Raw genomic sequence first — 72,089 nt, 5'->3', positions numbered from 1 at the left:
AAAACCATTTCTCTAAAAAACACATCAGTTGCAGAAATGTGAATTCTTTTATCTTGCCAGCTGTGGCAATGATATTCTTCCAGCTTGTCTCATTATACAGAGGACGACTTATCCAAGAGATTCAGAACTCCAAGCCATCCCTGTACTGCAGCCCAGATGCAAATGGCAAGAGTGTAGTTTGCATTAAATCTTGATATTCAAGCATAAATATGTAAACATTTGAGGAGATTATCAGATCAGATGTTGGAAATCAAGGTGATGGGGGATATTTGCAATAGAAAATGTATGACTGCTGTATCAATATCAATAAGAAAATAAAACATTTTTTTATACATTGCTACAGCACTAAGCAAAAATCTCAATTGCAATAGTCATAAATAAATAATTAATAACAATAAAACGTGAATACATATATATAAATAGTGAATAAATAATTCATATAAAAATGAAAGCTGACTTTCCAGCAGTCCCATAAGAGGGCAATGCAGAACGTTCAGTCCTGCTCCAGGCACACATCCCTTTCACTCCTCCCAGCGATCGCTGGCTGCTCTATAAATTCCCCTTTCAGACATAAAGGAAAAAATAGGAAGCAGTTCTCAATTAGAAACATTGGGGCAGATCCACAGAAATCTGCACCCGCGCAGCGTATCAGAGATACGCTACGTTGCCGTCACTTACTTGTCCTCGGTTCGAATCCTGAAAGAATTTGCTCCGTAAGTTACGGCGGCGTAGTCTATCTCTGGTGGCGTAACGGCGCATAATTCAAATCGGCGATTAGGGGGCGAGTTTCATTTAAATGAAGCGCCGTCCCTAAATTTCACGCCGTGCATTGTGCTAAATGACGTCGCAAGGACGTCATTTTTTTTAACATAGACGTAAATTACGTCCATCCCGATTCACGGACGACTTGCGCAAAAAAATAAAAATTCTAAATAAACGCGGGAACGACGGCCATACTTAACATGGCAGGTCTAACTATACGCAACGAAATACCAGCTTTAACTATACGCCGGAAAAAGCGGACTAGAGACACGGAAAAAAAATGCGCCGGACGCTCATACGTTCGTGGATCGTCGGAAATAGCTAATTTGCATACCCGACGTGGAAAACGACGTGAACGCCACCCAGCGTATGCCGAAGAATTGCATCTTAGATCCGAAGGCGTACGAAGCCATACGCCTGTCTGATCTAACCCAGATGCCGTCGTATCTTGTTTTGAGGATTCAAAACAACGATACGACGCGGGTAATTTGAAAGTACGTCGGCGTATCAGTAGATACGCCGGCGTACTCTCTTTGTGGATCTGCCCCATTGTGCATATTTATTCAAATATTAAATGCACAAAATGTTGCATTTGTCCTACAAGCTCTAACGTGTGTAGCACCCTGCTCCCAATGAGTGGACGCTATGTGTTAAAATTGTAGTAATCTAAGCAGTAGTTGGCTTAGAAGGATTGTGTCTAAATTATGGCTCGACATAAGGTGACCCTAGACATAAGAGTTATTAATGACGCTGGCACAGGAGTACCCCTCATCCTTCCAAAGTCTCTGTTTGTCCCGGGTCATTCCGTTACAAGCTGGTTGCATGATTTTCCTCCTGACGATGGGTGTCGCTGTCACCGCTGGACGGGGTTGGAAAGGCAACAGGCTGGATGCATTGAGTGAGTTAACATGTGATTGCGTGCTATGGATATTTTAAATTGGCAGGTATTCCTAGGAAGTTGAAAAAATAAAGAACTGCAGCCTCTACGTGTTACTGTCACCTAAATTAAGTAAAAGTGTATGTAGAAAAATAGTAGTAGACGTGGCACTGTTCTATAATTCAATTAATGAATAAATTTGGCATTATAAAATGTTGATACCATTAAAGTGCATGCGTGCCTGTGTGCAATGTTGAAAAGTGCCCAATGTTGCAATAAATAATTTGTGCAAATAAACAAAGTGCAATCAAATATAGACCACTGTTGTGATCATATACAAGTCCATATGGCAAATAATCACAGAAAATATCCCCACTCCTGCTGAGTCATATGATACATGCTAGGTGCCTTGTGAAAGATTACACTCTTCCTTCAGTAGGTGAACACTGCAATCTGTGTCCCTGCAAAGCCCGCACTCACCGGAATTTTCACCCCCCTATGGGGTATGTAAGCCTTCACAGTGTGTGCCACTGTGTAGCACTGTGGCGATCAAATAACGTCCCTTGTTCCGCTGGTTAGTCCAGTATGGCTCATGTACAGGAAAAATAAGCCCTAAATAGTGTCTTATCGTTTACAAACACATTTATTGTTAAAACTTAAAATGGGTACTCACAATTTTCGAGTTAAAAAAGGCATGAAATGCTAGCAGTTAGAAGTCTGGCTTTCTGCTATCTGTGCCATTTTAAGTTTTAACAATAAATGTGTCTGGTGGTTGCTGAGTCCAGCCTGGAGACAGTTGTTCCTCTGGACCTAGGAGATTGTTTGTGATCTGCAAGTAAGATACCTGAGTCCTTCCCATCCCTCTATTGGAAAGTTTGTTCAATAAAACCCTTTAAATAAACTTTGTTTTGGTGCAGACATTTCTTCCGGATCACTCTTCAAGGAGAACCCCTAGACGAACGCAAGGAACAGTAAGGTAACGGCAGGCCCAAATCTAATCCAGCAGCTCCTTCGGGGGTAGTGCTACACATGTTTCCATCCATCCGGAGCTTATTCGTAGACCGAGAATCAGGGTGAGAAGGCCCTTAAAGGGTAACTCCACTTTCATTGAGAATTTTTTTTTAGCAAATAAAATAAATAAATAATATAACTTAAAAAAATAATAATAATATAACATACAATATAATATATATATATATATATATATATATATATATATATATATATAAAACATTCAATTGCAACACAAGTCATTTTGTAATTGAATGTTATTAAGAATTACCTTTCCAATCTGCAGCGCTGTCATTTTTCCGTAAAATGCAATACAATATGGCTACCTGGAGGTGTTCTGTACACATAATAAGTACAGGACGCCACCCAGAAACATAATTTCCTGCTTGTCTGATTGGATCACTGATTTTCCAAGAAAAACAAAAAACACTAAGATATAAGTCTGATTTTTGGCATCCCCTGCAACAAAAATGTCATTTTTGGTGAGATACTCCCAATAGGAAATCACATCTAAAGGGATGCAGACCCTGCAATTTTCCTCATTAGAGGCCTGCTAGTGCAGCAGCTGATTGATAATTATGAAACCCCCTCCCATAAAGATTCACTTCGCCCATGGACATAGTCAAACACACAGTGATTTCTTCAGAATGACATTAGGTCAATGCAATGCACATAGATCACCCAGAGGGGAATATTTTTTATTAACACAAGTAGAGTTACTCTTTAAATCATGACTAAGGCCCCTTTCACACTGGGACGGTGGGGGAGTCGGCGGTAAAGCGCCGCTATTTTTAGCAGCGATTTACCATCAATTTTGCGTTACTATTTGGCAGCTAGCGGGGCGCTTTTAACCCCCGCTAGCGTGCGAAAAAATGTTAAAACCACCCGCAAAACGGCGCTTTGCCGGTGGTATAGCCGCAGTGCCCATTCATTTCAATGGGCAGGAGCGGTGGAGGAGCGGTATACACACCGCTCCTTCACCGCTCCAAATATGCTGCTAGCAGGACTTTTTTTTACAGTCCTGCCAGCGCACCGGTAGGCCCGGTAAGGAAGTGGTTAAAATGGTTGTGAAGACTGAAGTTTTTTTTTTACCTTTCTGCATTCTGTGCATGAAGGTAAAACAACATCAGTATACAGCTCCCCCCTCAGCCCCCTCTAATACTTACCTATGCCCGATCCCGAACCAGCATGGTTTCTCCCTCCTCATTGGCTGAGATGCAAGAGCCATTGTCAACTACATGCAGTGAGGCAGGAGCGGGGGGGGGGGGGGGGGACTGAGCCTCGCTCTCTGTGTTTAATGTTCACAGAGAGCACGCTATGGAGCAAGCATGCATGAGTGCCCCCACAGCAGGCAGCTTGCTATGGGGGCACTCAGCAAGGGGGGAGGGGCCCAGAGCAAAGCAGGGGAGCATACTTACCTGCTCTGTGCAGTGGTTTTGCACAGAGCAGGTAAGTATAACATGTTTGTTATTTTTTATTAATATAAAAAAGTTTCCCTTACAATCACTTTAATCCGGGGTGTTGCTACAATGTATGAACATGGCTTGCCAGATATATTTATGCCTGTTGATGTTCTGTTTGCTCTAACTAATGATTAGATGGTCAGGGCTTGTTTATTTCCACAGTTACAGAAATGTCAAATATCTCACTTTCTGCATGGGCGTGGAAACGTTTTTCCTTCCCTTGATGAAGCGCACAAGCAGAACTTGTCTGGCGGCAGAATCATGCGGTAACATTTTAGCGATCTGACTTAAGAAAAAGTTATGTTTTAACTTTCTTATCTTTAGCGAGCCTGGTACACGTATTGTACAATAGAGTTTCCAAGGGAAATTATCCTGAATAACAAGTCTTGCATTTAAGAACTTTTCCCTACATAATTATGAATGCTATTAGTAACTGTGTCATTTGTAATGCCGCGTACACACGATCGGTTCGTCTGATGAAAACGGTCCGATGGACCATTTTCATCGGACGAACCGATCGTGTGTGGGCCCCATCGTTTTTTTTTCCCATCTGTGAAAAAACACCCACTTCCTCAATTCTCTCCTAGACAGAATGATTTGCACTTAGGCATGCCGATAAGGATGTGGAATTCTCTTCCACAATTGGTGGTGTAAGTGGGGAGCATTGATATTTTTAAAAGACTCTTGGACGTGCATCTTAAAGAACACAACATACAGGGATATGGGAAATAATTATTGGCACTGACACACGTACACCCACACAGGTTGAACTGGACAGACTGTTGTCTTTATTCAATCTTACCTACTATATATGTAACTGTATTAAAGCTTTTAAAGCATTCAGAAGAATATCTGCATTGAGCTAATCACATTCATATATTTAAATTAAGTAAATATGACATGATGGGAGTGTCATACCCTAAGAGTCTAGCTGCAATTATTTTAACACGCCACTAAGCCATTAATCCTTACGGATGTGCTCATACACAGCGTCCACTTAACACACAAAAGACAGGAGACTGCTCACACTATAGCCATGACAAATAGCATAACACATTTCTGGCTTAGCCAGTCACTCAGAATAGCGTTTCCTATTTCAAATATTGACATATTTATTGCCACTCCACTTGTACATATGGCTGAGGAGTGGTGCCGTACGGTGAGACAGCAATGCACACGTTTCAGGTTATATTATGCTAAAGGGTAACTGCACTTTTGTGGGGGAAAAAATAGAAAATAATAAAAAATATATATAGCGTATACAATTGCAACCCAAGTCATATTGTAGTTGAATGTTATTAAAATTACCTTTCCTTTTCAATCTGCAGTGCTGTAATTCTCTGTAAAGTGTGATGCAATATAGCTACCTGGAGGTGTTTTGTACACAAATGGTGTTCAGAACTCCCCCTGAAAATGCTTGTGTGATTGGCTCATTGATTTTCCCAGAAGTCTGCATACAAATCAGATTTTTGGCATCCCCATGCAGCAAAAAAATCATTGTTGGTGCGATGTTTACAAAGGGAAATCACATCTAAAGGGATGCAGGCCTTGCCAATTTCCTCATTATAGCCCTGCAGGTGCAGCAGCAGATTGATAATTATAAAACCACTCCCATACAGATTCATTGTGCACAAGGACACAGACAAACAAACTCTGCAGAATAACAAAATATAGTAATCTGCAACAAAGTTTGTAAAAATCCTTTTATATTTTTTTCTCAACAAAAGTGGAGCTACTCTTTTAGGTGGGAAAACTTTTCAGTTGTTTCCACCAAGGATCTGATTATCTGTGATAACCTAGGGACAAAATTGGGTCCCAGGAATTTCCAAGTATGCTGGGAAATGTTGGTATGATGCTTAGGATAGCACACTAAATGATGTTTGCCTTGCATTCTTTTGAGCTTCTGAGCTGTGCTGTCCCAAATGTCCATGTCCATGGTCTAGAAAAGCATGAGCTGGATATTATGACTTGAGTGATCGATGTGTGACAGCCCTTAATATGTCCGAAATGCTCAAGACAAAGGTAGCTCCAAAGCCATGGCAATCTCACTCAAGTGTTTTTTAAAACTTTGCAAGGACTTGCAGAATTCAAGGGTTTGTCAGGTGAAACTGTCACTCTAAATAAGGCACACAAAAAAGAAAAAAACACATGGAGGCCAAAAGATCCAACTATATAGAATAAACATACATCCTTGTATCAGTGGACGGGCACACAATTATGTACTAGGCAGACAAAACCTGGAACTATTATTATTTTAAAAGAAATAGCAGCAATGATAAGGGAAGATCTAACATAGAACCCTTGATTCTTTTTGTCGGCATTGATTGGCAAGTAGTGGCTGCAGAGACCCCATAGTCATGCAACCCCAAGCCAGCCATAATTAGGCAATGATCATCTCATGTCAATGGGTAATTTTAATGTAACCATACCATTAACAAATGATTGGTTGGTCTCACAATCTTACATTCAAAAGGAAGGCAGTACGCCCTTGGCCTTCCAGCCCTTCCCCCTATCTCCCCCCTTTTTGGTCTTTGTCCCTTTCCTCTCCTTAACTCCTCTTCCCCAGCTCCCATGGTTTCCCACTAGCCCACTCTGGCTAGCCTTGTGTTGCCGATTCTCTGCGAGCTCAGGGGCACCTACATGCTGTCCTATGGCCAAATGCTGGCCATACAGTTTGTGTCTTTCAAAGTCAAGGTAATGAATATCCCAGAAGAACGGTCTAAACTGCTCTGTGAACTCCAACTCCTAAAGTCCCATATGATCTTCCTGCAGGAGACAAATTTTGATTCTCTGCAGCTTTGTACGTACCTCCAAGTCTAAATGGGTCTCCATTCTTATATTGAATTGACTCCCATAAAAAAGTAACCTTCCAACCTTTTCATGAAATGGATGGGGGGGGTGACCATTTGTATTTGGTGCAGATATTTTGTTGTAGGTTTTTTACCTCTGAGTTCTGTTTATTGCCACAAAATGTTTGTAGGTGATATATTTTGGCTTTATTTTTTTTAGCCAAAGATATTGTTAGGCACGGGAGTAATATTGGCTTTAGGATTATGACTATTGCAAGATTATGTTTAGGGATTAGGTTTAGCAGTTAGACTGATGGTTAATGATTACAGGCAGGGTTAGGGTTCCTGTCAACAGGGGTGAGGTTAGGTTGAGCATTAGATTTGTTAATTAGTTATAGGCTTTTGGGTATGATTTTTGACACTTCTTTCACAAAAGCTTTACTGGGTTTTGAAGTAGAACAAATAATAGTACACGCAAATACAAGCAACACGTGATGGATTGCGAAGGACATGAGATTTAGGTGGACAGAATTATTAACTTTGATTCTGTATAACTGACTTATAGGTTTGCATGACTAACACATTGATTTGATTTGTGTAAGGTCATACTGCCCAAAGAGGTTAGAAGAGCACATGGATGGCGCAGCATTTGCAACCAAGAATCAAGGTGTTTAGAGACAAGTGTAGGAATTGTTAGAGAAAGAGGACAAAGAGGAAGGTGGTTGGGGGGTGGATAAAGGGAATATAAGGTGAACTGTGGAGACGCGGGGTGGAGGGTTGCAGCATATTAGAACAAAATGAAAGATAAGACAGCGGTGGCAGAGGGTGAGAAGGTCTATTCAGAGTGCTGTGGTACTTTATGATTCACTACAGGAGTTCAAGTGTAATGCCCCTTTCACACTGGGGTGCCGTAGGTGTCGTCAGTAAAGCGCCGCTAATTTTAGCAGCGCTTTACTATCATGTTTGCGGAGCTATTCGGCCGCTAGTGGGGCACTTTTAACCCCCGCTAGCGACTGAAAAAGGGTTAAAACCAGAAAAGAATGGGCACCGCGGTATGTAGAGGTGGAGGAGCAGTAGAGGTGGAGGAGCAGTATACACATCGCTCCTTTACTGTTCCAAAGATGCTGCTTGCAGGACAATGGGCAGTAGAGGTGGAGGAGCAGTATACACATCGCTCCTTTACTGTTCCAAAGATGCTGCTTGCAGGACATTTTTTAACGTCCTGCCAGCGCACCGCAAGGGTTTTCACACTGGAGTGAAGGGAGCCGCTCTTTCAGGGCGCTTTGCAGCCGCTATTTGTAGCGTTATAGCACCTGCAAAGCGTCTCAGTGTGAAAGGGGTCTTAGGCCCCATGTACACTGCAGCTGGTAAACTGATGTTTAGGAGCATTTGGGTGTTTTTTTCAGCAGCCCCCCTGAGCATTTCCTCAATGTTATCTTATGGGTACACGTACACTCAGGCATTTATAATGGTTTAGAAGCAGTTGAGGTTAGAAGCATTTTTGTGAAAGCAGAGAATCGCATTCAGGATGGTAGTTTAGAGGCATTTGAAACACACAATGCTTGTAATAGCGTGGAAAAGAGGTAACTCACGTTCATAAGTGTTCTCGTTTATAGGCGTATTCAATAGGGGTGAACATTTCTTGTTGGGGGAGGGGGGGGGGGGAGATTTCTCCCTGCATTGTGGGCATTTGGGAGGGTCTACTGAGGTTATCTATAAAAAACTATTCTAGTCGCAAACATTCATAAATACGCATAAACGCAGTATGTAAATGTGACAAAACTGACGTTTTTAAATGTTGGTTACCAGCTGTCAAGTTCCAACGTTCAGAAGAGGTTTTCAAATGTCCTGTTTACATGAAGCCGAATGCCCCTTTCACACTGGGGCGGGGGTGGCAGTAAAGTATCGCTATTCGGCCACTAGCAGGGTGGTTTCACCCCCCACTAGCATCCGAGAAAGGGTTAAAGGGTTCAAAACTACCGCAAAGCGCCTCTGCAGAGGCACTTTGCCGGTGGTATAGCTGTGTTGCTATACTTCACCACTCCAAAAATGCTTTTTTTACCATCCTGCTTAGCGCGCCGCTCCACTGGAGAGACAGCAGTGGCTGTTGCAGGTCGGTTTGCAGGCGCTATTTTTAGCGTTATAGCGCCTGCAAACCGACCCAGTGTGAAAGGGGTCTAAGTGTTGCGTGTCAATGTAAGCAGGCCATATGTCGGTGATCCAAGGTGATCAGGCTTTCAGAAAGTGTGGCTTTGTTTTGTTGAAAATGGCAGTTAGTTAAATTCTAGTAGGTAGATTCACAAAGAGTTAGGCCGGCTTATCAGTAGATAAGCCGACCTAACTCTGAATCTACGCCGGCGTTTGTTTAAGTGTATTCTCTAACAGAGATACACTTAAACAAAGCTAAGATAGGCCGGCTTGCGCCATTCTATCTTAGCTTGCAATGTTTCTGTTGGCCGCTAGATGGCGCTTCCATTCCGGCCGGCGTAGATTATGTAAATGAGGGAATACGCCGATTCACGAACGTACGCCAGGCCTACGCCGTCGATTAACGTCGTTTCCGTAAGCCCTTAGGCGGCCTAAAGTTATTCCACCTATGAGGTGGAATAACAATGTTAAAGTATGGCCGCCGTTCCCGCCGCGAGGTTCGAATTTTTTTACGTCGTTTGCGTAAGTCGTCCGCGAATCGGGAGTTACATCGTTTACGTCCGCGTCGAAATCAATAGGCCCGTACGGACAACCTAGCCGCAATGCGCACTGGGAAATGTAGTCGCCCGGCGCATGCGCAGTGTCAAAAAACGTCAAAAAACGTGAGGTCAAGCCTCATTTCCATACAACACGCCCCCCTCCAAGTCATTTGAATTAGGCGCCCTTACGCCCGCTCGTTTTAGGCTACACCGCCGTAGATTAGCAGGTAAGTAGTTTGTGAATCACTACTAGCCTAACTAATTTACGGCGGTGTAGCCTAAAAAAGCTAGGCTAGGCCGCCCTAAAGTTATGCCAATCTACGTGATTCTACCTATAGCTGTCTACTATCTTCTTGTCAATTTAAAAAAGTTCTCGTATACCATGTTTTGTACCTTCCATTTTTTTTATAAAAATCTATTGAAATTGTAAATGCCAGTTCGTTTTTTTTATTGATCATTGTGTCTGAATTTATTTTACTTCTACCAACGAGAATAGTGGCTGCTTCCAAGTCTTAGCAATGGTCTGCCCAGTGGCAAGAAAGACAGTTTATTGCGCCCAGTCTGCATGACTCTCATGTTTTTGCACCAATTTTGGATAGAAAGAAATCTGCATAATTTTCAGGATTTTGTAGACTACACACCAACCTCATCCCGGCTTCATTACTTAGTGAGTCTGTAACTGCAAAATACAAGTAGTATTAATAAAATCTAAGCTCACATCCTGCATGACTGTCCTGAACCTGTAGTCATAACAGTAGCCTAAGAGCCTGCAGCTTTAAAAAAAAAGTCAGGGATGGCAGTTCCCAGATTTGTGTCCTCACCGGTTTACTTAAATTAGGCAAGGACTGTTTACTACCGTGGACCTGTATTTAACCTCTGTGGATTGACAGGGTTAAGTACTCTCCTCCAGTTCACCTGGTGACCTCCCCCTTTACCTGACAGCTAAAGTGTAAAGTTCACTCCTCTGCAAACACTGAGCTCAGAGCTAGCAAACTGAGAAATATCAGCTAATACAAGCACAGCAGCCCTTTCATGTCCTCATCAATAAAGGGTACAGAGACTCCGCCCACTGTACTGCAGACCGTCTTCCCAGACCAAAGGCATCACGTAATTCCAAGACAAGCAATTTTCTTGTGGAGCAGAAATAAAAAAGCTGACGCATTGGCTTTAAAATGTAAAAATCGCTAGGGGAGGTGACCTTTGAGCAGCCACAATGGAACAGCTCATAAAAAACAGCTGTATAAGAACTGTGGAGATAGGGCGCGCAGCACACAGTAGCACAAACAAGGAATGGAGCTGTAGTGGTAGCTGGCTGTAAGTTATGCAGGGATCCTAACTGCAAGAACCTTGAATATAAAACTTATCTGTGGCTGATAAAATCCTAATCTCTCTCCCTCCCCCTGTCATGGTTCCATTTGAAGAAATATATATGGACTGAAGTTGCATTCAGGTGGTGAAGCCATGCATGCACGATCTGGCTGCTGAGCAGTCTTTCCTATGAAAAATCATTCTACAATCATGCAAATTTGTCAGCAGCCTCCTTGATCAGGCTATAGATATTATAGGAAGTCCAATGTGAAGGAACGATCTGACCACCCTCAGGACCACAACATCTTCTGAACCCTTCAGTGCACACCATAATTTTGGCCATGATGGCATTTTTTCCCAATCCAGAGAGAGGAGTGCGATGTTCCTCTGAGAAAATCTGCCTGGCACCATACAATGCACTTGCCCTACCCCTTATTTGACCAAGAAGTCTAGGGCAACAGGTCACATGACATCATCTTCAAAAACCAGTATATATGTCACCAGCACTCAACATTAAATGGGTTTTATATAGATGGGTCTTGCTATAAAAAATGCATAAAGCACAGGGCAACTAACGCTGTGAATGCCGATGTAACAGTGTGCCAACGTCCCGATAATATGTAACTAGGAATTAAGCTGGGCTAATGAAATGGACTTTAGGCGGTACAAGTAAATATAGTAAAAATACTATGGGTAGATTTATTCATCGAAGTATAACATTTTTACAAAACAAGAAATGGTATACAGAACTTCGTGAACATGATAATATAATATCGGCATATTTAACACAGTACATACATAGGGAACATTTCATAAAAGTTGATACTAATGCATGTATGCTAATTAAACACAAATCATACAGCACCAGAAATTATACAAAAAACTTTTAGATCCTTAGGACTGGATTGAATATGCAGAATAATGGAGGTTGCTTTTACTCGCTTTTACTCAACATGTTTCGCGTTGAAAAACTTTTCATCAGGAGCATAACGGTAAGTACGGTAAATCTCCGCAGGGATGTATGAAACAAACTATCGAAGATAGTCATATAGCATATACAATGATGTTACCTGGCCAGCCTGGTAGGCTAGTAACAGGTAATTTACAACATCAGAGTATATGCAAGTGAAAAACTTTGGGCTAGTACACAAAAATTATATGGGTAGAAAAAAGTTTGTGTCAGGCGACCAAGTATACTCCAAATTAGGTCCCAATAACAAGTCCCAGAAGTGGTAGCCAGCAGATCTGGAAAGCTTGTAGGCTAAATATCCAGCGGGGCATAAAGAGCCAGTCCAAGCAGGAGCCAAGAGGAGTGTGCTGTATCAAGATCACACAAGACATTTTTCACTTGCATATACTCTGATGTTGTAAATTACCTGTTACTAGCCTACCAGGCTGGCCAGGTAACATCATTGCATATGCTATATCAAGGCTCAAAATTTCAAGTCCTGAACTAGTCCAGGCCTTAAAAGTTACTTGCCACCAGTTGCCCCACCCAAACCCTACCCTTCCCCGCCCCCAATTCCGCCCCTAAACACGCCCACGTCTCCTCCAGTACATCCCTACCTCCAACGCCTCCCCCAGTACATCCCTACCTCCAACGGCTCACCCCGTATATCCCTAATTCCAATGCCTCACCCAGTACATCCCTACCTCCAATGCCTCCCCCAGTACATCCCTACCTCCAACGCCTCTCCCAGTACACCCCTACCTCCAATGCCTCACCCAGTACATCCCTATCTCCAACGCCTCCCCTGGTACATCCCTACCTCCAACGCCTCCCCCAGTACATCCCTACCTCCAACGCCTCACCCCGTACATCCCTACCTCCAACGCCACCCCCAGTACATCCCTACCTCCAACGCCTCACCCAGTACATCCCTACCTCCAACGCCTCACCCAGTACATCCCTACCTCCAAAGCCTCACCCAGTACATCCCTACCTCCACTGCCTCACCCCGTACATCCCTACCTCCAACGCCTCACCCCGTACATCCCTACCTCCAATGCCTCACCCAGTACATCCCTACCTCCAACGTCTCACCCAGTACATCCCTACATCCAACGCCTCACCCCGTACATCCCTACCTCCAATGCCTGTGAACCTGGGCGGGTATGTGCAGAACGGAGGCGGAGGGGAGCGGTCCCAGGCAGCTCTTACATGTATAGTGCAGTGCATGGTGGGGGTGTGCAGGAGAATGGAGGTGGAGGGGGCGGTCCCAGCGGCTCTTTCATGCACACTCTGCGAGCCTGGGTGGGGATGTGTGGAAGGAGGTGGAGAGGGGAGGTCCTAGACGGCTGACTATATGAATTGAAATATCTGCGCTGCGAGGCTGTGCGCGGCGGAAGGGACACTTGGTATACATTACTGTGATATCACAGCCCTGTCATTACTCGCCCTCTGCATTTGTTTACTCGCCAAATGCGAGTATGCGAGTGCAAATGTTAAGGGCTGTGCTATATGACTATCTTCGATGGTTTGTTTCATACATCCCTGCAAAGATTTACCGTACTTACCTTTATGCTCCTGAAGCGTTTTTCAACGTGAAACATGTTAAAGTATGAGTTATGAGTAAAAGCGAGTAAAAGCAACCTCCATTATTCCGCATATTCAATCCAGTCCTAAGGATCTAAACGTTTTTTGTATAATTTCTGGTGCTGTTTAATTAGCATACATGCTAATGTCTTAAACGAAATACCCTAGTTTTTGGATATTGAATATTTTTTTCCCAATAGTACCTTCTTTTTAAGTACAAGTGCACTTCTGATTCAGCCGGGCTGCGACCCAGGACGTCACATCTTCCTCTTCGGTGAGCTCCCCTGTTGTCTTCTGGGACATGTGTCCCAAAAGACAAGCTGGCCATTCACAAAGAGCCGCGGAACTCACGAATGCGCATTCGGAAACCGTCAGTGAAGCTGCAAGGCGTCACTGCCATTTTCCCAGTTTCCCTTAGTTGGAATGGTGGTGCCTGCACCCGAGCCGATGGACAGATCGGCCTCGGGGGGGCCAACATTGCGGGCTCCCTGGACAGGTAAGTGTCCTTATTAAAAGTCAGCGGCTCCAGTGCTCCAGACAAGGCTCTTCTAAACACGAAGACAGTGCTGGATTTATCAAGAACCTGAGTAAACTTTGGCAACTGAATGCCATGGATTTGTCCTGTATCAGTAAAATAAATTTTTTTGGGGAAAAAATGTACAGTTTATAAACCTGTACATTTTCAAGAAATAATTAAATAAATTGTACAAAAATGTATGATTTAAGTAAAAACCATATAACACTCAAAACATTGGAGCAGTGTGGTCACTGGTGTAAATGCTGTCTGCAGTTTATTCAGAAAACCAAGACCAGACTCCCAGCTAAAAATGGGGATCTCTGCAGACAAGGAGCTTAATATGGAAATCTGTCAGAGATAGGAGAAAAAGGCAGAGCCATATGGGAAACAGTTATTCGATGAAAGTTGCAGTGTAATTATGCAGCATCTATCACTGAACATTTAAAAATGGATTTACACTATAACCCCTAACACAAGCCACAAACATACAAGAAGAAACCCTGTCATTGTAAAAATATGGTGACACTATATTTCATAGCAACCTTCAAGAAAAAAAATTCAGAGCAAGGCTGCTATCTGAGCCAAAAGGAGGGAAGAAAAACGCCATTAATTTCTTGTGACTAGTAACCTTAATTCAGTTTGATTTATCCTGTGGAGTGAAAGCAGGCATATAAATTTTAAGTGAAATCCACCTTTCCATGTGCATTACATCCTCAGTCCTGAAAACAGCACCAGCTATTTCACCGGTGCAGAGGTCAGACAAAGGCTGAGATTGGAAGGGCCTTGCTTTCTTCCTTCCACAGTTAATAAAATGGATAAGAAGCTGTAGTCGCCCTTTTGAAGGTCTCTTTTAGTGAGTCGTTTAGTGAAAGTGTGGAGGCGACTTTTATCTGCAGGAGAAATCGTGGGGGGATGACAGGTAATGATACAAATGTGCAAACGGTAAAGAGACACATTCACAGCACACGGCTGTCAAACAACAAAAGAAAATATGATGCTTTATGTCACTTCAAATTAGATCATGCTTAGATGTTGTTTGTAAAAAAAAAATTGTGAATCAGAAGTCTGTTTGGACGAAAAAAAAAAAAAAATGCATGCTCCTGGGGATTCGGGAAGGAGAAGCTTTTCTCAGGCAACATCCTATTCCCAAGGGCTCCAAAACACAAACTAACTATACAATATAAATCAGTCTGAGGTCCTGCAGTGACCCCTCTCTACAGCCTTGGAGCCCTAAAACGTAATGAAGGGCCTAAATGCAATCTTCAAAGAGGACTACTTTAGGGATAATCCTCATTCCACTAAGGAACGCTGAAGATTTCAGATGACGTTGGCAGTGTTGTACTTCACTTTGGCACTGACGTCTGAGCTAGTCACCACTAGTCATCAAGCAGAAACAACAACACAAATTCGTTTGGTGGTGTCTAATGAGGAAAGCCTCAAATCTTTGGCTTCCCTAGATCTCTTTTTTATTCACAGATAGCCAAGAGAAAAAATAAGAAATCAGAGAAAAAAAAAGCCAAAAATAAATAGCACCAAAAAGATTTTTTAATAAAAGAAAGGACTTGTATTTCATCCAGTAATGACCTTACCTTGAAATATACAGTACTGTGCAGTCTTAGTTGAGTTGCTTAGCCGTGTTTCCATGTCCTATGCCAGGGGTGTCAAACTGAATTTCATCGTGGGCCGCATCAGCATAATGATTGCCCTCAAAAGGGCCGGTTGTATCTGTAAGATTAGATGTCCAGCGCATCCCCTCCCCTTACATTAATTGTCAAGAGCCACCCCACCATCAGAAGTTGAGTCCCCCACTCTCCCTTACATCACAGTGCACCCCCTTTCCTTATGCTGCTGCTGGGAAGAAGCTGGATGCATTGGTTGAAAGCAGAAAGTAAGGGTCTAGAGTAGGACCAGAGGAGGGATGGAGCTCTGCTGCAGCTGCAGGAGAGGTGCAAGGGCCACATGAAATGGCCTGGAGGGCCGGATTCGGCCTGCGGGCCTTGTGTTTGCCACCTATGTCCTATGCACTTAAACACAACAACTGGGATGCCTAAAAATGGCATCAGGTACTCTGGACTGATAAGTCAAAATGTTAACATTTTTGGCTGTAGCAAAAGGCAGTTTGTTGGCCAAGGGCTGGCGAGTGAAACAATAATGAGTGTCTGCAGGCAAGAGTGAAGCATGTTTGGGGTTTCTTGCAAGTTTGGGTCTGCATTTCTACACATGGAGTGGGAGATTTGGTTAGGATCAATGGTGTCCTCAATGCTGAGAAATACAGGCAAATACTTATATATCATGCCATACCATCCCATCAGGGAGGCGTGTGATTGGTCCTAAATGTATTTTGCAGCAGGATAATGACCCCAAACATACAACCAATGTCATTAAGAACTATCTTTAGTGTGAAGAAGAACAAGGAGTCCTGGAAGTGATGGTTTGGCCTCCACAAAGCCCTAATCTCAACATCATGGAGTCTCTCTGGGATTACACGAAGAGACAGTAGGATTTGAGGCAGCTTACATCCACAGAAGATCTGTGGTTAGTTCTCTAAGATGTTTGGAACAAGCTACCTGCTGATTTCCTTTAAAAACTATGTACAAGTGTACCTAAAAGAACTGATGCTGTTTTGAAGACAAAGGAGGGTCACACCAAATATTGATTTGATTTGGATTTCTCTTCTGTTCATTTACGTTCCATTTCGTGAACTGATAAAATGTATTATTATTAACACATTTCTGAAAGCATTTTTAATTTACTGCATTATTTCACAACTGCCTAAGACTTTTGCACAGTACTGTAAGTGGGAGAAATTGTTTCTTCAGTTCACATCAAATCACACATTCCAATTCACACTAAACACATTTCCTAGATGAAGGTTTGCACCTCGCACGACACTCTCCTTTCCACCTGTCCTGCATATATCTTCAGCCATTATAATGCCAGGAATTTATTTTATTTTATGGAAGGCGCACTTATACAACTGAAAAGGCGAATGTTGTTAGAATTTCTCCATTCTTGAACATCCTTTTAGGCAGAATTTCTTTTGAAAGATCAACCATTTTCAACGGTTTCAATACAGCAAGGCTTCAACCAGGCTTCACGGTTTCAACCAGCAGCACACTTGGCCCAGGGCACATGCCACATGATGAAAGACTCTGTTCAGGCCTTCGAAATAGCAAACCCAAAGAAAAAAAATCAATGGTTTATGCTTTAGATAGCATTCTCCTTCAAATATCAACCAGAAATTTCACACAAGAAAACTATTACACATTCTGAGTTTTGCCTTAAACTGGCAATTTATAAATCAACAATTATTACAATAAACCTGAACTGAAGAAAAAACATGTAATTTACAGGTAAAAAGTGCACACAACTTTGTGCCAATAGTTAGATAAAATAATTTTATCTCTGCGCCACATTTTCACTTTTTTGGAAAGTGAAACCAATTGCACTTAAGGTATGAAGAGGGAAGTAATCAGAAAAATATCTTTTTAAAAGACGCTAGGAATGCTTGTCCTTTTATTTTGTCCCAAGGGTTGAAGTAGTGTTTCTGTCATTTGATAATCTCCAGTTCCAATATTCTTTTCTTTTTTTGATTGTCGAAGACATCAAGGATTTTGGGTAAGAAGATTCCCCTGCCGCCGTGACAATTTAAGGCTTCCAAAAAAAAGCAAATTGTAAATCATTTTTGGTTTTCTGTGATTGTCCTGACCCCGTCCCATCACCTTCTGGATCTCATACAAGACGCTACATCGTCCTCGGGGAAAGTGGTCTTTTCCTCCTGAGGCGCAGGATGCTGGGAACACCAGACATCATACCCACAACATATCTTCTTCCTGAGGTTTCCAGACTTGCAACCATTGATTGTAACCCCTAAGTTCCCATCTTGTGTTGCTTTAAAGTATTGTGCTGAGAAGAGCCCCTTTGGCACATGTCTAGTTCACACACAACTGTCTTTCTGCCCCAGAGCAGTTTTAATTTAAGCAAGTGCTAGTGCACACCACGAGTCCTGACGAAGAGGAACGTTAAGTCCTGACTGCTGGCTCAAACCAGTTTGACTGAAGGGGTATTCATCTGAAATAAATTTTAGCTCATGGGACCCAGGTACAAGATCATCCGTTTGGCTTTGACCCTATAAACAAAACAAAATAATACATGAGACCATTGGGGCTATTATGCTAGCTGAGCAGATTAACAACCAGAGGTTTATAGTTGACCATATTTCATGTGTAATTCCATAACAAAAAAATCAATATTTGGGTACAGCTATGGGTGCGTACCACCATGCTGTGTTCTTTTTTTAATACAGATTTTAATACATTTTTTATTTTATTTTTATTTTTACACCCGCAGCCCTCAATTTATTATAGAAAACTATTTTACAAGTAAAAAGGAAAAAATATATATTCTTTCTTACAAATTTTCTTATTATTTAAGCACATTTATTATTACTTACAGTACACTTTTCTGCTATCTCTTGCATACAACAGCTATGATTTTAAAATAATGTATCCCCAAAGTTTCTGTTCTCATGTAACTAATTATTAAAATAATAATAATAATAACTGTACACATTTGATCTATAGAAAAACTGAAGGAAGGGGAAGTTTTTTTTATTGTTCATTGCAATCATATTCCAGGTGTAATTCGATGTGCAATCTAAACTTTATTATTGAGAATAAAGAAAGCCATTATCTGTGAATTTGGGTGTCTTACCTGAGAAGCAGCTCCCATCCCCTGCCCAGAGTAATGTACAGAGAGAGCAGGTTCTGTTTTTAATACCGGTGTGGTGTCTGTTGTAACTGAGGATGGTGAGGTATTAGCCGAAGCTGATGACCCTGGAAGAGCATAACAGATTGGAATTAGAGATGGAAGGTCAAAAGGAAGGAAAAAACAACTGCATCAGGGGAACAATTTGGAGAGTGAAATGAGAGGAGTGGACAAAAACACAATCAACTTTTTATTATGAGTTGAAGAATGAATTCCATGGTCTGAATGTCTTTGATTACCTATGGAGGACTTTCCCTTCACGCTTTTGGGCTTTCTTTTTCGTGTCTGTATGATTTCTTTCTTCATAGCTAGAGGTCGAGCAACCTAAAAGAAAATTAAAAAAAAATTAAAAAAATGTGTGCAGGGAGTGGGGTACACTGCATTTAGTGACTAACTTTTTCTCTTATTCTCTGCTCTGCTTTCAAATGTACCTGGCTCTCCCTAAAGATATCACATTTTCTCTAAACCTGTCCTAAAGTTCTGCAAACAGGATAAATCTGTGCAAATACTGAAGTTAGCAAAATTAGTTCCTGAAGCCCTACCTACTCCTTAATCATTCTGTCCTTGGACAGAGATCTCAGTTTTTAAGATCAAGAGGATATATTCAGCACTAATAAGGTAAGTTTTTTTTGCAATGTTTGGGGTTAGATAGTGATACATGGCTAAAATGTCATCCACTTTCTATGGAATTGGATGAAATTTAAGCCATGGGTGGTCCTGCTAGCACCATCCAGCTTGACAAACTGTGATCTGAAAATCGTAGGAACCAGGCAGAAAATGCTCAACAGAACAGTGATTGTCACCAACCAGATGTAGTCACTGTTTGGGTATCCTGACAGCCATGGAAGTAGCGCTTGTCTGATTACAATAGCAAGCAGGGTAGATACCCCCATTCCTGTTTTGTATAGCATGCATGGGGAATTCTATTGAAATAACCTTTAAGGTGTATGGCTAGCCTATATTTAATAGTTAAGATTTAAGGGGTATTCTGGTTAAGGATAGGTTAAGAAGATATTACCTGTTATGTTTTAAGGGGTTAACTTAGTGTTAGTGTTAAGCGCTACAGTTAGAGGGAGGATTGGGTTAAGTGTTAGGATCAGGTTAAGATACAAATTTCAGGGGATGGTTGTGTTACATTTATGTGTTAAGAGCAAGCTTACACATTAAAGGTTTATTTTATGGATTCTGTTAAGATTAAACATTTGCATGGGCAATAGATTAGGTCAGTGTTTCCCAACTCCTGTCCTCAAGGCACCCCAACAAGGCATGTTTTCAGGATTTCCCACCGATTAAACTGCTGTGGTAATTACTAAAGCAGTGAAACTGATCAAAACACCTGTGCAAAATAATGGAGAGCCTGAAAACATGACCTGTTGGGGCGCCTTGATGACTGGAGTTGAGAAACACTGGATTAGGTAGTACGATCAACCCTATCATTGGACTTAGGCCCCGTACACACGAGGAGACATGTCCGATGAAAACGGTCCGCAGACCGTTTTCATCGGACATGTCTGCTGTGAGCTTTTGGTCTGATGTGTGTACACACCATCAGACCAAAATCCCCGCGGACAGAGAACGCGGTGACGTAGAAGACAACGACGTTCTCTAACACGGAAGTGCAATGCTTCCACGCATGCGTCGAATCAATTCGACGCATGCGCGGGATTTCGGGCCGCTAATTATACGTCATAATCAGCGGACATGTCCGATGAGTCGTACTAACCATCGGACATGTCCGACGGACATCTTTCCAGCAGACAAGTTTCTTTGCTTGCTAAGAAACTTTTTTCCGCTGGAAACCTGTCCGCTAGGCCGTACACACGGACGGACATGTCCGCGGAAACTGCTCCGCGGACCAGTTTCAGCGGACATGTTCGGTCGTGTGTACGGGGCCTTAGAGGTTAGGGCTGTGGAGGAAACTTTTTTTTTTTAATTTGTTCTTGTTGTCAAAGTCATGTGCTGAAATTGGTTGCACTGGACTACCAGGGCCAATAAATCTAAATACTGAACTACTTATCTTCTGTGTATGTGAGGTTACCTTCAAAACATGGACATTTGGTGGGATATAGGACAGGTTTGGAAAATGCGGGGTTGTCACAGTAGCCTGACTACACTTTAAAACACTTCCTGAAAGAAGCGTGTAAGAATTGGCAACGCCCCCTCTTGCAGTGTCTAAACTATCAACAGAAGTTTTGGAAAAATATGGTAGATGGCTAAACAAGAACATACTGCTCTTTCCATATCCATAGAGAACGTATCCCTGTGGCTTCTATAGTACACTGAATGGGAAAGCACAGGTGACTAGAGTTAGGTTGCATTTTTTCTGCATTCTTTTGCAAAGTACCTGGCCATTACCAAGGTGCTTTATATATTCCAGCCATCCTTACAAACCAATGGCAGTAAAATGATTTTAGAAGCCCTCCTGTCACACAGATTCTTACCCCGTGTAGTTTCATGTAAAGGCCACAGGCGTTGCATACTGGTTCTCCATCGGAGTTTCGCCTCCACAAGGTGGTGGTAGTCGTGTGGCAATTTGTACAGCACAGTCCAGCACGTCGAGAAGAAGACTGTAGGAAGAGAGAAAGTAATAACCCACTGAGATTTCTCTGATATTTTCTTTGTAGTTTGGGGGTTTGCATGCTTTGGAAACAACATGTTTTAAATTAGTATTACACTTTATAACAATTGGCCTAACGGTGCTCAATGTCACTAAACCCACATCCTAAAAAACGATCAATACAGGGATATTCCCTTTCTATATTATGCAAAAAACCTGCTTGATCCTGCTGCTCTCTATTTCCCCCTTCTGTTCATGTCCCTAGTTCAGCTATGGATTTTGCAGCTGTGGTGGCAACTCTGCACATGCTCAGAGTTCTTCAGTGAGTTTCTATGCTGAGCATTTCCTCCCTATCACATCTGAGCAGCCCATGTGATTATAGAGTCACACATGTGGGCGTATACACAGTGGTAAATGACAGCCCACTCCTTCCCTTCTCCTCCATGCTCAACCACCAACTAAACACAATGGGGGCAGGATACTACATGTAGATTAACGGAAGCTTCACCTCCCTATTATTCTAAGACACAGGCTGAAGAGGGTGTGGCACAGCCTGTGACTGCAGAGAATTGGCCCACACCATGTTATTTCCACAAAATTATAATTTAATTTCAAATATATATATATATATATATATATATATATATATATATTTGTATGACAATTTAAAATAGTGTATTATTTATTTGTACTCTGTATTCCACATCTGAGCAGCTTGTTGACAATAATTTTTTTATTTTTTTGAACATGTGACCAGCAGCGGAGGACTAAAATCTCCTCCTGCTTAGGTTTCCCCGCAGACAAGCTGGGAAAAGTTCTGGGTCATGTGACAGCTGTATATCAATTAGGAAAACGGTACTTAGATTATTTTTTTTATTAAAATAATTACAGTACCATCACCCATATACATAAATAGAAAGGACAATGTAAATTCAACAGCGTGTGTTTAGTATCACTTTAACTACTAGCCGACCAGCCGCCATCATTAAACAGCAGCAGGTTGGCTCTCTTCCGACTGTACGTCGATCCTCTAAACAGCTATAGCAGGCATGTGCCTGCTGCACTGCGGGGGTCCCGATGCGCATGGACGGCGGTTGCGATGACCGCCTGCCACGTGCGATCGCAGGCACGAGAGCCAGAACAGGGATTTGTGTGTGTAAACACACAAATCCCTGTTATGTCAGGAGAGGAGAGACAGATTGTCTGCTCCTACTAAGTAGGAACAGCGATATGTCTCCTCCCCCAGTCAGTCACATCCCCAAACAGTTAGTGACACACACAAGATAACACATTTAACCCCTTGATTGCCCCCTAGTGTTAACCCCTTCCCTGCCTGTGACATTTACACAGTAATCATGATCGATGTATAAATGTCAATGGTCCCAAAATTGTGTCAAAAGTGTCCGATCTGTCCGCCGGAATGTCGCATTACTAGTAAAAAAAATATATATATATATATACATAAAAATTCCATAAATCTTTCACATAGTTTGTAGACTCTATAACTTTTGCTCAAACCAATTAATATACGCTTATTGCGATTTTTTTTTTTAAAAAATATGTAGAAGAATACTGATGAAAAAATGTGTTTTTTAAAAACATTTTTGAGGATATTTATTATAGAAAATAGTAAAAAATATTATTTATTTTTTTCAAAATTGTCGCTCTTTTTTGGTTTATAGCGCAAAAAATAAAAACCACAGAGGCGCTCGCATACCACCCAAGATACGACGGCGTAGGAGACTTACGCCGCTCGTATCTAGGCAACAGTGAGGCGTATCTGATTCTATGAATCAGGCGCAGAGATGCGACGCCTCACACTCAGAGTTACGATGGCGTCTCTGGAGATACGCTGTCGTAACTCCTTTCTGAATCCGGGCCAGTGTTTTTTTTTCTGTTTTAATTTGCAGTTTTGAGTAGAAATATACCTGGTGCCCCCACCCTGAAGGTCAGTGTTCATGTACTTCCTGTTATGTGGGAATAGCTAGTGCCTAACATGCTCCTGCATTATAATCCTGACACATTGCCCAGGCACGGCCCACTATTGTCATCATCAGGAGAAAAGCCCAGAGCATTAATGTGCAAGCAATGGTGGAGCAAGTACATGTAGACATGAAGGGCCAGATCCACGTAGGGCAGCGTATTCTTAGGCAGGCGTAGCGTATCGTAGTTACGCTACGCCGCCGCTACGTTGAGAGGCAAGTGCTGTATTCACAAAGCACTTGCCTCTAAAGTTACGGCGGCGTAGCGTAAATCTACCAGCGTAAGGGCGCGGAATTCAAATGATGAACAGGGGGGCGTGTTTTATGTAAAATAAGCTTGACCCCACGTAAATTACGCTTTTTTTGTATGGCGCATGCGCGCGCATGCTCAGTATCACGTCGGATCTTCAAATTAAATTATGCCCGCTCAATGCCTAGACGACGTGACAATAATTTACGCAAACGACGTACACGATGGAAAATTCTACGCTGGCCCGACGTCCATACTTAACATTGCGTACGTCTCATAGAGCAGGGGTAACGTTACGCCAAAAAAAGCCTTACGTAAAAAAAAGCGCCGGGCGGACATACGTTTGTGGATTGGCGTATCTAGCTAATTTGCATACTCGACGCGGAAATTGACGGAAGCGCCACCTAGTGGCCAGCGTAAATATGCACCTAAGATCCGACGGCGTACTAAGACGTACGCCAGTCGGATCGAGCCCACATTCAGTCGTATCTTGTTTTGTGGATACAAAACAAAGATACGACGGGGGATCTTAGAAATGACGCGGCGTATCAATAGATACGCCGGCGTAATTTCTTTGTGGATCTGGGCCGAAGTTGCCAAAAGAGGCTGCAGGAGATCTGCAGTACTAATATACGAAAAGGATTTAAAAAAATAAAAACATGAAAACAGTATTTTATGAAGATAAGTGGTATATAGAGCATGCACTAATATAATAATATATCCAACTGCACCTACATCACTATACAAGGAAAAATGTTATGAAAAATAAACATGGCAACTATTTATGATACATGGAGAAAACAAAATGTCACCCAGTAAGGATTTACATCTACTTTAACGAGAAGTACTTTGCTGGTCTAAAAACACCACGTCGCCCTAAACCTAGCAACAAATCATAGCAAAGGCATTGAAAGCCGCATTACAACATGGCTAACTCTGATTTAGTGGACTTGTTCATGAGAATGTGTCACTTCACAATGAGAAAGTGGAAAGAAAGATGGTGGAAAAAAAAAAGAAAAAAATTACAGCCATGGCCGTGCAACACCATCACACCTCATTTTTCCTTGCGTTTTTGCTATGGCAACCCTGTGTAACTTTAGAGCAGTGAAGAATTTGGTGTGACGTTAATCTGTTAACTGTATGGAGGCTTTTCTGTAATAGGCGACTTAAGACAGCCAAGAAGGACTTGTAGCAGCCATTACTAGAGGGTCTCACTCCTCTTTTTGTGTTTTTATTTATTTTACATTATGGAGAATGCAGCGGGGTTAGAGCTGGGAAATCTGGCAAGGAGCTCTCAGAAGGGTATGTTCAGCCAATTTCTTTTCAGTTTTTGGATAGAGTAAGGAAAGATTAACGTGTATGTCAAGTCAAAACTCGTTTTCTTCATTTTGGATTGAGTTGGAGAGGGATAGAACCCCTGTTAGGTGTTTACTGCTATCTGGAACTCTGTTAGAAAGATTTACCCTCACTTCCTGTCTGGTCACAACTAAGACCACATTAGATTTTCTACAGATTTTTATCTTCAGATTTACCAAAACCATATAATATGAGGTCAAACCTTAAAGGTGTTGTAAAGGTACCATTTTGTTTCCCTAAATAGCTTCCTTTACCTTAGTGCAGTCCTCCTTCACTTACCTCATCCTTCCATTTTGCTATTAAGTGTCCTTATTTTTTCTGAGAAATCCTCACTTCCTGTTCTTCTGTCTGTAACTCCACACCGTAATGCGAGGCTTTCTCCCTGGTGTGGAGTGTCGTGCTCACCCCCTCCCTTGGACTACAGGAGAGTCAGGACGCTCTCTACATTGCAGATAGAGAAAGGAGCTGTGTGTTAGTGGGCGTCCTGACTCTCCTGTAGTCCAAGGGAGGGGGCGAGCACGACACTCCACACCAGGGAGAAAGCCTCACATTACTGTGTGGAGTTACAGACAGAAGAACAGGAAGTGAGGATTTCTCAGAAGAAATAAGGACATTTAAAAGCAAAATGGAAGGATGTTTCAATTTGTATGCAATCAGGCAGGCCCTTGCACTACATGGTTTTGGTAAATCTGAAGACAAAAATCTGCAAAAAATCTAATAGTGTGTATGGGGCATTACTCTATAGAGGTTCTAATTCTTCCTCACTCTAAAACTCTTACTTTGTCTTTTGTATACCGATGGGGAAATATCATTTTTTGTCCTCTAGAAAATACATGATGTAAGAGGCAATCTTTACAAAGCAAAGGAGAATCCCCTCTTAAAGCGGAGTTCCGTCAAAAAAAATATTACAATTCAGCAGCTAAAACTTCCTCTTCTTGCCCAAAACTGAGAAAGAAAAACTGTTTTGCCATTACATACACTTTAAAGTGGTTGAAAACTCTCATATATACCCAATGAAGTCACTGGAGATGAAACAAATCCTCCCACATCAGTTGTACCTGTTTATCTACAGCTGGAGCTGAAACTACACTCTGTAGCTCTCAGTGAGGAGAGCTCCGAAAGCTGATCTGTTTTCATATATATTGGCCAATTCCATTTCCTGCATTGTCCTGAGCAAGGCAGCCATTGAATTAATCTGGTGATGTAGCATACAGTAAATGACTAACAAATGCTGCAAGTATTACTCATTAAAGGAGAATGGAGCATACATAGAGACAAACACTTTTCTAGCAGCTTGTGTGCATTGAGCCAGTATACCTCAAGAAGGTAGGAATGGATGGACTGCTGAATACCCCTTGCAATCAGTGAATACTAAGGCCCAGATTCTCAAAGGAGTTACGCCGGCGTATCTCCAGATACGCTGTTGTAACTCTGAGTATGAGGCGTCGTATCTATGCGCCTGATTCTTAGAATTAGTTACGCATAGTTTTGTCTTGGATCCGACCGGCGTAAGAGACTTACCTACGTATCTAAGTTGCATATTTACGCTGGCCGCTAGGTGGCGCTTCCGTTGATTTACGCGTCGAATATGGTAATGAGCTAGATACGCCGATTCTCAAACGTACGCATTATTGCGCATTATTTTACGTTGTTTACGTAAGGCTTTTTTGGGCGTAAAGTTACCCCTGCTCTATGAGGCGGAGATGAGGCGTGCCAATGTTAGGTATGGACGTCGGAACAGCGTTGAATTTTTTAACGTTTTACGTCGTTTGCGTAAGTCGTTCGTGAATGGGGCTGTGCGTAAGTTACGTTCACGTCGAAAGCATTGAGTAGTTGCGGCGTAATTTGGAGCATGCGCACTGGGATACGTCCACGGACGGCGCATGCGCCGTTCGTTAAAAGCGTCAATTACGTGGGGTCACGATTGATTTCCATAAAACACGCCCACCACTTCCACATTTGAATTAGGCGGGCTTACGCCGGCCCAGTGACACTACGCCGGCGTAACCTAAAGCGCAAGTTCTTTGAGAATACGGGACCTGCCGCTCTAAGTTACGGCGGTGTAGTGTATCTGAGATACGCTACGCCCGCCTAAAGATAGGCGAATCTACGTGAATCTGGGCCAATGTGTCACTATGTTAGAGCAGATTCATTTCTTGCACAAATTTCTAATCTTTATCTTGAAGGTCTGCAAGACTTTAAAGGCCCAGGAAGGGGTTAATCCTCCATCAACCGGCAGCTCCAGAACTGGAGACAGGCAGAGAAAGGCAGAGGCTCCATTAGCCGCTTCCAAAAATATTGTCTCTGCAAATGTTCCTCCCTCAACCCTAAATCTCCAGCGCTAGTGATGGACGATGGCAAGGCCCAGGGGCTTGTCAAGGACAGGAGAACAACCATATTTTACTCCTAATTTCCTCTCAGTTTACTTTAAACCAAAGGGGGCCGGTCACATTTCCCTGGCAACGTTCTGACCTTGTCTGCAAGAACCTCGCTCTCTAACTTTGAACTGGGCCGCTTGTTTATATTACAAAGAACAGCGCATCGGCCGTACAAATATGAGGTTCTATTATGATTTTCTGGACTGTCTCCGGCTGATACAAATACGTGGAAATGTGAACGTTTGTATTAAATAACTTGGATGAATGAACTCTGTTTCACATAGAGGCATCGTATTCTAAAAATATGGATCCAATGAAAGTAAATCTAATGCTGCTTTAATCATCATGATGGGATAGTTAAATAAAGGGAAGAAAGAATGGCTGAAAAACTTGCCTTTTTGGAGAAAAATGGAGCTCCAAGCACCCTTCAGTTCTCCTCATATACCCAAAAGCCCTAGGCAATAGATCATGTGATCTGATAAACAGTTTAGCCCCCTTTCACACTTGTACGACTTCAAAGTCGCGCGATTTTACCGCAATTTCACGGCCGTGATTTTACCGCGATTCGCGACCCTGATTTCAATGAATGCCTGTGTAAGTGGCATCAAAATCGGACCAAAGTAGTGCAAGGACTACTTTGAAGTAGGCACAACTTAAAGTCGTGCCAGTATGAATGGTAGTCATTGAAAATAATGGAAAATTACTTGTCTCACGATTTTGAAGTCCAAAATCGTGAGACAAGTCGTATAAGTGTGAAAGGGGACTTAGATGTTCAAATGGGATGGTTATTTGTCTTCAGCAATGAACATGTCATCAAAGGCCTTGGCTTTTGGTCACACTGGAAGGAGCCTGGGGCAAACTTTTATCCATAAAATGAAAGGTCAGTGAAAGAAATAATGCCCCATCGTTGATGTCAGAGAGAGGAACTGTTCCCCATCATGGGTGTCAGTGGAAGGAATAATGCCCCATCATTGATTTCAGTGAGAGAAATAGTGGTCCATTATTGGTGACAGTGGAAGGGATAGAAAACACCCTGGCATCAGTGGGAGTAAACAATGTCCCATCTTTGGCATTAGGGAAATTATTAGTGCCCCATCGTTGGTGTCAGTAGAAGGAATAGTGCCCAATTGCTGGGGTCAATGCAGAAATTATTTCCCCATTATTGGTGTCAGTGGGAGGAATAATGCCCCACCATTGGTGTCAGTGGAAGGGATAAAAAACATCCTGGCATCAGTGGGAGTAAACAATGTCCTATCTTTGGAATTAGGGAAATTATTAGTGCCCCATCATTGGTGGCAGTGGAAGGAATAGAACCCCATCATTGGTGTTAATGGAAGGGATAGAAAACACCCTGGCATCAGTGGGAGAAAACAATGTCCCATCTTTGGCATTAGGGAAATTATTAGTGCCCCATCGTTGGTGTCAGTAAAAGCAATAGTGCCCAATTGTCGGGGTCAATGCAGAAATAATTTCCCCATTATTGTTGTCAGTGGGAGGAATAGTACCCCACCATTGGTGTCAGTGGAAGGGATTAAAAAACATCCTGGCATCAGTGGGAGTAAACAATGTCCTATTTTTGGAATCAGGGAAATTATTAGTGCCCCATCATTGGTGGCAGTGGAAGGAATAGAACCCCATCATTGGTGTTAATGGAAGGGATAGAAAACACCCTGGCATCAGTGGGAGTAAACAATGTCCTATCTTTGGCATTAGGGAAATTATTAGTGCCCCATCATTGGTGGCAGTGGAAGGAATAGAACCCCATCATTGGTGTTAATGGAAGGGATAGAAAACACCCTGGCATCAGTGGGAGTAAACAATGTCCTATCTTTGGCATTAGGGAAATTATTAGTGCCCCATCGTTGGTGTCAGTAGAAGGAATAGTGCCCAATTGTTGGGGTCAGTGCAGAAATGATTGCCCCATTGTTGGTGTCAGTGGCAGGAATAGTGCCCCAATGGCCAGACAAAGATAAGCAAAGGGCCGCATTTGGTCCCCGGGCTTGGAGACTACTGGTCTAACTAAACAGCCCTGAAAATGTCTATCGACATTAGACTGTAATTTGTATTCTATGAATATCTCCCATTCAGAGAACATGCATGATAAAACGCCTATCATTGCATTTTCAGTAATGAAAATTTATTAATTTTTTTTTCACAGTAAAACAAGCAGCAAAAATGAATATGTAACATAAAGTGTGCACTTAATAGGAAGCTGTATATTACATGACATCTATAGTACAATACTGTAGAGCTTTGTAAACCATGGAGGAAGTGCTGAGTAGGATCAACATTTTAGAGACTTGTGAGTGAAAACCTTTTGGCGAGGATTGGGAGACTGGCGGCGCATCCTAAAAATGATTACTGAAAACCTGTTGGGACACTTTGGGGTTGATTTACTAAAACTGGAGTGTGCAAAATCTGGCGCTGCTCTGCACAGAAACCAATCAGCTTCCAGGTTTTATTGTCAAAGCTTAAAGCGGTAGTTCACCCACAATCCCATGATTTTACCATCGAGACAGGCATTGTAGCGCGAGCTACAGTATGCCTGTCCCGATTTTTTTAACCCCGTACTCACCTTGTAGTCGTCCATCGTAGATTCCGGCTCCCGCGGGGAATGGGCGTGCCTATGGAGAGGGAGGATGATTGACGGCCGGCCCTGGCACGTCACTCTCCCCGAAGACAGCCGGAGTAGGTCTCGGCTCTTCACGGCGCCTGCGCACAGGCTATGCGCACGCGTCGTGAAGACCAAGCCTATTTCGGCTATTTCCGGAGAAGCGTGACGCGCCAGAGCCGGCCGTCAATCATCCTCCGTCTCCAGAGGCACGCCCATTCCCCGGTATCTTCGATGGACGACTACAAGGTGAGTATGGGGGGAAAAAATTCGGGACAGGCATACTGTAGCTCGCGCTACAATGCCTGATTTTAAGGTAAAAAAAAAAAAAAAAAAATTTTTCCCGTCCATAGGGTGAACCCCCGCTTTAAAGGGGTTGTAAAGGTAAAAGTTTTTTCACCTTAATGCATCCAATGCATTAAGGTGAAAAAACTTCTGACAATACCCCCCCCCCCCCCGTTATACTTACCTGAGCCCTCGAAAGTCCTGCGCTCGTCCACGTCATTTTCCTCGTCGCTCACCCTGGCCGTTGATTGGGTAGCGTGGATGGATTGAAAGCAGTGCAGCCATAGGTTCACACTGCTGTCAATCACATCAAATGACGCAGCGCACGGGGGGGGCGGGGCCAAGTGATACAGTGAGCGGCAATATCCGCTGGCTGTATCACGGGAGCGCGCCCGCAAGGACTCCACACCATGTGAGCTTGCATTAAGGAGACAGCCGCCCGAGGGACCCCAGAAGACCAGGTTCGGGGACACTCCATGCAAAACAAGTTGCACAGTGGAAGTATAATATGTTTGTTATTTAAAAAAAAAAAAAATCTTTACTGATACTTTAACTGCTTGCCGACCAGCTGGGCGAGATCTACGTCATCTCGCCGGTCAGCCAATAGGGGCGCACGCACGCCCCCCGCTCGCCCCTGATGCCGACACGCGTACAAAGAATGAACAGCGATCTGTTTTTTTTCGTGGGCCGTTTGAAACAAATATAAAAAAGAAACAAAACAAATAGATCTCCCAGTCCACACAATAGAGTTGGTTACTGTACAGAAATCCTCCCCACTGTGTGACTGTGTTCTGACAGAGGGACACTTCCACTGTCTAAATACACTGATCAGCGTCAGCTGCAGCCAGTTAATAGAGAAAAGTTTTCCAACAGTCTCAAGCTTCAGAGGGAACAGCCATAGAGGGCCAAAATCGAAACCATCTATCGTCAGCTTTAAAGGGCTCTAAGTAGTTTTGGTATGGTAATTAGTTATGTCTGAACTACCAAAAAGAAATGAGAGCGCACAGGAAAAAATAAATATTTAGAAAACCAAGAAGAAAAACTATTGGTAGTCTAGTAAGGAGTGTGATGAAGAGACATTTAGAGGTACAGGAAGGGGAATCCCTCATCCCTGGGGCAGTGGCGGTTCGTCCATAGAGGGCGCTGGAGCGCCGCCCCCTCTGGCTCTCACCGCCACTGAGTGAAATAACATAGATTCATGCATTGCACGAATCTATGTTATTTTCGCCGCTGCCGCTGTTATTCAGATGGTCGGCGCTCAATGTCCGGCCATCTGAATAACGCCAGCTGGTTGGCTGTAGGGAAATGTCTATCAAAGCCAACGGCTCTGATAGGCTTTCCTAATACAGCCTGGAAGCTTATTCTCGGAGCGCACAGACTGTACGCCCCTTGAATAAGATGACAGGCGTCTCAGCCAATCACGTTGGCCGGTTCTGGCTACCTGTAACCTGATTGGCTGAGACGCCTGTCAGTCATCGAGGGCGGGAGAAGACATCGTGGGACGTGGATGCCTGACTCCAGTAAAGGTAAGTGCCGGGCGGGGGGGGGGGGGGGGAACGCAATTTACAGGGCAAAGTGGGGACAATTGGCACAGCGGCGACCACAGTGGCTGCGTTTAATGGCATGGCGCAGTGGTGACAATGTATGGCACAGGGGCTGCGTTTAATGGCATGGCGCAGTGGTGACAATGTATGGCACAGGGGCTGCGTTTAATGGCATGGGCACAGTGGTGACAATGTATGGCACAGGGGCTGCGTTTAATGGCATGGCACAGTGGTGACAATGTATGGCACATTGGCTGCGTTTAATGGCATGGCACAGTGGTGACAATGTATGGCACAGTGGTGACAATGGATAGCACAGTGGCTGCGTTTAATGGCATGGCACAGTGGTGACAATGTATGGCACAGTGGCTGCGTTTAATGGCATGGCACAGTGGTGACAATGGATGGCACAGTGGCTGCGTTTAATGGCATGGCACAGTGGTGACAATGTATGGCACAGGGGCTGCATTTAATGGCATGGCACAGTGGTGACAATGTATGGCACAGGGGCTGCGTTTAATGGCATGGCACAGTGGTGACAATGTATGGCACATTGGCTGCGTTTAATGGCATGGCACAGTGGTGACAATGTATGGCACATTGGCTGCGTTTAATGGCATGGCACAGTGGTGACAATGGATGGCACAGTGACTGCGTTTAATGGCATGGCACAGTGGTGACAATGTATGGCACAGTGGTGACAATGGATGGCACAGTGGCTGCGTTTAATGGCACAGTGGTGACAATGTATGGCACAGTGGCTGCGTTTAATGGCATGGCACAGTGGTGACAATGGATGGCACAGTGACTGCGTTTAATGGCATGGCACAGTGGTGCGAATTGATGGCACAGTGGTGCGAATTGATGGCACAGTGACTGCGTTTAATGGCATGGCATTGATGGCACAGTGGCTGCATTTGATGGCATGTAACAGTGGCTGCGTTTGGGCACAGTGAGACTGCAATTTTTTTTTTCCTTTGCGCCCCCCCAAAAATTTTGAGCACCAGCCGCCACTGCCCTGGGGGGGTTGGGGAACCTTTTGGTTATTGTCATATACTCAGGGCTCTCAGATGTGTGATAAGGCTATTCATAGGGGCCACATTTTTAGGAATTTCTCATGTTTATCTAAAGAAATACTGTACATAAAGAGAGATACCACTGCTCACAGGTGAATCGTCCAGACCATAATCCACAAAGCATGCTGCGAACGATGGGGTGCACGCCCTGTCACTGCTAGCAGAGATCAATAGAAATCAGAAAGGATGAATGGCTGCACACCTATACGATGCAAAAGTTGACTTTATTGATATCAAAAATAGATAAAAACATCCAAGCACGGACAGGACAGCGGAAAAACAGGTCGACGCGTTTCACAAGAAACGTCTTTGTTTGTCAAAACCATGTTATTTGACAAACAAAGCAAGACGTTTCTTGTGAAATGCGTCAACCTTTTTTTTTCCCCACTGAATGTCCGTGCTTGGATGTTTTTATCTATTTTTGATATCAATAAAGTCAACTTTCGCGAAATACTGTAGCTGTTCATTTTCATTGATCAACGGGCTATTTAGTTGTGTTTTAACCTCTGATGAACATAGTATGGGAGATTTCCATGATTGGACTATAGCTTGTTTGGCGGCACTGAATATGAATGCAATAATTATGTTACTTTGGATACCATGGATTGGGTTATTTAAGAGCGCCTTGGGGGCAGCTCTATTTGTTCTATTTATTTTATCATATGGCTTGATGATTCATTCATATTCCCCATTTACTGTGTTTCACTCCATTGTTTCTTTGGCTGCAATTTATATTTAAAGTTCCTGTTTGCTATTAACAACGTGATAAAGTGACACCAGTGGGAGCTGGCGCGATCTAAGCTGGCGTAGAGGTAATTATGTTTCCTTACCTGCTAACAATGGCACATATCTATGATTTTTGAATAGCAGACAGGAAGGACATTCAGACAGTGCCATATTTACATAATGGGTCATGTCATCTAGCAGGAAGGACTCTTTCAATAGCTGCTAAGCTATGCCACTGATTCCTTCCCATATGTAATTGCCTTGTACCTGCTTGCTTGATAACCAATTACTATAATGTTTGATTTGTTTGTGCTGTATTAGTTAAACATTACTTGTCTCCCCACTGCAGACAGTATTCTTTCCTTATATTATCCTGGTATTAGATCTACTTTGTGTTTGCTGATTATTATATTGACTCAGTATACAATAAGCACACAGTGGTGCTGGCTATATAGAACACATGTTCTGTTTCCTCTTGGGCCTGTTATACATTCTACAGCTTTGTAACAGATAAGGTAATGCAAGGGGACAAGCCAACGTCGCTTATCTCATTCATTGCTCAGGTCAAAATTGTCTGTACTTGTAAAGGCCACGTGCACACTTGTGCAGCCTCCGGCAGTACATCAGGTATCTATTAGTTCCTTTTATTGACTAGCAAAAATGTGACCGTTGGTCTACACAACATATTGGATTGAACTTGTTAAGGTAGAGTAGAGAGACATGGGCTGCAAAAGTCTATCTTTTTTCATAGTATGTTACTATGGGCCAGATTCACAACCAGCGGGCGCAACGTAACTTTTCTGATTTAAGTTACACCGCCGCAAATTACACAAGTTAGTGCCCGATCCACAAAGCACTTACCTGGAAATTTGCGGCGGTGTATCCTAAATCAGTCCGGCGCAAGGCGGGCCAATTCAAATGGGGCGACGGGTAAAAAAGACGCGTCGGGAAAAATAAAAGATTCGAAAAAAATTCAAAACAGACGCGGGAACGACGGGTATACTTTTGCATGGTAGAGTACCTTTACACTTTCGTAAAGATACCCTATCTTTGCGACGGCAAACTAACACTTACAGCGACTTAACATAGGGAAAAAGCTTTGTGGATCTCCGTAAGTGCTAATTTGCATACCCGACGCTGGATTACGATGAGAAATGCCCCCAGCGGCGGCCGCAGTACTGCATCCTAAGATCCGACAGTGTAAGTCCATTACACCTGTCGGATCTTATGGCTATCTATGCGTAACTGATTCTATGAATCAGCCGCATAGTTAGAAACAGAGATACGACGGCGTATCAGTAGATACGCCGTCGTATCTCTTTTGTGAATCTGGCCCTATGTATTTATACTACTCTACCATAGAGCAGGATTTGGAATTGAAGAGGGAGGAAGGGCCAGCACTCTGAGTCAGTCAGGCTGTACCAATACAGAGAAGGGGATTGCAGAGAGATTACCTTTTTTTGATATATATATATCTTCCCTACCTTTTACTGCATTAAGTACTAAATGTACTTCCGTCCTAGCCCGGCCACATCTAAGTACATAATTTCCGTCCTTCTCCCTCGCTGCGTTCTGGGACCTGTGTGTGTCCCAAAAGACGAGCTGGCTATTCACAAAGCGCAACGCGACTCATGCATGCGCAGTAGGAAAAGGTCTGCAACGCCTGAAGGCTCCACTGCTGGTTCCCCTTAGTTACAATGGCAGTACCTGAACCTCAGGGGGCTCCCGGGGCTGATACTGCGGGTTCCCTGGACAGTTAAGTGTCCTTATTAAAAGGATTTGTAGCCGCTGACTTTAAAAAAAAAAAAAATTCTTGAGGCTGGAACTATGCTTTAACTGAACAAGCTAAAGTTAGAAGCTGATTGGCTCCCATGCACAGGTGCACCAGATTCTGAATGCTCCAATTCTAGTAAATCAACCCTAATGTCACCTTGCTCTTGTGGTATAGAGTCATTGTAATGAGCATCCCCTGACTCCCAAAAAACCCACCTTACTTGCATTTCCTCGCTCCTCTTTTCTCCTCAGCAGCCAGCACTGAAACCAGTTATGTCGACGACCCAGAGGAGCCCAAACATATCTAAGGTCCCCGCCACACATGCATACATACACATACTAGGGCCAATTTAGACAACTGCCAATTAACCTACCAGCATGTCTTTGGAGTGTGAGGGGAAACTGAAGTACCTGGAGGAAACTCATGGAAGCATGGGGAGAACATGCCAACCCAATGCGGGTAGTATCCTGGTTGGAATTCAAACTGAGGACCCCAGTGCTGCCAGTGCTAACCATCAAACAAAGAGTAGTATAGAAAGGTTGAAATACCTACCTTTCCTGAAGAAAATGCTGCTCCAGGCTTCCTCATAACCAAAAGCCTACATATTTGGTCATGTAACTACTGCTGGAGCAGAAAATTGACTTGTCTAAACTCCGATCTCCCTTCAAGTTCAAATTATGTAGTTCTACCACCACCTGCATCTCGGTGTCTATGGCTGAAACTGCACTTCCAAGGAGGAAATAAAATCGGTGTGCTGCTACAAATGCCATTCAGGAAAACATTTGGGTTGATTTACTAAAGGCAAATAGGTTGTGCACTTTACAGGTGCACTCTGCGAGTGCAATCGCTCTACAGCTTAGTAAATGAGGTAAGGCTTTACTTTGCTAAGAATACCCAATCCTGTGCAAGGACAATAAAAAATAAAAAACCGCATAAGAATGCTTGCACATGATTGGATGATGGAAGTCACCCGATTGTCACTGCAAGTGTATTCAGTTTAAAATGAATCTGAGGTTTACACACTGCAGCAAGATTCAAGCAGGCTTTTCAAAGTACTTCTGGGTTAGGGTTACAGTTACCACCTTTTCTTCAAGCCAAACAACAAACACTTTAGCGGCCTGGGACACCTTTGGGTGCCCCAAGGAGAGTAGTAATGTGCTGCGCCTAGTGTGCCGCAGTGAACAGTGGGTGTGGCCAAATTGCTCTCGCTGACATCATCGCCCTGCCCGCCAGTGATGCCGAACCTGCCCCCAGACGGCCGCCCACAGCTCTTAGATGGCAACAGATTTGTGTGTGACTATCTTGGTTACTTGGTAAGCCACAACCTGGTTCTGAATATTGTGTCCGGTTTCAGTTCGCTTGAAACCCGGACACATGAATCAAAACCCAGACTGTCCAGGTGAATCCCAAACATGTGGCAACCCTATTCTGGGTGTACCTTTTGTTGCATAATTCTGTGCAACCTCCCTACTATGCAGAGCAGTGTTATGAATCAGAAAACACACTTTTTGGCAAACTCAGATTCTGGGTCTTTTTAGAAAATATGAATACTGACTACCATGGAGGAGATTAGGCTTACAGGGCATCCAGCGGCACAAGTGTAATACTATGATGAAAGTCAGAGTCACTCAGAAGGTAGGTAAGACAGTCTGAACACAAATATTTTTCATCTGACTGCAGTGTACATTAACAAAAATGGGTTTATGCCTGGAAATCTTCCTGGCACAGGTTAGATAATAAAAAAAGCCAACGTGAACATTCTACTCCTTTCTACACCTTCATACAAGGCCTATTGTTGGTGCTCTTTTGCTGCCTTGCATTAAATGTAGATGGATTCTCCAGAAGCTCATAACGTCACTAATGCTCCAGAGAGGACTTAGAAAAGCGATTTTATAGACTTCAGCTTTTCCAGATCACTGCCTTTGACAACCTCATTAGCCTCACACATCAATCTATATGGAAAATATCTAGCACCTCGGAAAAAAAATCTGCAATTCTTGGGTGTTAATCTAAAGCAACTGTCGTTTCAAAGGTGTACTATGGACACCTCCCCTGGCTCGTGTCAGGGCTAAAAGCAGCTCGCTTACCAGTAATGGCAGCAATGGAACACCGCGGGAATTTCTCCCCAGTAAAATGTCTTTACCTAATACGCTAAGCTGGGAAAACCATACGCCTATTTTGGCTGAAGTCACAGGTATTCAGCGTGCTGGACAAATATTATTCGCAATGCCAAACACTTCTGGAACTAGCAGGATATATGGAAACATATCTCTAACATTTCAGTGAATTTAATTTCATCTAACGATTTTCTTGCAATTTAAGGGAGATCTCTTACCAGCCTTTTCTGAGGTTTCACAAGTGGCCTGTTGATTCCATTCATTTTGTGGTATAGTCCGCAGGCATTACACAGGTAGTGTCCAGTGCCATCTCGTCTCCAAAGAGGCGTAGACATTGCACCACAGTTGACGCATTCCCTGCCCTCAGCATGGAAATCTTCAAGGAATTCTGTGGAGAATTACAGTGATTAGATGTTATAGGACAATTCACAGCTTTTCCAGAATGATTTACACTACTTGTATCTAAAATATTACTCATTCATTTTCTGATGATCACTATGTGTTCCTATGGTAAATACAATCTGGAGGGATTTGAACCGTAGCTGCTCCTCAAACAATGTGCAGCTTTGAGGCAGAAATATGAAATTTAGCTCCACTAATAAAAGAGGATCTTCAGCTACCCTGCAGTATGTCATCTCTAGTGGAAGATTGGGCACAGTATAATTGTATGTAGGTATGGAAGCATGGAACTGAAAGTTATCTCCTCTCTGGTGAGATAACAAGAAGCAAAATTAGTTACTGGGTTGCAATAGCTTCTTAGCAGTGTTGCTTATTTTGCAATGTTCCTTATTATGGCCACAGCAAGCCTTACATTGTCAAAAAACAAGGGGTAGGCTAACCTCGGCCCTCCAGCTGTGGTGAAACTACAAGTCCCATGAGACATTGCAAGACCCTGATAACCACAGGCATGACTCCTAGAAGCAGAGGCATTGTGGGATTTGTGGTGTGCCGAGGTTGCCTACCCATGTCAAACAATCACCTGCAAAAACTGCTAATTTCCTATGGACATCCCTTTCAGACTTGTGTTATCATCAGTGTTTCATTGTTTTCATTATCTTCTCATACCAATCACTATAGTAGCGCTTCTACTAACATATCTGGGTCATCTGCTGAATCCCATGCTTAACAAAAATGAACTTAACAGATGATATAATACATTTCTGAAAGAAACAAACCATAGACAAATACTCCGGTTTCCTCACACACTTCAAAGACATGCTGGTAGGTTAATTGGCTCCTGTCTAGATTGGCCCCAATATATGTATGAATGTGAGTTAGGGATCATAGATTGTAAGCTCCTTGAGGCAAAGGACTGATGGCAATGTACAATATACAGTATATGTAAAGCACTGCGTAAATTGACTATATAAATACCTGTAATAGATAAAATAAATAAATAAATATAAAAGCTGAATAAAACATTCCTTGTTCTGCAAAGTAAAACAGCATCTGTTTTTTGCAAGAAGCAAAACACTTAAGCCCCTTTGACACAAAAGGTCCGATTGGGTCCACCTGTCCTTCTTTCAGGACCCGACCAGACCCTCCATTGTCTTCTATGGGCAATTAGATGTTAAGGGACAGGTTTTCAGTTTAAACCTGTCTCCGATCAGATCCGGACAGGTGGAGGGGAACGGATCCTCTTCCGTTCGTTTGTGCTGGATCTGATTGGAGGGCAGTCTGTTGTAAACGGACAGCTGGTCTGTTTACATACGACTGCCCCTACAGCAGAGTGGGCTGTGTCCATGTCCGCTCTGAATAAGTAAAGTGGAGACAGATCTGTCACCCAACCCGCTCAGCTCAGCAGGGGATCAGCGACCTAATCTCCTGCTGAGAAAAACTGGATCTGGCCCGCGTGAAAGAGGTCCAAGGACCAATTAACACTATTGTGCCACGTTATGCCACATGTTAACATGCATTGCATTAAGGCAGCCCAATCATTCAAATGGGTCCCCCAACCAATAAAAAAGATACATATGGCATTGTCTGGCTGTAGACAGCAACGCATATCAGTCCACCGGCTAGGTGCTTCTGAATGGCACCACATCACAATAAGCCATGTAACACAATAGTGTGAATAGTCCCTAAGTGCAAAGTACAGTAGCCCACAGAAACCAGATAAAACGAACTTGACTGAAGTTACATCAGCGCAAGATAGACCCTGATTATGAGTGATCATGAGTGACGCAAATTGCCCTTGAGACTTTAATCCCTGCAGTATTTTACAAGTCCATGACTACAGCACTAGAGAAGAAAAAGATTTGTGGGTACTTACTTCAGATGATTGCAAAATGAGCAAACAGTGTCACCAGGCAGTGGGAAAAGCCACTAGAATTATAGGAGGCATCACTAGAGGGATCACCAGCAGGAGGAAGGAGGTCCCGATCCCCCTATATAGATCTTTAGTTATCATTAAAGGGATCACCAGCAGGAGAAATGAGGGTCTGATTAATCTATATAGATCTTTAGATATCACTAGAGGGATGACCAGCAGGAGGAATGAGGTCCTGATTTCTCTATATAGAACTTTATATCTATATAGGGATCACTAGCAGGAGAAAGGATCAAGGAGGTCCTGATTCCTCTATATAGATCTTTATATCACTAGAGGGGTCACCAGCAGGAGGAAGAAGGTTCTGATTCCCCTATATAGATCATTATATCACTAGAGGGGTCACCAGCAGGGGGAAGAAGGTTCTGATTCCCCTATATAGATCATTATATCACTAGAGGGGTCACCAGCAGGGGGAAGAAGGTTCAGATTCCCCTATGTAGATCTTTAGCCAGCAGGAGGAATGAGGTCCTGATCCTTCTATATAGATCTTTAGATATCAATAGAAGGATCACCAGCAGGAGGAAGGAGGTCCTGTTTGCTCTATATAGACCTTTATATCACTAGAGGGATCAACAGCAGGAGGAATGAGGTTCTTATCTCTCTCTATATATATATCTTTAGATATCAATAGAGGGATCACCATCAGGAGGAAGGAGGTTCTGATTCCCCTATAAAGATCCTTATATCACTAGAGTGATCTCCAGTAGGAGGAATGAGGTTCTGATCCTTCTATATAGATCTTTAGATATCAATAGAGGTATCACCAGCAGGGGGAAGGAGGTTCTGATTCCTCTATATAGATCTTTATATGACATTAAAGGGATCACCAGCAGGAGGAAGGAGGTTCTGATTGCGCTATATAGATCTTAAAAAAAAAAGGGAAAAAAAGGGACAGTCTGTATGGACTGCTCTGTCTTTTTCTGCCGTCACTTTACTATGTTTCTATGAGTTAAAACTATGACAAAGAGGATCTATCATTACACAATACTATTCCATTTACAGGAAAAAAAAATCTTGCAATGAGTAGAACAAAAACACTTACAAGTTACCTGGCAAGACCTAATACTGAGGCAGCCTTGATCATGTGGCTATCAGGTTTTTCTTATTGGAGAGCACAGATTCTGGTACACTTGCAAGGTCAATCACCAAGGTAGTGTCACTAAGCTAAGCAAGTAGCACTGTACTGTATGTAATTACAGTAATACTCACTTCCCTTGGGTACATATACAAATACGAAGCAACATTTTGAATACATTAACACATTGATAAATGTATTTACAAGCTGATCACTTTCACATGTAACCTGAAAAATCTGAAAAAGATCTCAGCCCCCCCCCCCTTTCTTTTTGAGAAATGAAAAATGGCAAATATACTGTATTTCTGAAAGCTATAATTGGGAAAGCTATAAAGTTTTCTTTCACACAGAGAGAACTTCTCTTTGGCCATACGTTCTGGGTTGCATTTTTGCTGCGGTTTTAACAGTCATAAATAACTTTTCTGCGTCTGCTAGACTGGGGTGTACATGGCAAACAAATGCCATTTTGAAGTTTGTCTCAATGTATGGGGGGGGGGGGGGGGACAGGAAATACTCAAAGACCAAGGTAATGTGCTGACGTTTTTCTTCTCCTATGAAAGTTTCACTGGTTGTATGAAGACGACTTGTTCACGATTAAATAAGGCATCGAACTTTTGCATTTTGATACAATGACATTTAGATATTAATGTGATCAGAAAAAGTGAAAACAACTTATAGCCATTTGTACTCCCACTCATCAAATGTACCCCAAGTAGATTAAAGTATAACTAAAGGCACTGTTTTTTTAGTTTTGGATAGAGTGGAGAGGAATTAGAACCCCATGTCTATTTTTATTGCTGTCTTAGGCCTCTTTCACACTGGACGGACTACCCCTATTTTGTAAACGCTATAACTTTTGCGCAAACCAATCAATAAACGCTTATTGCAAGTTTTTTTTACGAAAAATATGTAGAAGAATACGTATCGGCCTAAACTGAGGAAAAAACATTTTTTTTATATATTTTTGGGGGATATTTATTATAGTAAAAAATATAATTTTTTTCAAAATTGTCGCTCTATTTTTGTTTATAGCGCAAAAACTAAAAACCGCAGAGGTGATCAAATACCACCAAAAGAAAGATCTGTTTGTGGGGAAAAAAGGACGCCAATTTTGTTTGGGAGTCACGTCGCACGACCGCACATTTGTCAGTTAAAGCGACGCAGTGGCGAATCGCAAAAAGTCAAACTTTTTATTTTTTCATTTTATTTTTTTAATAAAGTAGTGAATGGTTTAAGAATTTTTTTACTTTTCCTCCTTGCCCCCATCAGGGAGATTTCCTTTAATTTCCTGTCCTGTATATACAACAGGAAGTAAACGGAAATCTCTATTCCTGTTCTTGTGAAATTTTTGATTCTTTCCTCCATTTACTGTAAGTTCCAATAACTGGGACTCTGACAGGAGTTCCAATCATCTTATACTACCCAATGCTAAAACAAGGTTTTGGTTTTAGATTCATTTCAGGTTGTTTGCATATAACACAGTGCTTTACAGAATATCTAGAAACAGTTACATCAGTCCCTGTCATCAGGAGGAACTTACAATCTAAAGTCCTTTAAACCAGTGGTCATCAACCCTGTCCTCAGGGCCCCCTAACAGGCCAGGTTTTATGTATTACCTTGGGGGGAGATGCAGACTAGAATACTGCAATCACTGAGCAGCAAATGATATCACCTGTGATGTATTTCAGTTATCTTGCAAACCTGGCCTGTTAGTGGGCCCTGAGGGCAGGGTTGATGACCACTGCTATAAACAACAAGCCCGAAACATTCAAACTCTAGGTTTGTTTTGGTTGAAGAGCAAACAGGTTTTGAGGAGAAATCCAAAGTGCCGGGAGGACACAAGGCACATTCGGCAAACAAGAGGAATCCAATCACTTGGCTGCTCTGATACCATCCCTATGATGACTTATCTTTCTAACAGGTCCAACGAGGGGTGTTGCTAGGTGGGAAAAAGACCAGAGGCTTCAGCCTGAAGGTAAATTTGATAACCCTTCCCACATTTTAAAGGAAGTCCAGGCCAAGCTCCACCCAATGCCCCCCTCATCCCTGCCCAATGCGTAGTGGGCTGTGGCCTGTTCCAGTGCTGAGTGATCGCACACTGAGTCTGGGCTGAGGGTTCACATGAGCTGGCTATGGAGTGTGTGCTGCTGAGGCCTGTTGCTGTGCAGTTCCCACAGGCAGCAGACCACAGCACAGCAGATGCAGAGGGGAGGGCTTTAAAACAGACCCAGAAGCTGGAACCGGAACTGGATGGAGGCCACACTAATGCCCCCTCAATAAATTATTCATTTGTTTTCTGCCCTTCTCGTTCTTGGAACTGCCTGGTGAGTGAACAGTGATGTGTCTAGGGTCGGACTGGGAACAAAAACCAGCCCTGGAAATTATTTCATACCAGCCCCATAGCATTATTATACCAGCCCAACAGCATAACGTCATTATTTTCTTGTTCGTAAAAGGGTTAAACATGCATTATAAATCACATTTGAAGAGTGTATTATATAAAGTTAAGACAGATATGAAAGCACATAGGGCTTTCTATATGTATATGTATATATATATATATATGAGCAAATTCCGGTTAAAAGTGGAGCAATCATCAAATCTGGGAATGCAGAGAACACCTTCCACAGAAAGAATACACTGTAAGGAGAGGGGGGTTACTGATATAAGGGGGAACCCTTTATATCAGTACCCCCTTACATTACTGTATTCACCCCCTTACATTAGTGCCCCCCTCAGACTGGCCTGGCGGCACTGTCACTGACCTCCTCTCAGGTGCACCATGCAGGGCTCAGTCAGATGGCTCCAGGTTGGTGGCTCTGGTTTTATCCTATAGTCTCCTCTCCACAGTCCACACACATCTGACTTCTCCCATGACCCCCATCCCGGCGGCGCTCTCACTCTTGACTCCTCTCCAGACTCCCCCTCAGAGACTGCAGACATGATAAAAGACAAGAGATAGTCAGAGGTTGTGGACATGATACAAGAGATGGTCAGAGACTGCAGACATGATACAGGAGATGGTCAGATACTGCAGACATGATACAGGAGATGGTCAGAGACTGCAGACATGATACAAGAGATGGTCAGAGACTGCAGACATGATATAAGAGATGGTCAGAGACTGCGGACATGATATAAGAGATGGTCAGAGACTGCAGACATGATACAGGAGATGATCAGAGACTGAAAACATGATACAAGAGATGGTCAGAGACTGCGGACATGATAAAAGAGATGGTCAGAGACTACAGACATGACACAAGAGATCAATGCATCGATGCAGTCTTACCAGTGCCCATCAAATGCAGCCTCACCAGTGCCCATCAAATACAGTCTACCAGTGCCCATCAATCCAGCCCTTTATCAGTGCCCATCAAATGCAACCTACCAGTGCCCAACAATTAAGCCTAATCAGTGTCAATCAAGTGCAGCCTACAAGTGCCCATCAATGCAGCCTACCAGTGCCCACAAATGTAGCCCAGTTTAGATCCGATGGCGTAAGAGACTGATGGATAGCTATGCGTAACTGATTCTAAGAATCAGTCGCATAGATATGACGGCTCAGATTAGGATTTACGACGGCGTACATGGCACTGCGCCGTCGTAAGTCCTTTGAGAATCTGGGCCTAAGTGTGCATTCACACCTGAGCGTTTTATAGCCTGAAGCATGAAGCTCCAAAAAGCTAGAGGGGAAAAAATCCATTATTCTCAATGGAGATGGTTCACATCTCCACTCCAAAATGTCTGAAGCCGAACGCCTGAATCTCGTACAAGTTCTGGACCCTTTTTTGTCGCTCGAATCGGGCTGATTTGGGCGTTTTTGAACGTTTGTATTCCCATAGAAACTAATGGAAATGCTCGATTCAAGCGTCTAGCGCGACAACGAGCGTTTCTACGGGCGTTTTGTCGCTTTAATCTGTTGTGTGAAATAGAATATTCACCCAGGAAGAAGATAAAACAATCTAAAAACATAGCAACAAATGATGAAAGAGATGAGCTTTTTTCCGATTGGCTAAAATAAAAAACGACAAAGTTCAAAAACGTCGGACAGCGCTGTATGCCAACGCGCAAATACGTGTGAATACGCACGACAAAACGTGCGTCAAAACGCCGTAAAAAATTACTGAAAGCGCTACGCTCAGGTGTGAATACAGCGTAATAGAGGGGCTGGCAGTGACAGTTATAATTTTTTTTTCAAGAATAGCGGTGGGGGGGGGGATAGATACAGAGAGGGAACTGACAGGCAGGGAGGAGGGGGTGAGAGGAGAGCAGAGGGGACAGCAGCGTATGATGCAGGGATGTACTCTGACCACGGTGGTTAGGGCTCAGCAGCCCTGATTTTCGTGGTCAGCGTAGAGAGAGCATACAGAAAGTGGCAAATTCAGGGAGGTTTTTTTTACAGTTTAGAGGGGGCAGATAACACAGCGTAAGCACTGTGCTGTGTAATCTGCTTTAAGGGACCAGGATCTGTATTTTTTTGGGGGTTAACAAACACTTTAAGTATTATTAGTATTATTTACGTGCGATATTAATATTTCGATGAATCGCTGATTTTTAATTATGTACGTGCGTTATTAATTATTCTATGACAGATGTACTCTGACCACGGTGGTCAGGGCTCAGCAGCCCTGATTTTCGTGGTCAGCGTAGAGAGAGCATACAGGAAGTGGCAAATTCAGGGAGTTTTTTTTTACAGTTTAGAGGGGGGCAGATAACACAGTGTAAGCACTGTGCTGTGTAATCTGCTTTAAGGGACCAGGATCTGTATTTTTTTGGGGGTTAACAAACACTTTAAGTATTATTAGTATTATTTACGTGCGATATTAATATTTCGATGAATCGCTGATTTTTAATTATGTACGTGCGTTATTAATTATTCTATGACAGATGTACTCTGACCACGGTGGTCAGGGCTCAGCAGCCCTGATTTTCGTGGTCAGCGTAGAGAGAGCATACAGGAAGTGGCAAATTCAGGGAGTTTTTTTTTACAGTTTAGAGGGGGGCAGATAACACAGTGTAAGCACTGTGCTGTGTAATCTGCTTTAAGGGACCAGGATCTGTATTTTTTGGGGGGTTAACAAACACTTTAAGTATTATTAGTATAATTTCAAACCAAATTGAAAAGGCATAAAGTGAGGAGAGTATAACCCAAGAAACAGAAATGGAAGGACTTTGCTAAGCAACTTTTACATAAAAAAGCATATTAATAGGTGCAAAAACTTTCCAGGGCTCATTTTCAAAGCACAAGACAAGTTTGTGAAAGTCAGAGATAGATGTGGCAATGACACATTATCCAGAAGTGTGTTTCTCTCGGTACGGCTTTAATAACCGGTATACTCAGCCTCTCACTGAACACAATGTGCACTTACAGCTTTGTCACATGTCAGCTGCACTCTACTTAATGCTAAATGTTGTAATCACTATTTGGGTGAAGGGGGTGACCTGACTCTAATGTACAAGAGGACAATATTTTCTGTGTGCTACATGAAGCATGTACTCCGTGGCCAAGCACTCCTTCATTAACATGTATTTATTTGTGTGAGTGATACACCACAAGCCCCCCTGTACAATGGCATTCAGATTAATTGGAGGGGGGGGGGTGAGGAATGAACACATGCACTAAATTAAACGGCCAGTTATACAAACTACAATTTAGTTTTAAAACCTACAAATAAGTTTAGGAGATTTGAAGAGCGTATCAGGTTCTGATTCTAACACATACACAGGTTGGCAAACAACCGATACGTTTCTGGAAGTGAGGGAAGCCTGCAATGTCAATCAAATAATTGTAAGCATGTTCAAAAATATTGACAATGTCGGCATAAAGGCATGCTCACGCCTTTAGGAAGCGGCATAATGGGCGCGCGGTGAGCTCTGTGAGTGTGATCGCGGGTCCCGCGGACTCAATGTCCATGGGGATACCCAGAGAGGAAGAACGGGGAAATGCTGATGTAAACAAGCATTTCCTCGTTCTGCCTAGTGACAGGACACTGATCACAGATCGGGAGCAGCGATCAGTGTCGTGTCACACGTAGCCCCGCCCCCTACAGTTAGAACACATCCCTAGGATGCCCCTGGACGAAGTCAAGTTTGACGAAACGGCGTAGGGAGGAGCGGCATGCTGACGTCACCAATACACTAAATGCAAAGTCCCGGAAAGGCTGTGAGAGCCGGCCGGATACTATATTTGTCACACTTATCTTCACTTTTGTAAGTGCTATTTTAATTTTTATAATAAACCATTTTTATCGGGTTACGCTATGTTGGTTTCTATCCAATTGGTCATGAACACATTGTATATCCTGTGAGAGGAACTGGGGATAGACTTGGATTGATTGCAGACATCTGACAGTGGCATACAGAGACACAGGCTGGGATACAGGCTATCTTGCGAACACAGGGCCAGATTCTGATACATTTACGTTGCTCCACGGCAGCGTAACGTATCCCATTTACGTTACACCGCCGCAGGTTTACAGCGTAAGTGCCTGTTTCTCAAAACTCTTACCTGTAAACTTGCGGCAGTGTAACGTAAATGCGCTTGGCGCAAGCCCGCCCAATTCAAATGGGGCGGGCACCATTTAAATTAGGCGCGTTTCAGCGCCGAACGTACTGCGCATGCTCCGTCTGGTAAATTACCCGACGTGCATTGCGCTAAATGACGTCGCACGGATGTCATTTGTTTAGACGTTTACGTAAATGGCGTCCAGCGCCATTCACGGACGACTTACAAACGACGTGGTTTTTTTAATTTCGACGCGGGAACGACGGCCATACTTAACATGGCTTAGAACAACTAGGGCTCAGCCCTAATTTTACGCGGCGTAACTCGACGGAAACTACGTAAAGTTAGATCGACGGGCAGCGCGGACGTTCGGGGATCGCCACCTAGCGGCCGGCCTAGAATTGCATCCTTAAGATCCGACAGTGTAATTCAATTACACCTGTCGGATCTTAGGGCTAGCTATGCGTAACTTATTCTATGAATCAGTCGCATAGTTAGGACGGCCGGAACACAGAGATACGACGGCGTATCAGGAGATACGCCGTCGTATCTCTTTTGTGAATCTGGCCCACAGATCTCTTACAGGGATCTTAGTTTCTGGTAAGCGGCAGTTGTTTTGGAGGTGGAGGAACCCTTTTCTATCATAACAACACTGTTCTTGGGTGATTTGTGGTTTGATGTCATCAGACTATCCCTAGGAAGACTTCACGTTATTAATATATTGGCATCCATCTTTTCAACCATGTAGTTTGCTTGATTTCCATCTAACAGTGGGACCACTTGAACTATTTGTTTTTTATTTCCATGCAGTGATTGGTGTCATTATTTTGATACACTGTGTATTTTTTTTTTCTTTCATTATATTATTGCACCTACTTTCATTATTTCTAGCATTTTTGTTGGTGTTCATTTTTTGTATATTTGTCAGTTTAGTATCATTGAGCACATTAGGATCAATATTTTTTGCACAGCTTTTATTAATTATACATCCCGAGGACACACTTCACCCCTTCAGCGCCCCCTCCTGGTTAACCCCTTCACTGCCAGTCACATTTACACAGTAATAAGCGCATATTTATAGCACTGATCGCTGTGTAAATGTGAATGGTCTCCAAATAATGCCAAAAGTGTCCGATGTGTCCGCCATAAAAATCGCTGATCGCTACCATTACTGGTAACAAAAAAAAAAAAACATTAATAAAAATGCCATAAAACTATCCCCTATTTTGTAGACGCTATAACTTTCGCGCAAACCAATCAACAAACGCTTATTGCGATTAATTATTAACCTTTAAAATTAACACTTTTGTTTGGTGGTATTACACTATGCGTGGCCTCTGTTCTCCTCCATGTGATGTGGCCTCATCTAACATGCTGATCCTTGAAAAAACTGAAGGCGAAAGTTGCCGTTTCGTTATTGCCATTGATGAATGTCTGGAGGCCTGTAAACTACATGCTTGGTTGATCTCTGTGGTGGGGATCCGTTACATTTGGTAAGAGGCCAACCTTATTTGTGGTGAAGGGCACAAGTTTTGTGTCGTCTCTTCAAGATATATTCACAGAGTTGGCTGAATTTGAATGTTTACACTTCATTCCAGAACTTTTTGTCTTTAGAAGATTCACTCCTGAATTTTTTCACTAAGGCTGCATTCACACCTGAGCGTAGCTTGTTTGGTCGTTTTTTCAGGCGTTTTTTTTTTCGGCGTTTTGTCGCGTGTATTCATGCGTATTTGCGCGTTTGCATACAGCGTCGTCCGACAATTTTGTACTTCGACGTTTTTTATTTTAGCCAATAGGATAAATGATCATCTTTTCATCACTTGTTGCTATGTTGGTAGATTTTATTTATCTTCTGCCTGGGTGAAATGTTCTATTGATTAAAGCGACAAAACGCCTGTAGCAAACGCTTGTTGTCGCGCTAGTCGCTTGAATCGAGCGTTTCCATTACTTTCTATGGGAAATACAAACGCCCAAAAACGCCCAAACCGCCCGATTCGTGTGACAAAAAAGGGTCCGGAACTTGTTTGAGCTTCAGGCGTTCGGCTTCAGGCGTTTTGGAGTGGAGATGTAAACCATCTCCATTGAGAATAATGTATTTTTTCCCCTCTAGCGTTTTGGAGCGCCACGCTTCAGGCGACCAAACGCTCAGGTGTGAATGCAGCCTTAATGTTTGTAGACATTTATTTGTATTGATGAGCACTCATATGTATATACTGTATTGCTGCACACTCATATGTATATACTGTATTGATGAGCACTCATATGTATATACTGTATTGATGAGCACTCATATGTATATACTGTATTGATGAGCACTCATATGTATATACTGTATTGATGAGCACTCATATGTATATAATGTATTGATGAGAACTCATATGTATAACATTAGCTACGCCTCATATAGCAGGGGTAACTATACGCCAAAAAAAAGCCTAACGTAAACGACGTAAAAAAATGCGCGAGCGGGACGTACGTTTCTGAATCGGCGTAAATACCTAATTTGCATATTCCCCGCGTAACTATACGGAAGCGCCACCTAGCGGCCAGCGTGATTATGCAGCCTAAGATACGACGGTGTAAGACACTTATACCAGTCGGATCTTAGGGATATCTACGCGTAACTGATTCTCTGAATCAGGCGCATAGATACGACGGCCCGCACTCAGAGATGGCGTATCAGGAGATACGCCGTCGTATCTTGTTTCTGAATCCGGGCCTTAATTTGTTAGCACTGCTCTAGCACAAAGGTGGTCCCAGACATGAGATGACAGTCACCACTCTTTGGCTGTGCGTTTAGGGTTATGGAGTCAATGCCAGTGTGCGGTCAAGTCACGCCTCTGCACCAGAATACCCTCCAGAACAAAGCGATGGGCACTCTAGTTTTACAATCATAAGTCATTGGTAAACTTAGGATCTCGGCACTGTTGGCAGAGTTCTTGATCTATGCCAACATGGGCGATTCTGGTTAATTCTCTATCTGATCCCATTCCATTATGTCTAAGCGCAGCACAGCTTGTGTTTTTTTCGCCATTCTTCTCCCCCCACCCCCAGTGCTGGACAATAAAAGATTATTCCAATGTTATTGTAAGATGATAAAAGGAGGAGGGGGCTTGGAAATTTTCCTGAACTCCATCACATAGTTTCTCGGCGCTGACTGCTGGCGACAGGCAGGCTGGAGCTGATGGAATGCTCATGGCTCGCAGCTCAGGGTTCGGACACAGTTTTCGGTGAGCTCCTACAATACAAATCTATCATCCTAGCCTCGGCGGCTGACATATGACAGACCATGGGAGTGGGAGGAGGGGGCAGATTCCCCAGTCAATGTGAAACAATCTCTGAGCATCCTCCTGTCTGAGGACGACCCTGACACTGAAATGAATGAAAAGAGGCCTGGACAGTGTGTTCTGTACACACAAATTATCATCATAATATTATACAGGATTTATATAGCGCCAGCAGTTTGCACAGCGCTAAACAAAATGAAGGCAGACATTACAGTTACATTACAATTTGGTACTACAGGACTCAGAGGGCCGTGCTCCTTAGAGCTTACAATCTAATATCTGTCATATTTTTTATTATTATTATTATTATACAGAATTTATATAGTGCCAACAGTTTGCGCAGTGCTTAACAAAATTAAGGCAGACATTACAGTTATATTACAATTTGGTACAAGAAGAAGTGCCCTGCTCAATAGAGCTCAAAATCTAAGATAAAGGGTCAATTGATACAAAGGGTAATAGCTTGATGAGCTGATGGAGAAGGTAAAACAGTGTATTACTTAGAAGCAGGATAGGCTTCTTTAAAGAGAAGGGTTTTCAGGGGTCATCAAAAGATGGATAGATTAGGGGACAGTTGGACAGATTGGGGTAGGGAGTTCCAAAGGATGGAAGAAGCTCTGTAGAAGTCCTGGAGGCGAGCATGGGAGGAGGTGACGAGGGAGCTAGAGAGCAGGAGGTCTAGGAAGGACCAAAGAGAACAGCTTGGTCGGTATTTTGAGAATAGGTAAGTGATGTAGCTGGGGGCCGAGTTATGATTAATCTGTGATATACAATGGCGTATCTAGGGTATGGCAGCCATGGCAAATGCCATGGGCGCCACGGGGAGGGGGGCGTCAAAAAGCTACCCCCCGCACGAAAAAAAAAAACATCCGTCCTCCTGTGGCCGCCTCCCGCACTAATGTAGCTCTCGGCATCGCGGCCGGCCTGCTGAAGCGTGGCGCCGGCACAGCAATTGCTAATATTTCTACTTGGCCTGGGGAGGGGAGTGACAGGTGCCCCCATGATGGCCGATGACTGCCAATTACTGGCACAGTGGCTGCGTTTGATTGGCACAGTGGCTGCAATTGATTTTTTTTTTTTCAGTTTGTTTGTGCCCCCCCCAAAATTTTCAGCACCAGCCGCCAGTGGTCCCCAGTGTGCCTCTCTGTCCTTGTCGCACTGTGTCCCTCTCTGTCCCTGGTTATCTGAAAGTTTTCAAATGTTTTGACAGTTTCAGTGCTTGCCATAGGCGCCATTTTCACTAGATACACCTCTGGTGATATAGCACCAACATATTCCACAGCACTATACCAATGACACCGAAACACCGGGGCTTACAAGCTGGCCAAGTAGATTTATAGCACATATGCATCTCTGAAATTACCCATGAACGTCAGATTATTGCTGCCCAGTCCTGACATTTTCAGCACAAGGCCTCTAGGTAATTTCACCCCTGAAGCCTCGTACACACGACCGAGAAACTCGACGGTCGAAACACATCTTTTTGCTCGTCGAGTTCCTTGTGAAGCCGTCGAGTAACTCGACAAGCCAATTTTCTCCATTCCCGTCAAGGAAATAGAGAACATGCTCTCTTTTTGGCTCGTCGAGTTTCTCGACAGTTTCCTCTACGAAAATGTACACACGACCGGTTTCCTCGGCAAAAAAAAATAATATCTCCCAGCAAGTTTCTTGCTGTTTTTTGCCGAGAAACTCGGTCATGTGTACGAGGCCTTAGAAGTCACTCCTGTGCTTTCTGATTTCGAGGATAGAAATTCTAGAAGCTGCAAGCTACATGGTTGTCACAATCCTCCTAAGGAAGTAGTTCTCAACTCCTGCCCTCAGGACCCACTAACAGGCCAGATTTTAAGTATTACCTTGGGGAGATGCAGACTAGAATACTGCAATCACTGAACAACAAATTATATCACCTGTGATGCATTTCAGTTATCCTGAAAACCTGGCCTGTTAGTGAGCCCTAAGGACAAGAGTTGAGAACTACTGGTCTAAAGCCCTGTACACACGCTCGGTTTTCCCAGCGGTAAAAAGTCTGCTAGGAAAACCGAAGGGAAACCTGTCATGAGAGCTTTGGCCGGGAATCCTGGCCGTGTGTATGCTCCATCGGCACTGCCTCGCAGTGTTTCCTATAGGAAAGTATTAGTAAATCTGGTGGGAAAAAAAACGCTGGGAATCCCAACGGGAAAATAGAGAGCAGGTTCCCAATATTCCCGCCGGGATTCCCTGGTGTTTTCCTGTTGTTTTCCAATTGGTGTATACTGTGTATTGTGTTTTTTCTTTTTTTAGTAGATCAACCCCAATAATTAGATTAGATCAGAACGTCCGGCGACATGCTTATTCCAGGTAAGTAATAAAGCTATAGGATAAACATATTGACCTTCAATGTTTTAGATCAGGGGTCACCAAACTTTCTAGACAAAGGGCCAGTTTATTGTCCTTCAGGCTTTAGTGGGCCGTTCTATGGCCCCTGGGAATAAACAATGCCCCATCATTGGTTTTAGTGAGAGGAATAATGCCCCATTGATGGTGTCAGTGGGAGGAATGGTGCCTCATCATTGGTGTCAGTTGGAAGAAAAATGTCCCATGGGTTGGATACATGCAAGCAAGGGGCTGCATCTTGCCCCTGGGCCATAGTTTTGAGACCCCTGTTATAGAGTACCAAATATAGCAGTATAAATCTACAGGGGACAAAACACAACCCCTGAGGGCTGACATAACATAACCCACCCCTCCGCCTCCAAATTCTACATAAACACATATCATACTAATTATACATTTTATTTAAAAAGAAAATATGTTGTTCACTTAGAATATTTCAACTTTTGTATATTTGTGTTTAGACTATTGCATGTTTCAAACTTTTTCCTGATAAGGCTGAAAGTAAACATTTTCTAGATACCGTAGCTCAGCTACAAAATAAAATAAGAGTAGTCTCAATAAGTTATCAAACAAATTGCAGCCTTGTTCAGTTTGCATGCTAATGTAAAGGAGGAACACTAGGGAAAAACGACAGCTTAAAACATCTGTCATAGGATGAGTTTAACAGCCAGGAATCTAACAATTTCTTACAAAAAAAAAAAAAAATCAGCAATGGCGGTGCCTGTAATACTCTTGTGACAGGTTCCTTATAGTTGCAGTGTTAATTTTGACATCAAATTTCAATTTAGTTTTAGTCTTTTGACTAAAATTGCATTTTAGTTTTAGTCCCATTTTAGTCTTCTGCAATTGTTTTAGTTTAAGTCGTATTTAGTCGACTAAATCCCCAGGACCTTTTAGTTGACTAAAACTAATTTTAGTCATCTAAAATCGAATGGGTATGGTTAAATTGTAATTATTTATTTATTATTTATTTAAGCATTTCTCTACAATTTCCAAACTCATTATATACTGCTGGAGTGAAAAATCGAATATATTATTTATGTTATTGAGGTATAAACTTGCAGTAGCAACCAGTGTTAATTTTTTACGTCAAATTTCAACGTTGTTTTAGTCTAAGGCCCCATACACACGAGAGAATTTATCCGCGGATACGGTCCAGCGGACCGTTTCCACGGATAAATCCTCTCAAAGATTTCCGCAGATTTCGATGCGATGGAGTGTACACACCATCGCATTGAAATCCGCGCGGAAATCCTCTGGCGATGACGTGTCGCGCCGTCGCCGCGATTATGACGCGGCGACGGGCGCGACGCTGTCATATAAGGAATTCCACGCATGCGTCAAATCATTACGACGCGTGCGGGGAATCCCTTTGGACGAATGGATCCGGTAAGTCTGTACAGACGAGCGGATCCATCCGTTGGAATGGATTCCAGCAGATGGATTTGTTGTGCATGTCAGCAAATATCCGATCTGCTGGAATCCATCCCAGAGGAGATTTCTCCGCGGAAACAGATCCGCTGGCGTGTACACACCATAGGATCTATCCGCAGAAACCCATTTGCTGGGATTTATCTGCGGATGGATTCTATCGTGTGTACGGGGCCTTAGTCTTTTGACTAAAATGTCATTTTAGTTTTAGCCCTATTTTAATCTTTTGGACTAAAATGCCATTTTAGTTTTAGTCGTACTTTAGTCATCTCAATTGTTTTAGTTTTAGACGTAATTTTAGTTGACTAAAATTATATTAAGTTGGTCGACTAAAATGTTTTAGTCAACAAAATTAACACTGTTAATTTGTCGTTCTAATGGGACAGATATGAGGCACTACCTTTGGATACTGACCTTTTTAAACCTTTTCTTAAAATAAAATTTCCTTTACTTTGAATTCAAATACAATAATCCTATGAAGAGAGCATTTAAATTAATTGCTGCTCAATGTCAGAGTCCAGAATAAAGAAATGACGCAAGCCTAAATTCATTCTACACTAAATTTTGAACTATTTGCAGCATTTAATATTCCTGGCTGTATAAAATGTATAGGAGAGATTTGAATTGATGGGCAACATGCATTTTTCACAATGTATTACTCAGGACATTTATCTTGAATTTAAAATAAGAAATAATGCATTTTGTTATTGCTTTAGATTGTTGTGCAACACTACAATGTAGCTTCATTTGTGAAAACGTATTTAGAGAGAACCGGACAAACTGAGGGACAGGGAGGGAAAGAGGGGGAAAATAATAAAAGGGGAAAAAAGAAAAAGAGAGAAAGAATGAGATAAAAGAAGAGAGGGTAGAAAAAGGGAAGAAAAGAAAAGAAAAAAAAGTTAAAAAAAGAAGGAACGCAAATGAAGGAGAGCAAGAAATAGAGAGAGAAAATGAGGGTAAGGGGAGAGAGAATGAAAAAGAGAAAAAGAGAGAATGATGGGCTAAACAGAGGGAGGGAGAAAAAAAAAAGAAAGTAAATGAAGGAGAGGGGAACTAAGAGAAAGAAATAGAGAGAGGGAGAGAGAGAAAGGGAGGGTATGGGGGAAAAAAGAGAGAATGAAAAAGAGAGAATGAAAAAGAGAGAATGATGGGCTAAAAAGAGGGAGGGAGGATCTAAAGCAGTGGTTCTCAACCCCCCTCGGGGGTCGAATTACAATTCGCCAGGGGTCACCAAACCCCGGGCTGTTCCTGAAGCGTGCACCACTCTCCCAGCCTTTTCACGGCCGCCCACTTAGCCTATTCGCAGCTGCCCAGTTCACGGCATGGATGAGGGCGGAGATTAGAGGTCAGCTGACTGGTGAGGAATGTGAAGTGGGAGGGGCTGGAGGAGACCCTATCTCCTGATTTCAGCATAGGGGTCACTGCTGCGAGACACCACAAAGCCAGAGACACAGTGAGTAACATTGCCTGTGATTACATTTGCCATTAAAAGTCCCCACTACAGTTCTCAGATCAGCAGATTTGATCAAGAACACCTAAATGGGATGATCAGAACTACCTCAGCACTGCTACTCTTCCCATTCCACCCACCCCTCAACAAGGAGTAAAAGAGAGAATAAAAATAGAGAATACATGGAAGGGGGAGGAACAAAGAAATATGGAGAGAGAGAGAGAGGGGGGGGGGGGGGGACGACAAGAAATTAGGATAGAGAGATAAAAGGGAAAGAAAGGAGAGTGGTACATCCTAAAATGTGGAATGGAAGGGACTCGGGGAGTGCTAAATGTCCGTGGGTTAGGGGTGGCTTAGGGGTGCAAATTACTTGCCTTGCCTTGGGTGCGGACAACCCACGCTACGAAAATAATTTTACTGTTGGGGGTCCCCACAACTTGGGAAATTTTTATCAAGGGGTCACGGCACTAGAAAGGATGAGAACCACTGATCTAAAGGGTGGTTAAGAGGGAAATAATATAACAAAAAAGAAAAAGAAAAAGAAAGAGGAAGGAAGGATAAAAGAAAGGAAGGTAGGAGATAAAGAACTGGAGAGTGAATAATAGGAGGGAGACAAAAGAAAAAGGGGAAATGAAAAAGGAAGCGAGAACCTGGGAGAAAGACATAGAGTCTTTTATAAGACAATATGTAGTATATAATAACAAAGAATACAAAGCACATCCTATGGCTCCTGCCTGTATTGGCCATGCCCTGCACACAGCACCCTGACAGGGACTGATCGCCTCACTCCCAGGTGGAAAAATCGGGTTTAATTAGCAGACAGTGAGCTGAAGAAGGGCCTGACTCTATATAAATCCTGATGGCTGAATCAGAGCTGTCCGCTGCCTTGTGTAACCTCACTCTGCAGGCTGATCACTTTGACATGGCTAATATCTCGGGTCAATTACTCCCCTGCAGTGATCATTCGCTGATAACCAAAGTGTAGCTGTTCACTTATCTCCACCTGTCAAAGCCAGCAAAGTTTCCAGCTCAGCCAAGAGAGCCAGGCAGCCAAATGACTTGTGTACACACTGCGGCCAATCGAAAGGTCCTTAGGGGACAATATTTCCAAGTGATGCAACAGAAGAATAGGCAATCTGCCAAGATTATCAATGACAGATTGGTCTGACCATCTATGGCCAATGTACCTCCTCGTTATCCTAAAGTTATAATATGTATATACTGGACAACACACAGCTGGATCAGGCCTTACCAGTGAGAATTATCATTATTTTCCATTGAAACCTTTTACTAAATACCTACAATACCAGCTGCTCGCTATTTTAAAGGGTAGATGTCAATGGGGAAAGGTCACGGCAGCATTTAAGTAGCACGTAAAGTAAAGTGGCATTGTTCCCACTGAGACTACATTGTCATGCAGGGGACATTGTGAAAAATCACCCAGAATTGTGAAGCTCATGGAACTTTCTAGTATATTTCTCAGGGGTCCCCTAAATAAAGGGCCAGTTTACTGCCCTTTGGACTTCAGAGGGTCTGGACTGTGGTCAGTGGGAATAAGAAAAGGTGTTAGTGGAAATAAAAGAAGTACATAGCACCTGTGGTCAGGAGAAGATATAGTGCCCCATCATTGGTGTCAGTGGAAGGAATCGTGACCCATTATTTGTGTCAATGGGAGGAATAGTGGCCCCATCATTGGTGTCAGTGGAAGGAATAGTGACCCATCAGTGGTGTCAGTGGGAGAAATAGTGACCCATTAATGGTGTCTTTAGTAGGAAGAGCTGGTGTAAGTGGAAGGAAAAGTACCACATCATTGGTGTCAGTGGAAAGAATAGTGCCCCATCATTGGTGTCAGTGGGACGGACAGTGCCACATCATTGGTGTCAGTGGAAAGAATAGTGCCTCATCATTGGTGTCAGTGGAATGGACAGTACTCCATCATTGGTGTCAGTGGAAAGAATAGTGCCCTATCATTGGTGTCAGTGGGATGGACAGTACTCCATCATTGGTGTCAGTGGGATGGACAGTACCCCATCATTGGTGTCAGTGGAAAGAATAGTGCCGTATCATTGGTGTCAGTGGGACAGACAGTGCCCCATTATTGGTGTCAGGTGGAGGAATAGTGCCTCATAATTAATGTCAGTGAAAGGAAAAGTGCTCCACTGTAAGGCCCCGTACACACGACCGAGTTTCTCGGCAGAATTCAGCCAGAAACTCGGTTCAGAGCTGAATTCTGCCGAGAAACCCGGCCGTGTGTACACTTTCGGCCGAGGAAGCCGACGAGGACCTCGGCGAGGAAATAGAGAACATGTTCTCTATTTCCTCGTTGTTCAATGGCAAAAGTCGGCCCGCCGAGTTCCTCGGCGGCTTCCACACTGAACTCAACGAGGAACTCGATGTGTTTGGCACGTCGAGTTCCTCGGTCGTGTGTACGGGGCCTAAGTGTCAGTGGGAGGAATAGTGCCCCATCATTTAGAGTATATCAGTGGGAGGAATTGTGTCCCATCATTGGTGTCAGTGGGAAAAACAGTAACCTATTAATGGTGTCAGTAGGAAGAAAAGTACCCCATTGTTGGTATAAGTGCAAGGAATAATACCCCATTACGGGTGTCAGTGGGAGGAATAGTGCCCCATCATTGGTGTCAGTGGTGGGAATAGTGCCCCATCATTGGTGTCAGTGGTGGGAATAGTGCCCCATCATTGGTGTCAGTGGTGGGAATAGTGCCCCGCTGTACGTGTCAGTGGAAGGAATAGTTCTCAATCACTGGAGAAATGATGACATACTGTTGATGTCAGTAAAAGGAATGGTGCCTCATTGTTGGTATCAGTTGGAAGAATAGTGCCCCAAGGGCCGAATAAAGGAAAGCAAATCCATCCCACAGCCTTCAGTTTGGAGACCACTGATATAGCTGGAAACCTGAACTGAGAAAAACGTGGGAAACATGGAGGATGCCATTGCTGATTTCTGAGAGTGGAGATCAATACTTGTAAGTACTTGCTTATTCCAGGTCCGTGACTCAGAAAGTATTGAATCCAGAGATGGCCAGGCAACAAACATTTTCAGAAAGAGATCAGCAGTGGCAGCCTTCATATTTCTCTCCGTTCTCAGATTTTAGTTGATTTTTCATTGATCACTCCAATCAAGGTCTAGTAAAATATATATATATATTTTTTTTAACTACTTCACGTCCGCCCTATAGCAGTTTTACTGCTACATGGTAACACCTGTGCGCCGGATCAAGTATATATACGTGACTCGGCTCCGCCGTCGGCTCGCTACCCCTGTGACCAGTCCAGTCCAGAGATGGCTACCGCAGACTTGATGTCCACCGACATCTGCCGAGGGGCAGAATGATAACCTGCCTATGTCAGGGGTAGGCAACCTCGGCACTCCAGCTTAAACTACAAATCCCATCATGTCTCTGCCTCTAGGAGTCATTGCGGGCTCCCTGGACAGGTAAGTGTCCTTATTAAAAGTCAGCAGCTACAGTGTTTGCAGCTGCTGACTTTAAAAATAAAAAATAAACTTTTTTGAGGGTAGAACTCTGCTTTAAAGTGGAGGATCACACAAAAAGTGAACCTCAGCTTTTTGGATCCCTCCCCCCCTCCGGTGTCACATTTGGCACCTTTCAGAGGGGAGTACAGATACCTGTCTGAGACAGGTATTTTCACCACTTCCGGGTTCTGACTCCCACGGGAGTCCAGCCTTGTGATGTCAAACCCCCCCCCCCCTCCGCAAGGCTTCACTTCCTGATTCCCTTACGGAGGATGGCGGCAGAAGCAGCCGAGGACCGAGCGATTGCTCAACCTCGTCTGCTGACATCGCGGGCACCCTGGACAGGTAAATGTCTATTTTTTAAAAGTCAGCAGCCGCAGTATTTGTAGCTGCTGGATTTTAAAAATAAAAAAAACGGGCGGACCTCCGCTTTAAGTCTTCTTTCCCTAAGGCCTCGTACACACGACCGAGTTTCTCAGCAAAAACCAGCAAGAAACTTGCTGGGAGATATTTTTTTCCCGAGGAAACCGGTCGTGTGTACATTTTCGTAGAGGAAACTGTCGAGAAACTCGACGAGCCAAAAAGAGAGCAAGTTCTCTATTTCCTTGAGGGGAATGGAGAAAATTGGCTTGTCGAGTTCCTCGAGAGCCTAACAAGGAACTCGACGAGGAAAACTATGTGTTTCGCCCGTCGAGTTCCTCCGTCGTGTGTACGAGGCTTCAGGCTGCATTCACACCTGAGCGTTTTGTAGCCTGAAGCCTGAAGCTATAAAACGCTAGAGGGGAAAAAATACATTATTCTCTATGGAGATTGATCACATCTCCACTCCAAAACGCCTGACGCTCAAACAAGTTCTGGACCCTTTTTTGTTGTGCAAATCGGGCTAATTTGGGCGTTTTTGAACATTTGTATTCCCATAGAAACTAATGGAAACGCTCGATTCAAGCATCTAGCGTGACAACGAGCGTTTCTACGGGCGTTTTGTCGCTTTAATCTGTTCTGTGAAATAGAACATTCACCCAGGAAGAAGATAAAAAAAATCTACAAACATAGCAACAAGTGATGAAAGAGATGATCATTTTTCCTATTGGCTGAAATAAAAAACGACAAAGTTCAAAAACGTCGGACAACGATGTATGCAAACGCGCGAATACGTGTGAATACGCGTGACAAAACGTCGGAAAAAAAGACCGAAAACGCTACGCTCAGGTGTGAATGCAGCCTAATTGTTGATGAACATGTTGGGTGGTTAATTTTCACAGTTGCTACAGAAGATTTCTGTTTTCAAAACTCCAAAGTTCTTCTCCATTTATTACCGGGAATCTGATGAACAGCATATAGATCACCCTGTAACTCTACTATGGCTAGACCATTTTTTTTTTATGTGGGAATTAGCTAATACAATTATGACATTGACAGTACATACAGCTATTTATAAACATAGGCACTAATGCCTAGTACACATAAAAAGACTATTGGAGGAATGATTATCCGTCTTTTTTTTTTTTCTTTTGCATGCTAGTCTCATAGTGAAAACCAATAGGTTTTCTCATACAGTTATGACCCATACACATGATCTGAAAATCAGACGAAAAATACCTCTTTCGCATCAATCGTATGATAATCTGATCATTAGTACATAGATATCGAGAGTTGATCACAACAGTTCATACAATAATAACCAATCAGACAAGCATGAAAAAAAATTCTCGCATGATTTTCGTTTAATCAGTACAGTTGTCGTTTTAAAAAAAAAAAAAAAATACAAATACACTACAACACATGACATCACTTCTGATTTTTTATTCTGTCGTATGAGAATTTTTGTAACTTTAGTAAACTCTTCATTTTCGATATGTGACTAGCATGCAAAGAAAAACAGACGATCTGTCATCTGATTTTTGGATCGTGTGCATGGCCATTACTAAAATTCTCGTACGAGACTACAACTTACTACCCCGTACACACGATCCAAAAATTGTACCAAAAATGCAGCTTTAGAAGCGATCATATGATAGCGATCTGATCGTTAGTACAGAGCTTTCGAGAGTAGATCATGACAGTTCATTCGATATTATTTTATCGGACATAGACAGATTTTTTTTTCTTAAGATGCCAGATCGTACGATTTTCATTTAATCAGTACAGCTGTCGTTCGAAAGAGCAATATAAATGCATTGCAACACATGACATCACTTCCAAATTTTTATTCTGTCGTACGAGAATTTTCGTGACTTTAGTAAACTCATCAGATTCGACGTGCGATTAGCATGCAAAAAAAAACAAAAACGGACAATCCTTCGATAATCCAATAATCTCATCGTGTGTACGGGGAATTAGAAGTGATGCATTGTATTGTATTCTTTAGTTTCCGAGCTTGTGTGGTCTCTGTCACACGATTTTGTTTCGTACAAATACTATACTAATGCCCGGTACACACGACCCAATTATCGGACGAATGATCGTCAGTTTTTTATTTTGCATGCTAATCTCACGTCGAATCTAATGAGTTTACTAAAGTCACAAAAATGTTCGTACGACAGAATAAAAATTCGGAAGTGATGTCATGTGTTGTAATGCATTTGTATTGCATATTCGAACGACAGCTGTACTGATTAAACGAAAATCGGACGATCTGGCATCTTACGATAAAAAAAAAATTGTGCATGTCTGATAGAATAATATCGGATGAACTGTCAAAATCGGCTCTCGAAAGCTCTTTACTAACGATCTGATTATCGTACAATCGTTTCGAAAGCGGCATTTTTGTACGATTTTCGGATCGTAATTACACAAAAAATTGTTTGTTCTATTATAATCCGAAAAAAAAAAAAATATATCATGTTTGTCCTGTCGGATGTTTTCACATGAACTGTCGTTATCAGCTCTCGAAAGCTGTGTACTAACGATCAGATTATCTTGATGATCGCTCCAAAAGCTGTTATTTTCGTCTGATTTTCGCATCGCGTGTACTAGACATAAGAGAGATAAGTTATGCAGGCAGAATCTGGCTGTCCTCGGACAACTGTTCCGACCAGCACACCCCTAAACACCAATGGTCACATGGGATGACTGCTTGTTTTTAGTCCATGCAGAGCACAGGGGTGGTGTGATACGGCAATATTCAGTTCACCAAGAAACAACCATCAGGCCTCGTACACACGACTGAAGCCTCGTACACACGGCCGAGAAACTCGACGGGCGAAACACATCGTTTTGCTCGTCGAGTTCCTTGTTAGGCTGTCGAGGATCTCGGAGAGCCAAATTTCTCCATTGCCGTCGAGGAAAAAGAAGACATGCTCTCTTTTTGGCTCAACGAGATCCTCGACAGTTTCCTCGTCAAAGTGTACACACGACCGGTTTCCTCGGCAAAAAAAAAAAAAACAGCAAGTTTCTTGCTGGTTTTTGCCGAGAAACTCAGTTGTGTGTATACGAGGCCTGAGTTTCTCGGCAAAAACCAGCAAGAAACTTGCTGTTTTGTTTTTTTTTGCCGAGGAAACCGGTCGTGTGTACACTTTGACGAGGAAACTGTCGAGGATCTCGTTGAGCCAAAAAGAGAGCATGTCTTCTTTTTCCTCGACGGCAATGGAGAAATTTGGCTCGCCGAGATCCTCGACAGCCTAACAAGGAACTCGACGAGCAAAACGATGTGTTTCGCCTGTCGAGTTCCTCGGCCGTGTGTACGAGGCTTCACACAAGGTTTCCTTCTTTCTGATCACTAACCCCCTTCCCATGAAAATTGACTGGGGGTATCTACAGGTGTACCACAGACATAGTTACTCAGTCTGATTGTAATTGTTAAGCTAGCCAATGACCTTACAATCTGATTGAACAATCTCTTCAACCAGTAGTATGAGAGCCTACCTGACTAGATACAAACTGAGTGGATAGTTTTCATAGGGTTTCTGCTACATTGTGGGTTAATTACAAAAGGCAAATTCACTTTGCACCACAAGTGCAAACTACAAGTGCAAAGTGCACTTGAAATTGCACTGAAAGTGCACTTGGAGGTGCAGTTGCTGTAGATCCGAGGGGGACATGCAAGGAAAACAAAAAACAGCATTTTAGCTTGCACATGATTGGATAATAAAATCAGCAGAGCTTCCCCTCATTTCAGATGTACCCCTTAGATTTACAGCGACTGCACTTCCAAGTGCACTTTCAGTGCAATTTGCACCTATAGTTTGCACTTGTAGTGCAAAGTGGACTTGCCTTTAATAAATAACCCCCATAGTCTTATTTCTAAAAAAGTTTGAATGGATTGTACATGCAGATTGCAAAGTGTCTGGCTGGCTTTACATTGTGTGTACACTGACAGAATTAACCTAATCTGACCTAGAGAAGATCATAGTCTCTTTACAGAAGGTTTCTGTTTATTTCTGAAACTATATGTATTAATCCTTTTTTTTTGTTGTTGTTTTAACGAGGGGAAACTCTTTCTTTAACCCTATGTTCCTGCACCCCCTCTCAATACCTATCTGCTTAATTGTATTTATTTTTACGGTTTTTTTAATAAATGAAAAACAAGGCGTTTTAAAGAATAAAATTCCATACCCCAAAAATAGAAGGTAAATATGGGGAGAGTTCACAACCCTGCGCCATCATCTCTGTTTAACAGCATATTATTATTATTATTATTATTATTATTATTATTATTATTATTATGAGTAGTAGTATTGATACTAATAGCAGTAACAGTACAATTACACAATATGATACCACAATAAAATCTAACATTAAACCTCTCAAATATGAATATAGTAATAACAGCTGAATAGCTATGACTACTAAGATTAATACCACCAGCATGCAATAAATAATTATAAAACCATTACATGCAACATTCATTTATATACAATAAAGGAAATCACCATTACAGACTAACAATGTAAAATATAATGAAGTATAATACACTTTATTAGCAACTAATCATATGTTTTACTAGTATTAATAATAATACTATACTATGCTGTTGTGTTATTAATATACATAGTATTCTGTTGCAGTAGAATGTTGAATTCATTTGGATATAAATGTAGTTTTCTTTTTTTTTTCCACAATCCAAGTTTTATTAAAGCCGGAATGAATTGTACAGTAAACTTTTTGAGTTTTCATGTAACTATGTTACTGTGTTATTATTAATATACATAGAATATTACATAGTAGCAGCAATACAATAATAAATATACAGTATGTATCTATATATCATTGTATTGCTGCTACTATGTAATATTCTATGTATAATAATAATAACACAATAACAACATTTTACTGCAGAATACAAACGATTAGCATTATACTACTGACTTCATTACAGCTTCTACTAATATTTACTACTAATTCTATAGTACTCTCACTAGTATTATGAGCAGTGTTGTTAGGTGACATTTAGAAGAAGTGTAACATTCAGCAGATTGGGTGAATTCGGTGTGAATGTGTAGTAAATTGTAGAGGAATGGAGGTCGGGGATCCAGTGAACTACAGTGAGTCCTCCTTCCCGGGCCCGGTATGTCTGGCTGTCCCGGCCCAGCCGCGGCTTGTAACGGAGAGTCTTTACCTCCCATACAGTCACTTTGTAGGAGATGAAGTGCCACTTATTGTTACATTGTATCCAGCCGCTACTAATACATTGTTCTATGAATGTGTTCCCTCCACATCCCGGCAAAGATCTGCACTGATCTCCGCTGTGCTAAACGTTACATGAGACCGGCGACTATTCCTAATCCCATCCATCACCCATATACACCCATATACAACACCTATATACACCCATATACAACACCTATATACACCCATATACAACACCTATATACACCCATATACAACACCTATATACACCTATATACAACCGGGGGTATACTCACCGCACCTTTCTATAGTCTCACAGCTTTACCACACCTGAACAATTTTGTTGTTATTATTATTAATATTATTATTACAGGTTTTCACAGCTTTACTACTGCCACTCATTATTATTATTATACGTCTTCATAGCTTTATTACTGCCAGTCATTATTATTATTATTATTATTATTATATATCTTCACAGCTTTACAACTGCAAGTCATTATTATTATTATATATGTTTTTATTATTATTATGATGATCTATTTTCATAGCTTTGCTTACTGCCAGTCATTATTATTATTTCACAGCTTTACTATGGTACTACCAGTCAATATTATTATCATCATTATTATTATTACTAGTATATGTTTTCACAGCTTCATAATGTTTTATGTGTTCATAGCTTTACTATGCCAGTCATTATTATTATTATTATTATTATTATTATTATTATTTCACAGCTTTACTACTGCCAGTCAATATAATTATTATTATTATTTGTTTTCACGGTTTTATTACTGCCAGTCATTATTATTATTATTATTAGTAGTAGTAGTATTATATGTTTTCACGACTTTACTACTGCCAGACAATATGATTATTATTATCATTACTGTTATTGGTATTATTTGTTTTCACATCTTTACTACTGCCAGTCATTGTTAATATTATTATTATTATTATTATTATTATTATTATTATTATTATTATTATTATTATATGTTTTCACAGCTTACTGCTAGTTAATATTATTATTATCATTATTGTTATTTTTGTATGTTCGTTGCTATACAAAAACTCCTGCTGTAAATAATGTCCTCTTCAATTAATATAGTTACTATGCAGGATGGTAATTATAATACACACACATATTATAAGTATATTCTAACTGTTTAATTCTCTGTTTATGCGATTTATATCATCATAATAATAATAATATTAATAATACACAATTAGTGATATATATAAATTCATCCGTATGACGAGAGATGTTTCAAGGTTCCCTGTCAATGGAAGGACGCCTCTAAAATGGCATAAAATCCCAACTTATTTTCAACTCTTTACAGCTTGTAATGATTTCTCTTACATATAAGGCCTTTTACATGCAGGTACCATTGTAGTTACACATAGGGGGAGATTTACTAAATCTGGAGCGTGAAAAATCTGGTGCAGCTCTGCATAGAAACCAATCAGCTTCCAGGTTTTATTGTCAAAGCCTAATTGAACAAGTTAAAGTTAGAAGCTGATTGGTTTCTATACAGAGCTGCGCCAGATTTTTCACTCTTCAGTTTTAGTAGCAGCCCCACAAAGTAAATGTTGCCCACTGTATATATATATATATATATATATATATATATATATATATATATATATATACACACATATATATATATATATATATATATATATATATATATATATATATATAAATAAATATATATATAAACAAGAATACACCTGAGAACATTCCCGTCCAAAATGGACATGACATATAGAAATGGAGAGAATATGAAGAATAAGAGGGTCCCCTGACATGGAGAGGCTGGGGATTAGATAAGAAGACATTTGTGGGTATTTACAGTCCAGCACAGGGACAGGCAGGTGTCAATGGGAGCTGAATATTATCAGGATAAAATATTTCCATTGCCACATATAGGAGAAATACTAGCAAGTCAATAACAGGTATAAATATAGGAGAAATACTAGCAAGTCAATAACAGGTATATAAATGATCAGGCCAAAGGCCAAGTACAGAGAGATTGCTGTTAGTAATCATGTAATGTATATACACGATTAATGGCCATTGTAATCAAAGTGCATATTAGAATGAGATTAGAATATTGTAGTCAGAATGAGATTAGAATATTGTAATCAGAATGTAATTGTTATTGTATAATATTTATCGTAGTTTGTTTTCCTAGAAGTGCTTTTTTTAATGACACCAAGATATAGGAGATAAAACGACTTATTTTATCTGTATAGGAATTTTCTAGGTAAGTATACAGAAGTATATACTATCTTTCTAACTACACACCTTTCAATAAAAAGGTTTACAGATTTTTCCCTGTGCTGTGATTTTTCAATGCATGCTGAAAATACAGGAACGTCTCTATTTGTATGTGTGGTGACAGACGACATAACAGAATAATACAAATCAATGGTTATGTACGATTCTGTTCACTAACAGAAGAGAAAATAACAGGAAAGGTGATTTTAGCTGAAATGACTATAAAATCTGTTAAAGCAAAACAGTTTTATTTAAGACCTAACTAAACTATTTAAAAATTGTAAGAGAAGACATTAGAAGTAAATTATAATTGACTGACCTTTCCCTCACTATCACACTACACATTGAAATCTTCCTATTTGTTACAATCTGATCTTGTAGTATATATAATATATATCTTATGTGATGTATTTTATATGTCAAATCCTGCTTTCACTTTTACATAGAACTTAAGGGTTACATTTTTCAATATATAAGTTGTGTCCAATAGCTGAGTTACAGAAAAATGAAACACAATTTACAGTAATAGTTTTCCTTATCCTTCTTCCTCCTCTAATTGCAAGGTATAGGGGGAATTGTTCCTTCATTCTAATGTAACCCACCTTTGCCTTCTTATTCACGATTATGTGAAGAATACTAACATGCATCTGAATTCTCACACACTGCCAGCAATGTGATAAATGTTTTGTTTTATCCTCTAACTCAAGCAGCTGTCATTGTGTATTAATATAAGCAATGATCAAAGCACGGGGCTGAATCAGTTATTAAATGGGCTGGGGGGGGCTGAGATTTCCAGGGGTTCCCAGAACAATTTCTCCCATATATAGTGCACTGGGGGAGTCTGGAGAATGGCCCAATAGCACTTCTGACATTGACAAGTGTATAGGCTGCAAATAATATTAATACAAATTCCCTATACTTATATACATACTATTCAATAACAGGTATGAGTTAAAACTGACATACATAGCTAACAAAATAGAATTGTGTATTAATATAAGCAATGTTCAGAGCTCTGAATCTGTTGTTACATGGACTGGGGGGGGGGGGGGGGATTATGAGATTTCCAGGGGTTCCCAGAACACTTTCTCCCAAATATGTATGCACTGGGGGAGTCTGGGGAATGGTACAAGAGCACCCTAACATTACAGGCTGAAGCTGCTGCTGCTAATAATAATAATAATAATAATAATAATAATAATAATAATAATCTCCTATGCTTCTATACATAATATGCGATGCCAGGTGTGAGTTACAAACTGACATACATAGCAAACAAAATAGCATCGTGTATTATATATAAGCAATGTTCAAAGCATGGGGCTGACTCCATTATTACATGGACTGGATGGGGTTGAGATTTCCAGGGCTTCCCAGAACACTTTCACTAGAGAAGTCTGGGGGATGGTACAACAGCACTCCCAACATTAACATGGCCTATTGGCTGCAAATACTACTACTATTACTACTACTAATAATCTCCTATGCTTCTACAATGCACACTGACAGAGTTATATGAGTTAAAACTGATATAGATAGAAAAAACAATAAAATACTAATAAATAAATACACAAATAATATCCTCTTACACAACATTTCGCTGCATACATGATTCCAGCGTTAATATTCTTGGTAGATTTTCTTTACCTACCAGTATAAAAAATACATTTGGTACAGGTATGTCATGCTTCTGAATTATTTATATAAAATGAGGGATGTGTGCCACCCCTGGACTATATTTACCCAGACTGGATCTCCTGCCAGACAAGGCCGATCTTCCCTGCAAAGTGTGCAGCATGGAGCCGTCAAAGTGCCCCGATGCCCAGGTAGGTGCCATCTCCGGGCTGACATAGGGGTACGGCGTGGAGTAAGAGCCATTGACTGAACGCACCAGGGCATTGCCATACTGTTCCCGCGTGCCCCCGCTCAGCATCAGGGGGCTCTGGTGGTGGTAGGCTGCCTCCCTGCCAGTGTTGTTGCCCACCGGTGGGCTGTGGGAGTAGGTGAACCCCGAAGGGGTATGGGGGCTGCTGCCGTTGAAAGCGTGGCTCTCGTTGGCCGTCTGCGGCCACCCAGGGTGGCTGCCCAGGTGGTGTCCTTGGTGAGCACCCTCACAGCTCTGGAGGTAAGGCAGCGGCTGAAGCATGGCGGGCACCCTGCTGGTGGGCACGTAGACTGGAGGGCTGGAAGTCGGGTGGAGGAAATTGGTGGAGTCATGATGAGTATAGGCGGATTGGCCGTGGTTGGAAGTGAGAGCCAGGCTTTGGTACATCTTCTCTCAGTTCAGACTAGATCCAATGGAAGGATGAAAACAAGAAAGGGAAATAAAGGCTCTCCAGGCTTCCAGGACTAGTAAGATCCCCTCTTCCAGGACCAGGCGTAGATCCCTCTTCCAGATCTGCAGAGGATAAGTACCTGCAACCGTGTGAAGAAAAGGAAACTTAACAAGACAACTCTGCTGTGGGAGGGAACTGACTTCTGGGGGACAATACACTCAACACCAACACTCAGGGCACAACTGGCACCCCACATATCCAAGCATGCCCTTTCAGCCCATGAGCACCCTCAGATCTCTAGTTTCCCCAGAGCTGGAGGATTGTGGATTACAGGCACGCATTTCTGGCCCCAGGGCACCCTCAGATATCTAGTTTCCCCAAAGTTGGAGGATTATGGGTTACAGGCATGCCTTTCCAGCCCCTAAGATCTCTAGTTCCCTCAAAGCTGGAGGATTATGGGTTATAAGCATGCCTTTTCACCCCTGAGCATCTTCAGGTCATAGTTCCTTCAAAGTTGGACGATTATGGGCTACAAGCATGCGTTTCCAGCCTCTGAGCACCCTCAGGTCTCTAGTTCATCCAAAGCTGGATCATTCTGGGTTACACACATGCCTTCCCAGCCCCTGAGCACCTTAATATTTCTAGTTCCCCCAAAGCTGGAGGATTCTGGGTTACAAGCTTGCCCTTCCAGCCCCAGAGCACCCTGAGATCATTATTTCCCCCAAAAGCTGCACGATTCTGGGTTACAGACATGCACTTCCAGCCCCAGAGCACCCCAATATCTCTAGTTCATCCAAAGCTGGACGATTCTGGGTTACAGACATGCACTTCCAGCCCCAGAGCACCCCAATATCTCTAGTTCATCCAAAGCTGGACGATTCTGGGTTACAGACATGCACTTCCAGCCCCAGAGCACCCCAATATCTCTAGTTCATTCAAAGCAGGACGATTCTGGGTTACAGACATGCACTTCCAGCCCCAGAGCACCCCAATATCTCTAGTTCATCCAAAGCTGGACGATTCTGGGTTGCCTGTTAATGGGGAATAAATATGAAAATTGCAATGTATGTCTTCTCCTACTAGGACATGAAGGTTGTTATCCTATACCCAGACTAGAAGGCCTGGGCTGACCCATAATTGATTGGGGGGGGGGGGGGGAGCTTGCCACAAATATTTATTTGTAAAGAAAAAAAATTAAATAATGTAGGTACAGATCTAAAAGTCTCTCCTTCTAGGTATAAAATACAACATTTTATTTTGTGTCATATCTTCAAGGACACATGCCGGTGCCAGCGGGATTTGACTATCCTAGCAATGAATGGCATGGCATACTGAGAACTCTAGGCTCTCCAAATAAAAGAAATATATAAAGTTTTGTGCATTTTGTCCTCATTGAAAGGACAAAAAAAAAAAAAGCACATTTAGTCCTATCATGAATGGCCACCCTCCTACACAAAAGGAGTGTTTTGTAAATACTGTATTTGCTTCAAAAATAAAAGGTTTCCAGTGCCCATGTAGGTGGACATGTGGGCATTCTCTGTGAGCCTGGCATGGCTTGGTGATACTTCCCATTCCATAACCAGCAAGAAGAATGGTTGCAAATCACAATTTGCGTCCAGGTCCTAAGGATGGGCACAGTTGGCATCGATGTAGTCGGCCTGGTTGTGCTGGGGACACTGGGTGCTGCACTCACACGGCTCCTACCCTCCTGATAACACGGGGTATAAATCGTGCATCAAGCGCAAACATTTGTATTGCGATAACAGCGATCCATCCCTCATTATGCGGCACATTATCAGGCGGCCGCGGTGTAAATCAGTGTCTTTGCTGATCTTCCAGCACTTTATCCGGATCTGCCTCCCCTGGTTTATCTGACAGATAAGGGCAGCTGCTTAGATATGGGGCTGCAGGGAGAAGAGAGGTACTCACTCTGCTCTGGGCTCTGCACAAGTTGGAGAAGTCTGTCCCAGGCTCCAGGATTCCTCCTCTGGTCACCCTGCAGGGAGTAGGACGCCCGGATCGGGTGAGAATCCTCAGGAAGACGCCTTGCTTCTGCTGTGCTCCGCTGACCTGTGAGCGCGAGTGACTGTGGCAGACTTTACAGCAGGGCAATTGTATGGGCAGAGTCACGTGACACGACCTGCTGTCCCTGGGGATTGGTGAACTGAGCTCACACAGGCTATGCATCCCTATGGAGGACAACCTGCATGTCTATGGAAAGAGGAACATGCTGACAACTGGCACCCACTGGCACTGTGTTCCTACTGCATGGGGGGTGATAAAGTCAGAGAGACCCTGCATCTCCCCCCCCCCCATAGAATGTACATTGTGCAATGTATAGGAATATACTTATGAAGATCAGGTCATGTCAGAGACACACTACACTGCATTTCCTCCCTGGAATGTACATTGTGCAATGTATAGAGAATATTGTATAGGAATGTATATATGTATGTATGTATGTATATATATATGCGTGTGTGTGTGTTAGGGACCCTGCATTTTCTCCCTCTAAGGACACACAGAATGCACATTGTGCAATGTATAGAGAATATTTTATAGAAATGTATATATGTATGTATGTATATATATATGTGTGTGTGTGTGATGTGTGTTAGAGACCCTGCATTTTCTCC

The 72,089-nt window shown here is 42.5% G+C and overlaps 1 protein-coding gene across 1 annotated transcript; it reads right to left on the bottom strand.

Moving 5' to 3' along the window:
- Nucleotides 1-17,220: 17,220 nt before the first annotated feature.
- Nucleotides 17,221-71,665, bottom strand: GATA5 (GATA binding protein 5). Its single transcript, XM_040329985.1, has 7 exons — nucleotides 71,383-71,665; nucleotides 68,921-69,592; nucleotides 37,592-37,761; nucleotides 21,159-21,284; nucleotides 18,957-19,041; nucleotides 18,664-18,785; nucleotides 17,221-18,079 (listed from the first exon to the last, which is right to left on the bottom strand). Exons 2-7 carry the CDS (start codon nucleotides 69,447-69,449, stop codon nucleotides 17,927-17,929), a joined length of 1,185 nt encoding a protein of 394 aa, XP_040185919.1. The 5' UTR covers nucleotides 69,450-69,592; nucleotides 71,383-71,665; the 3' UTR covers nucleotides 17,221-17,926.
- Between the last annotated feature and the right edge of the window lie 424 nt (nucleotides 71,666-72,089).

Source organism: Rana temporaria, chromosome 12 (assembly GCF_905171775.1).
Source record: "Rana temporaria chromosome 12, aRanTem1.1, whole genome shotgun sequence".
NCBI lineage: Eukaryota > Metazoa > Chordata > Amphibia > Anura > Ranidae > Rana > Rana temporaria.
Note: the sequence above shows the minus strand (reverse complement) of the source record. Positions and strands in the feature narration are given on the sequence as shown.

What these genes read in the sequence shown, in the direction of transcription:
- GATA5 (XM_040329985.1), bottom strand. Translation starts at nt 69,449, where the DNA reads ATGTACCAAAGCCTGGCTCTCACTTCCAACCACGGCCAATCCGCCTAT. An exon ending in GAAGGGAAAGTCCTCCATAG is followed by an intron (nt 18,786 to 18,956) that starts GTAATCAAAGAC and finishes ATGCTCTTCCAG; the next exon opens with GGTCATCAGCTTCGGCTAAT. An exon ending in GGATGGGAGCTGCTTCTCAG is followed by an intron (nt 18,080 to 18,663) that starts GTAAGACACCCA and finishes TTTTGTTTATAG; the next exon opens with GGTCAAAGCCAAACGGATGA.